This window comes from Ctenopharyngodon idella, chromosome 2 (assembly GCF_019924925.1).
Source record: "Ctenopharyngodon idella isolate HZGC_01 chromosome 2, HZGC01, whole genome shotgun sequence".
In the NCBI taxonomy this organism is placed as follows: Eukaryota; Metazoa; Chordata; class Actinopteri; order Cypriniformes; family Xenocyprididae; genus Ctenopharyngodon; species Ctenopharyngodon idella.
In genome coordinates, this window is record NC_067221.1 from 40,687,347 (window position 1) to 40,759,435 (window position 72,089).

General features: G+C 35.9%; 6 protein-coding genes across 9 annotated transcripts in view; 4 read left to right on the forward strand and 2 right to left on the reverse strand.

Annotated features, from left to right (window-relative positions):
* The first annotated feature begins 219 nt into the window (after nucleotides 1–219).
* On the forward strand, nucleotides 220–5,356 carry admp (anti-dorsalizing morphogenic protein). The gene is made up of 5 exons (XM_051859786.1): nucleotides 220–1,546; nucleotides 2,689–2,825; nucleotides 2,920–3,042; nucleotides 3,201–3,396; nucleotides 4,684–5,356. Exons 1-5 carry the CDS (start codon nucleotides 1,249–1,251, stop codon nucleotides 5,109–5,111), a joined length of 1,182 nt encoding a protein of 393 aa, XP_051715746.1. The 5' UTR covers nucleotides 220–1,248; the 3' UTR covers nucleotides 5,112–5,356.
* Nucleotides 5,357–9,823: 4,467 nt separating this feature from the next.
* cib3 (calcium and integrin binding family member 3) lies at nucleotides 9,824–16,836 on the forward strand. The gene is made up of 6 exons (XM_051859826.1): nucleotides 9,824–9,889; nucleotides 10,601–10,635; nucleotides 10,798–10,909; nucleotides 11,258–11,405; nucleotides 14,392–14,587; nucleotides 16,079–16,836. The coding sequence occupies exons 1-6, from the start codon at nucleotides 9,839–9,841 to the stop codon at nucleotides 16,098–16,100; spliced, it is 564 nt and encodes a 187-aa protein (XP_051715786.1). The 5' UTR covers nucleotides 9,824–9,838; the 3' UTR covers nucleotides 16,101–16,836.
* Nucleotides 16,415–24,794, reverse strand: rab8a (RAB8A, member RAS oncogene family). Its single transcript, XM_051859814.1, has 8 exons — nucleotides 24,596–24,794; nucleotides 23,166–23,226; nucleotides 22,811–22,871; nucleotides 22,597–22,674; nucleotides 21,971–22,060; nucleotides 21,754–21,819; nucleotides 21,586–21,636; nucleotides 16,415–20,101 (listed from the first exon to the last, which is right to left on the reverse strand). The coding sequence occupies exons 1-8, from the start codon at nucleotides 24,717–24,719 to the stop codon at nucleotides 20,009–20,011; spliced, it is 624 nt and encodes a 207-aa protein (XP_051715774.1). The 5' UTR covers nucleotides 24,720–24,794; the 3' UTR covers nucleotides 16,415–20,008.
* A 540-nt stretch (nucleotides 24,795–25,334) lies between these two features.
* Nucleotides 25,335–43,620, reverse strand: tpm4b (tropomyosin 4b). 4 transcript variants are annotated; one of them, XM_051868996.1, is made up of 9 exons: nucleotides 43,199–43,614; nucleotides 40,877–41,002; nucleotides 32,785–32,918; nucleotides 32,353–32,470; nucleotides 32,149–32,219; nucleotides 31,548–31,623; nucleotides 30,897–30,959; nucleotides 29,956–30,025; nucleotides 25,335–26,086 (listed from the first exon to the last, which is right to left on the reverse strand). In XM_051868996.1, exons 1-9 carry the CDS (start codon nucleotides 43,310–43,312, stop codon nucleotides 26,004–26,006), a joined length of 855 nt encoding a protein of 284 aa, XP_051724956.1. In that variant the 5' UTR covers nucleotides 43,313–43,614; the 3' UTR covers nucleotides 25,335–26,003. The 4 variants fall into 4 exon arrangements, with proteins under 4 accessions (XP_051724956.1, XP_051724974.1, XP_051724965.1 ...); XM_051869005.1 differs by lacking the exon at nucleotides 25,335–26,086 and adding an exon at nucleotides 26,991–27,375 and having other exon boundaries at nucleotides 43,199–43,620; XM_051869014.1 differs by lacking the exons at nucleotides 40,877–41,002; nucleotides 43,199–43,614 and adding an exon at nucleotides 36,251–36,576.
* Nucleotides 43,621–53,872: 10,252 nt separating this feature from the next.
* LOC127504425 (lipoprotein lipase) lies at nucleotides 53,873–63,475 on the forward strand. Its single transcript, XM_051878965.1, has 10 exons — nucleotides 53,873–54,057; nucleotides 54,605–54,780; nucleotides 54,990–55,169; nucleotides 57,034–57,142; nucleotides 57,320–57,553; nucleotides 58,057–58,299; nucleotides 59,763–59,883; nucleotides 60,045–60,221; nucleotides 61,097–61,204; nucleotides 61,294–63,475. Exons 1-10 carry the CDS (start codon nucleotides 53,967–53,969, stop codon nucleotides 61,439–61,441), a joined length of 1,587 nt encoding a protein of 528 aa, XP_051734925.1. The 5' UTR covers nucleotides 53,873–53,966; the 3' UTR covers nucleotides 61,442–63,475.
* An 8,069-nt stretch (nucleotides 63,476–71,544) lies between these two features.
* ap1m1 (adaptor related protein complex 1 subunit mu 1) overlaps nucleotides 71,545–72,089 on the forward strand; it is a 26,345-nt gene continuing 25,800 nt past the window's right edge. The window contains exon 1 of the mRNA XM_051869343.1: nucleotides 71,545–71,775. Within this exon, the coding sequence (XP_051725303.1) occupies nucleotides 71,734–71,775 (42 nt within the window). The 5' untranslated portion in view covers nucleotides 71,545–71,733. The remainder of the gene's footprint in view (nucleotides 71,776–72,089) is intronic.

Genomic DNA, 72,089 nt, shown 5'->3' on the forward strand with positions numbered 1-72,089 from the left:
GAATCAAATGATTCAGACAGACAAACACAGATAGATAGATAGATAGATAGATAGATAGATAGACAATGAATCAAATGATTCAGACAGACATAGATAGATAGATAGATAGATAGATAGATAGACAATGAATCAAATGATTCAGACAGACATAGATAGATAGATAGATAGATAGATAGATAGATAGATAGATAGATAGATAGATAGATAAAGCTTGAAGGACGATGTGAATCAAATGATTCAGACAGACAAACATGGATGGATGGGCTTGAAAGACGATGTGAATCAAATGAGTTAGTTAAAACTCCAGAAACTAAAATAATCGATCGCAAACGTTAATTAACCTTAAAGCAACATCAAGCTTCTGTGTCATAATATCAGAGCTCATGTCATTCATTAAGCTTATGCGATCCATTAGTATTAAGAAATCTCCACAGTGTCAGACGGATCAGAGGATTCATCCATACTACCCACTATAATGAGCCCTAATGAAAACAAACAATTACACCACATACATCAGATGAGAAATTAATCTAGTCTAAACCACCCAGCAAAGTCTCTCACACTTGCATTAACTATCTATTGATTCAAACTCCACGAGGATTGAGCTCATTTATGCAAATGTTCATTAATGTTCTCATTAACATATGAGCAGTGCGAGATTGTGAATCCAGCGTGTTGAAATGAAGTGATTTTTAATTTGCTCAGACTCAAATCTCTGTTTGAGCAGGTGTGTTTGCCATTAACATGAAAACACAGGGCGCATGCTGGAAACTTCTCACGGCGTTTGTCGAAATAATTGTTGTTCCCGTAACACATTATCCTCGTTTTGTCTCAATTAATGGATCCATTCTGAAGGAAGTTAACCACCCGCGGCGCGCAAACTGCGTACAAAAGACTCTTCAGACTCACATAGACGGGCGAAATGTAGTGTAATAAAACATTTTACCTATAGATTTTTCTTTAATCGAAATATATAGGGCTTATTTACAGCAAGGCACATTTGATGAACACTAATTTCCTCTCAGGATCTCCCCAGAGGACCACCAGTCCTGTTCGCACCTCGTTAACACCGCCATTAGATTTGCTTTACATTCACTGATTGTTGATTTACATTTGCGACTAAATAGCAGCTCTTTATGGCTGTTGACCGAAGACTTTGCCAACATCATATAAAACGCTGCCAATCTTGTGCAGCTTCAGTCAGTCCATCTCCAGCTACCAAAGAACATCTCTGAGGATTTTCTCATCATGTTGCCCGCAGTGATCTGGATCTCCCTGATGGGACTCGCCATCAGTAGACCGTCTCTGAATTACCTGGAAAACCACTTTACGGTGCAAAACGAGTCGGAAGAAGTGCGATCCGAGGCGATCAAGAGGCTTTTGGAGGTGTTTGGGATGGAGGATCCTCCTGCTGCACTGGTTCGGGGACACAAACAGCCTCCTCAGTACATGCTGGACCTGTACAACACCATCGCGGATGTGGACGGAGTCACCAAAGACCCGACGCTCCTGGAGGGAAACACCGTCCGCAGTTTCTTCGATAAACGTAAGATAGCCTACTGACTTCTTTATTCACTTGAAGTGGGACAGTGGAAATAAAAAGAGCATTTGGGATGGAAAAGTGTTGTCTTAGGCGTTGTTTGTGAGACTTACTCAGTGCGCACAAACACAAAGGTACAATTGTACAAAACAAGACAGACGCCATTTTGTCAAGTCTACTTTTTAATCTGTATTGAAGTGGTTTACCTTGATTTTGATGTTTTATTGAAAATGATCAAAATAATCAAAATATCTAAATATATTCAGTGTCTGGTAGTAACTTGATTACATGTAATCTAGATTATGTAATCCGATTCCAAAAATACTTTAGATTACGTTTTAAAATACTTGTAATTATTGATTACATGTTATTCTCAAAATGGCAGGAAATTATTCATAATTCATTGATTCTCTCTACTACAAGCAGGTAAACAAATACAATATAGGGCTATCTTTTAGTAAGTGTTGTTTTATTTTAAAATTATTTTATTATTTTTTACAATTTAATTACTTTAATGGCTTTTCATTAAAGTCACTGACCCTGACATGTCTGGGAAACCATGATGTAATGTAATATTTAAAGCACTTCATGTTAATAACAAGGATTTGAATATATTTTCTTTCTCTTTGTATTTTTATATAAAGATTTTCCTATTCAAATCAATGTGATAAAAGAATTAGGTCAATCTAAAAGTAGTCAGATTACCTTAAATGTGTAATATAATGGATTATGTTACACTACAATGTTTGTCCTGTAATTTGGAATCAGTAACCGATTATAATTTGTAATTGCACTGAATATTTGTCTCCAAAAGTAAACTTTTAAACAAATACCTTAAGTTATTTAAATCATGAGTACTCAATTGAGTACTTAAATACTCAATGTTAATACTTATTTATTTTAATTATGAAATGTGGAATTGCATCTTTATAAGTGTAAGTAAGTTTAACTTTAGGCAAGCATGTAGCCAAATATTTAAATGTGAAGTTTTGAGAATGGCTCATTAAGGACCTATATTGATCATCTGCTAATCTGAATATTGAGTTGGGGAGGGGGATGGGTGATGGTTACAGCCCTGAATTTAAGCATAAAAATGTACAAAGTATGTGTCATTTCACATCATGATTTCTTTTGTCATTTTTCTTTAGTGCATAGTGAGCATGTTGAGTTTCTCTTCAACATGTCCACGGTGGCCAAGAGTGAAAAGATCCTGACGGCTGAACTGCATCTGTTCAAGCTCAGGCCACAAGCATCACTCATCTTCAACAGACATCACTTCTGTCAGGTACGCTGCCTATTCACCGACCCAAAGAAAAGAACGTGATGCACTTTAAAAGCAAGTTCTTCTGGTTAATCATTGAAGTGGTGTTTTTATACAGGTCAGTGTATATCAGGTTCTCGATAGCAGCAAAAAGAACGTCTCACAAGGGAAGAAGCTGCTCTCGTCCCGGCTGGTGCCCATCCATTCCTCTGGCTGGGAGGTTTTTACCATCACTCAAGCTGTAAGTATGAACCAAAATCACACTTTGAGAGATTTTCTCAGAGTGTTTCAAAGTTGTAATTGAGTTAAAATGCTGCCTATGCAGACAAGTAGCTGAATATGTTTTAGAACAGTTGCTTGTGCAAATACATTTGCTAAGTTTCTTTTTTTATATCAAAGGTGCGCTCTTGGATGTCCGATGAGGGCAGTAATCTGGGTCTCCTGGTCACGGTGAGGACTCTATCAGGTCTTCAGATGGACCTGAAAAGTGTGCGTTTTGCTTCAGGCCGTCACCACCATCACAGCAAACAGCCCATGCTGGTCCTCTTCACAGACGACGGCAGACGGGCGGCTTCTCTGGAGATCACTGCTAAAGGTATGACACATGCATCTCTTTAATATCTCAGTCATCCTCTTAGACTGAGGAGTTCCCTGCTTCTCATATAATCTCAAAAGAGCAACTGTATGGATTCAAATAAATGCATTTCAGACATCTTGCTCTAAACCAGTTTGAGTTTGAGGAAACGATTGAAGAAAAACTGTAAAAATGTAACAAGTAAATAATAAAAAAATAAATAAAAATATAGTGGTATAGTAAATAAAATACAGTATGTATTAAATTATAAAATATTTAGTAAATAAAAATAAACTTAATTTATTAAAAAAAAAAAATAAATTAAATAAATGAATAGTAAAAAAGTGATTTAAATAAATAAAATACAGTACACTTCTATAGAGCAAAAAAAACATGTAGTAATGTAATAGATACAGCGTTATTATTCTTAACTAAAACTAAAAAATATTTCCATTACTTGAAATACAATAAACATTAGCTGAAATAAAGTATAAAAAACTTTAAACTTATTTTATTTCAGCTAGCTTGTTGACATGACATATATAGACTTTTTTTTTATAGACATTAAAAAAAACTAATAAAATTACAAAAACACCCAACAAAATTGATAAAACTTTAACTAAAATTAAAATGTAAAATATAAAAATAAAAACTAATGCTGGGAAAACGATTAATCGCGATTAATCGCATGCAAAATAAAAGTTTGTGTACATAATATGTGTGTGCTGTGTATACTTATTTTGTATATTTAAATACACACACACATACTCGTATATATTTAAGAAATATTTGCATGTATATACTGTACATATATTTATATAATTTATATATAAATATAAATACATGTAAATATAACACATTTTTCTTAAATATATACATGCATGTTTGCGTATTTATATATACATAATAATTATACACAGCACACACACATATATTATGTAAACACAAACTTTTATTTTGGATTTGATTAATCGCGATTAATCGATTTCCTAGCATTAATAAAAGCTAATTCAATATATTAATAACAACTATATTAGTATTTCAATTAAATACACTGAATAGAAATGATTTTACACATTTATAATATTCTTTTACTGTATGAATTGGGTTCATACTTTTAATATAGAGAATTATAAAAAAATATAAAAAAAATATATATATATATATATATATGTAATTATAAAAAATAATATAGTAAATTAAAAATAAATACATGAAAAATATACTTTTACATTTTTAAGGAGGATCATATTTGGGGTCCGTGGCACCTAAAGGCTTGTTCTAACCTCCACTCCACTCTCTCTTCAGGTTCAGATGATTCTCCCGTTGGACCCAGTCTCCCGTTTCCCAGCCTTCCTCTCCCCCCAGCGGCTCGTCGCAGCGCTCGCTCTGCAGACTATGATGACAGCGGAGAGAAGATGCCATGTCAGCGTCTGCCTCTCTACGTTGACTTTGAGGAGATCGGCTGGTCGGGGTGGATCGTGTCTCCACGCGGCTACAATGCCTACCACTGCAAAGGCTCCTGTCCATTTCCCCTGGGTCAGAACATGAGGCCTACCAACCACGCCACGGTTCAGTCCATCATCAACGCCCTCAAACTGACCAAGGGCATCGAGACCCCCTGCTGTGTACCTGATAAACTCTTCAGCATTAACCTGCTGTACTTTGATGACGATGAAAACGTTGTGCTGAAGCAGTATGATGATATGGTTGCAGGAAGCTGCGGCTGTCATTGAGAAACATCTTTCTTCTGCGAAGTCACTTACGTTTTGAGGATTGTCAGCAGTGTTTATGCTGCGAGGCGTGATGCAGAATCTGGACTGGCCTTTTGTGGCAGTATGAAATTGTAAAATATGTAAATAGACATAAAATTTTAATATATGGAGAAGCTTGAGTTGGCCACTTGTAAAAGATGTAAATTTGTATATTGCATGTTGTGAACTATTATAAAGTCTCTAAATAAATTCTTACACAAAAATGATGGACAGAGTTAGTTTTTATTTCTGTGGTTCTTGCCAGATCATTTATATATTGTGAAAACAAACACCTTTTTAAGGAAGATTAACTAAGGTTTAGCACAATCACTCTGTCTTTTAAAGCATAACATTTTCTTTTTTGCCAAATCTACAGTGGCCGAGAAAGCTCAACACGCTGCAACTTAAGAAAAGACATGCAAATAGAAAAAAACACCAGCAAATTAAGAAAACATCTTCATCAGTTGACAACACATGTGCTGCAAATACTCACAATGCAACCAAATACAGAAATAATCACAACGCACATATGATCATGATGTTAAAAGAAACAAAAAAAACCCTCACCTTTCAGGTCATCGACAACACCACTGAAATATATATATTTGTATATATGTATATACTTGTAAATATGTATATACTCCTCTTGAAACATTTCCATTGTGGTCCTGTGCTATTTGCAGTGCGTTTCTGTATTTGGTTGCGTTGTGAGTATTTGCAGTGTGTTTCTGTATTTGGTGTGTTGTGAGTATTTGCAGCGTGTTTCTGTATTTGGTTGTGTTGTGAGTATTTGCTGCGCGTTTCTGTATTTGGTTGCGTTGTGAGTATTTGCAGTGTGTTTCTGTATTTGGTGTGTTGTGAGTATTTGCAGCGTGTTTCTGTATTTGGTTGCGTTGTGAGTATTTGCTGCGCGTTTCTGTATTTGGTTGCATTGTGAGTATTTGCAGTGTGTTTCTGTATTTGGTTGCGTTGTGAGTATTTGCTGCGCGTTTCTGTATTTGGTTGCGTTGTGAGTATTTGCAGTGTGTTTCTGTATTTGGTGTGTTGTGAGTATTTGCAGCGTGTTTCTGTATTTGGTTGCATTGTGAGTATTTGCTGCGCGTTTCTGTATTTGGTTGCGTTGTGAGTATTTGCTGCGCGTTTCTGTATTTGGTTGCGTTGTGAGTATTTGCATTGTGTTTCTGTATTTGGTGTGTTGTGAGTATTTGCAGTGTGTTTCTGTATTTGGTTGCATTGTGAGTATTTGCAGTGTGTTTCTGTATTTGGCGTGTTGTGAGTATTTGCAGCGTGTTTCTGTATTTGGTTGCATTGTGAATATTTGCAGTGTGTTTCTGTATTTGGTTGAGTTGTGAGCATTTGCTGTGCATTTCTGTATTTGTTTGCGTTGTGAGCATTTGCAGTGTGTTTCTGTATTTGGTTGCATTGTGAGTATTTGCAACGTATTTCTGTATTTGGTTGCGTTGTGAGTATTTGCTGCGCGTTTCTGTATTTGGTTGCGTTGTGAGTATTTGCATTGTGTTTCTGTATTTGGTGTGTTGTGAGTATTTGCAGTGTGTTTCTGTATTTGGTTGCATTGTGAGTATTTGCAGTGTGTTTCTGTATTTGGCGTGTTGTGAGTATTTGCAGCGTGTTTCTGTATTTGGTTGCATTGTGAATATTTGCAGTGTGTTTCTGTATTTGGTTGAGTTGTGAGCATTTGCTGTGCATTTCTGTATTTGTTTGCGTTGTGAGCATTTGCAGTGTGTTTCTGTATTTGGTTGCATTGTGAGTATTTGCAACGTATTTCTGTATTTGGTTGCGTTGTGAGTATTTGCTGCTCGTTTCTGTATTTGGTTGCATTGTGAGTATTTGCAACGTATTTCTGTATTTGGTTGCGTTGTGAGTATTTGCTGCTCGTTTCTGTATTTGTTTGCGTTGTGAGTATTTGCAGCACGTTTCTGTATTTGGTTGCGTTGCGAGTATTTGCAGTGCGTTTCTGTATTTGTTTGTGTGGTGAGTATTTGCGGCGCGTTTCTGTATTTGGTTGAGTTGTGAGTATTTGCTGTGCATTTTTGTATTTGGTGTGTTGTGAACTTTTGCAACGTATTTCTGTATTTGGTTGTGTTTTGAGTATTTGCAGTGTGTTTATGTATTTGGTGTGTTATGAGTATTTGCTGTGCGTTTCTGTGTTTGTGTGGCGAGTATTTGCAGCGCATTTCTGTATTTGGTTGAGTTGTGAGTATTTACAGTGTGTTTCTGTATTTGTTTGCGTTGTGAGTATTTGCAGCGCGTTTCTGTATTTGGTTGCGTTGCGAGTATTTGCAGTGTGTTTCTGTATTTGGTTGCGTTGTGAGTATTTGCAGCGCATTTCTGTATTTGTTTGCGTTGTGAGTATTTGCAGTGTGTTTCTGTATTTGGTTCCGTTGTGAGTATTTGCAGTGTGTTTCTGTATTTGGTTCCGTTGTGAGTATTTGCAGTGTGTTTATGTATTTGGTGTGTTATGAGTATTTGCTGTGCGTTTCTGTGTTTGTGTGGCGAGTATTTGCAGCGCATTTCTGTATTTGGTTGAGTTGTGAGTATTTACAGTGTGTTTCTGTATTTGTTTGCGTTGTGAGTATTTGCAGCGCGTTTCTGTATTTGGTTGCGTTGCGAGTATTTGCAGTGTGTTTCTGTATTTGGTTCCGTTGTGAGTATTTGCAGTGTGTTTCTGTATTTGGTTGCGTTTTGAGTATTTGCAGTGTGTTTCTGTATTTGGTGTGTTGTGAGTATTTGCGGCGCGTTTCTGTATTTGGTTCCGTTGTGAGTATTTGCAGTGTGTTTCTGTATTTGGTTGCGTTTTGAGTATTTGCAGTGTGTTTCTGTATTTGGTGTGTTGTGAGTATTTGCGGCGCGTTTCTGTATTTGGTGTGTTGTGAGTATTTGCTGCTCATTTCTGTATTTGGTGTGTTGTGAGTATTTGCAACGCATTTCTGTATTTGGTTGCATTGTGAACTTTTGCAACGTATTTCTGTATTTGGTTGCGTTTTGAGTATTTGCAGTGTGTTTATGTATTTGGTGTGTTGTGAGTATTTGCTGTGCGTTTCTGTGTTTGTGTGGCGAGTATTTGCAGCGCATTTCTGTATTTGGTTGAGTTGTGAGCATTTACAGTGTGTTTCTGTATTTGGTGTGTTGTGAGTATCTGCAGCGTGTTTCTGTATTTGGTGTGTTGTGAGTATTTGCTGTGTGTTTCTGTATTTGTTTGTGTTGTGAGTATTTGCTGCTCATTTCTGTATTTGGTTGCGTTGTGAACTTTTGCAGCACACGTGTTGTCAAACTAATGATGTTTTCTTTGCTGGTGTTTTTTCTATTTGCATGTGTTTTCTTCAGTTGCAGCACATTGAGCCACCGTACAAATCAGATGTTTTAACATCAATAAACCAGTGGCGGCTCGTCATTACGTTATATTAGTTTGAACTGCTTCCGCTGATAATCTATCTTAATCATGGAGAGTAAAGATATTGAATATTTGATCACCAACAAATTTACCAAGCTACTATTCGAACAGCAGCTACAAATTAAAAATGAAGGAAGATTCCACACCTAAAGTTGGACATAGGCTACAGCAATCAGCTTCACTAACACTAACTGTTTTACAGTTTTTCACAATTGCTAAGACACATTTCTTGAAACTTTGCTCTGTAACATACAGCATCTGATCTGCTGAATCTCTCCAGACTGTCCATGCGTCTTCCCATGGGATCATATAGAAAAAGTGCCAACAAAAGCAACAGGTGACAGGTAGAGTATGAGCTGATCTCCTCCTATAGAGGGAGAAAGTAAAAGAGAGAGAGAACAAGGGGTAACAGGTAAAACAGCTGCAGGGCTTCCACAGGATCAACTGATACCGTTCAGCCTCTGTGCCAACCAATTAAACTCACAATGGTGAACTAGTGCACGAATGCTTGCATATTTAATGCCATAATTGAGATGCATTTGCTGATATTAACACAATACACCAGATTGCTTCTCATGAGATCTCTAGTCAAAACACTTTATCAGGAAAATTACTCAAACCAGGATGAAAGAGGTGAATCTCATGTCTGGGTCACATTTCACTCCACAAAAAAAAAACAGAAAAAAAAAAGTCAACATTGAAAATAATGAGGAAAAAAGTCAAATACAAAATGTTCAGACATTACAATGATGAGTATTTGAACAGAAAACATGCTTGTTCTATAATTTGTTTTTTGTTGTTATATATTTCTTATTATTTATTCATTTATTTAATTAACCAAATATAATGTCTTTTTAATAAATGAATCACCAGATGATTTTGGGCTCAGTTTGGCTTTTAAATGTCTTGTCAACACATTGTTTTGTCTGTGTCCAAATGCGCCCTCGAACTACCACATAATAATTCAGGGAATATGAACACTGAATATTGTTGTCCATCACTACTGCACATTTCCAGTGTTCCCAGCATGTGAATCAGTCAGTAATCTGACGCTCAGCTGAGATGTCAGCCCTGCTCTCCACTTGCACTCCCCTTGACCGACAGGACGCATTCACGTCCAAGAAAGACCGCCATTCATGGCAGCTAAATGATGAAATACTGCCATTATAAAAGAACTAAAGGCCTCACAGCGGCGACACCTGATCTGCCGCGTCTCACTGCGGCCTTTTGTGCCAGTATTTCATATCTGAAATATCTGCTGGCATACGGCTGCAGAGTTTGCCATGGCACTGCAACGATGGGGAACAAACAGACCATCTTTACAACCCAGCAACTGGACGCATATCAGGTCAGTCAGATGAGCCATTTGAGATCATAACTTCGGATATTATACTACCGTTCAAAACTCGGGGTCAGTAAGAATCTTCATTGTTTTTGAAAAAAGTCTCTTCTGCTCACCAAGACTGCATTTATTTGATCAAAAATACAGTAGAAAATATTATTACAAATTAAAATATTTGTTTTCTATGTGAATACATAGTAAAATGTAATTTATTCCTGTGATCAAAGCTGAATTTTCAGCATCATTACTTCAGTCTTCGGTTTCACATGATCCTTCAGAAATCATTCTAATATGATGATTTGCTGCTCAAGAAACATTACTGATTATTATCGATGTTGAAAACAGTTTAATATTTTTGTGGAATCTGTGATACATTTTTTTTCTGGATACTTTGATGAATAGCAAGAAAAGCATTTATTTGAAATAGAAATCTTTTGTAACATTATAAATGTCTTTACTGATGTTTAAGGCATCCTTGCTAAATAAAAGCATAATTTATTTTTTTATTTTTTAAAAATCTTACTAACTCCAGACTTTTGAATGGTATATATCTCACCTGCATCTTAAAAATGCAATTATATTTGAAAACTGTAAAAGTTGAAGCTAAAATGGTCAAGATAATACTAAAGATTGCCTAGAGAGAGAGAGAGAGAGAGAACAATATTGAGTAGAAATGCTGCTTTGTAAATCTTTGCATGTTTTTGCTTCATTTTGAAGGACTGCACTTATTTCACCAGAAAAGAAATTCTGAGGTGAGATACTCAGTTTCCTTATAAGAAACTTGTTTACTTGTTTAATGTGAAACTGAAAAAGCTGTAAATAGGCAGTATGAAGATGTCATACAGGCCTACTTTCTTCATGTTATAGACTAAGAAGAGTTCAAAAGAGTTATCAATGATGTTGCCTTTCCTCAGACTGTTTCATCGATACCGTGATTTAGCTCCACAGCTCGTGCCGCTGGACTACACCAACCAACCGGAGGTGCGTCTGCCGTACGAGCTGATTGGCAGCATGCCAGAGCTGAAGGTACGGCGCATTTGTGTTCCTCATCAATTATGAATCTCCTACTAATTGATCGCAGTCTTGGTGGGGTTAAGCGTTATCAGATCCTCTTAACTCAAGAGAACCAACAGCTTAACTTCGTTTAATCAAGTGTTTGTGAAGTATTAGTATACTATACTGCAGCATTTGGTTGAAAGACGCAAATATACACACTTGATCTTATGCAATATTTGATAGATCGTTTTTTTTACTGGGGCATAAAAAGTAAGCACTGTCACTGGGATGTAAGCAAAACGTAAATACTAATAGTTACGAATAGGCCCTAGTTACTGCTGTACATACTTTAAGGATAAAATGTCATCTTTTATTTAGGATAACCCATTCAGGCAGAGGATTGCTGAGGTCTTCTCAGAGGATGGAGAAGGAAACATGACTTTGGATGACTTTCTGGACATGTTTTCAGTGCTCAGTGAAATGGCCCCACGGGACCTGAAGGCGTATTACGCTTTTAAGATCTACGGTCAGTCTTAAGGGTCACGAAATTTCGCGGGCAAAAAAGGTCCATAATCTTTCGTCAATAGAGTAGTGCAGGTATGACGTCACTTTGTAGGCCAGTCGGCAGTTAGCATCACGCTGGTTCTCTCGACAAAAACCCAATAGGATTTTTCCATAGGCTTTTGGATTATCGCAAAAAACAAGCTCTGTGATCAACAAAAGTTTATGATACTTACGTTTTGTCCATCAAGATAATTTTCACAGATGAACACAATGTTTATGAATTTTGAAGCCTAAATGCAGTTTCCAGAAGTAAAAAGCTAAAGGTAGGCTTTAAGCGAACTACACCACAGTCGCACGAGTTCAACATCACCACCAATGAGCTTCAGACAACTCTTTCAGTTTTTATATAAAAACATTTTCCCAGAAAGTTTGAGTTAGACTAGTTTATAAGTGCACAATTATAAGCATAATGAGGCTGTAAAAGCGGACTGAATTTATATGTTCGGCGTGATGACTTTAATGACAGCGTCTGTAGTCCCATTTAGCCACTTGTTAGCCTTTTTCACAACACGTAACAGCTAAAAAAAAAAATCACGAGTGGGGTAATACTGATGTATTTTATGTCGTAGAATAAAATGTTAAAGTGTTCACCACAGACCTTATTTCAGCCGTTTAACCAAAATCCCATTCAAAAAACCCATTGACTTCGGCACGATGGAACCGGAAGTGCTAAAATGCTAACTCGTTTCCGCGTTTTGGCCTACAAAGTGATGTCATACCTGCACCACTCTAGTGTATCATATAAAGCACAGCTCACAAGTTTTCATCCTCATGCAAAACTTCAGAACGTGTGGATTATTATCGAAATGACTGGTTTTGCACCGTTAATCATTTTGTCGTTTCTACGCAGAACTAGCAACCCTTTATAGGGTTAATTAAAACTAGTTTGGAATTATGCTAAACCACTCATTCAACCATTAATTACAACTATTAGAATGATGCTTAGGATTTAATTGAATAATGGTGCTCTGACTAATGTTCTGTTTGAAAGAACCAGAATTTAGTATTATTTATTATATACTATTATAGTTTTTATTCATTTATGTGTTTATTATTTTTCAGTTTTCATTTTAAATTTGGTTTTATTTTAGTCATTTTGTTATGTGCTTTTTTTTGTAAACATTACTATTTAGGTTTAATTATTTTTATATAAGTTTTAGTATTTCGTTTTTTTTTGTTGTTGTTGTTGTTTGTTTTTTGTTTCTTTTTTTTCAGTTTAAGTTTTTATTTATTTCCAGTTAGTCATTTTCAAGCTTCAACTTAAAAATTAGAAATGCTGCCTTGGCAACTAAATGAAATAAGTTTAAGTTTTTAAAGGGGCTAAATGTAGAATTCAGAAACCCTTGTTATTAGCGACACCGGTGGCCGTTAAGTGAACTGCAGCCAGCAACTTACTGCTCATGCTCACACTTGTGCCTACCTAACGTTGAAGTCAGTGAAGTGACTGAACGTGAGGCACCGATAGTCACAGTGAATTTTTTTTTATCGTTCTTTGCTTATTAGTAAAAAGAAGTTGGAAATAGGCCTACCTTTGCAACAATACGAAAATCCAGACGCCAACCGCCCTGCTGTGAGTGACGAGATGAATATGTCCTGCGCGCTTTCCACTCAATAACAAAATAAACACACAACAAAAATGGCAGCGGTTAAGAAATCATCTGATCATAGTGATGTGGATATGTTTGCACCAGCTCTGCAATTCACGGCATCATGTCGACAGATGAGGTAATTAATGTTATGATAGTTTGGTAAAGTAGATAGATCTGACTATGTGAGACTATAGTTTGAAATAATCCCTTTTTTGTGCATGACACATTGAAATTAGAGCTCTCGGGAGCGCGCGTAAACGTCACATCCTTTTGATTTTCCCGGCAAAAACGACCCGAGTCCTTTACATAAAAATTAGGCTTTTATAGACAACCTAGGAAGTAGGCAAGGTCTCGTTTTTTAATTTTCGTTACAAGCTGTTCACACATTGGCAATAAAAAGCGATTAATGAATGAAAATTCCGACATATAGAACCTTTCATCTAATATTTTTTTTATTATTTTATTTATGCTTTTTCAATTAACAAAAAATGTTTTCTAATAGTCTGAGTTAACAATAATAACCCTCAAAGGAAATGTGGATAAGTCAGTGTGTACTGAAATCATTTGATACTGTGACCTGACCTCAATCTTCTGTTTCTATTCATGTAGAGATGAACCCGCAGAACCTTAACTGACACATGAATATCAATAATTCAGACGTTCATTAAAGAAGAAACTACTTCTGTTCATATCTGTTCATGCTACTGTCTAATTAAAAGATCTCAGAGAACCTGATCTGCTGCTGTCATCAGAAAAGACTCTGTTCTCATGCAACATTAACACGGGGTAAATGATAACGCTCTCAAACAATACAGATCAATGATTTACACAAGAGAGTATGTGGAAATTATTAATTGTCGAGAAGGTTCAAACCATAAAGTTTACTGTGGCAGACTATGGGTGTCTCGTATAAATAAATTATATAATAAAGAGGAAATAAATAAAACAATATATTCTTAGTATTCTAGTTATTCTAAAAATAAATCACAATAAGACAAATAAATAGACATTTAAAATGGGTTTAAAAGTAACAGTATGTAACACTATATAGACAATAAATCTGGATATTAATTTCTTTTGGTTATGCATTTTTAAATGTCTTTTAGTATTAAAACAACTTCGAAAAATATTTTTATGCCAGTATTTTCTTTAAGCCAAATGTTTTTCTACATGAAAATTAAGCAATTGACAATTTAAAAGTTGTATTCATTTTTTAAATTTATTTTTTTGTAACTTAAACTACATTTTAAACACAAATTAAGTTATTTTCATAATAAATAATGTTCATATTTGCCAATTTTAATAGTGATTTATTTACTTTGCTAACAGAACTCACCCTCATCTCATTTTCCTCTCTAGATTTCAACAACGACGACTTCATCTGTAAATCAGATCTGGAGAAAACCTTAAATAAACTGACCCGCAACGAGCTGACGGAGGATGAGGTGAGGATGGTGTGTGAGAAGGTGATTGATGAAGCTGATCTGGACAATGATGGTCGATTATCTCTAGAGGATTTCCAGCACATGATTGTGAGAGCGCCAGATTTCCTCAGGTAACAGCTACACACACTTTTCTTTTCACAAACAATTTATTTAGACATTTCATTTAATGGTTTTCAAATGAAATCTTTTTCATTTTAAAGGAATATCCTGGTTTAAATACAGCTTAAGTTCTGCTTACAGCATCTGTGGTATGAATATGTTGATAGTCTATGGGTCAGTGACTCAACGTTTCTAAGGATAATAATCATAAGAATTAAACATGACGTGTGTTAGCATGAAACTGATGTGATACTGTTACTTAACCAACTCTGTCTGTGCAAAGTTATGTCTTTAATCTCATGTTATGACCAGGTAAACTCAGGCAACTTTCACATGACCTGCACCTTTTCATTAAAAGGCAATATTTTTATTTTCAGGGCCTTTTTCTTTTTCTTTTTTCTTTTTTTTTACGTTTATGATGATATATACAGTAGTGGCAAAAAGTGATGAAAATTGACATCTTCACATTTTATTCAAATACTATTAAATTTTTTTGAAATATTTTATAAGCATATTGCGTAGTTGTGCATAATACATCTATAAACTGATCATAGATATATATCCCAAAAAGAACTCATTTTGAATTTTGAAAAATTGACATTTTGCCCCAAGCTGCTAAAGGGGTGGTTGATTGTGATTTCACTTTAGTTAGTGTGTAATGTAATGTAAAAAACGTCTGCAAAGTTCAATGCAGAGGGAGATATTTCCTTTTACAGAAATCGCTTTTTTAAGGACTACGAGCTTCTTCCTGGGTTGGTGACATCACTAACCCTAAAATTTACATAATCCCGCCCCCAAGAACGCACAACAAAGGGGGCGAGGCCATGTTGGGCTGCTTTAGAGAAGAGGAAGAGTTGTTGTAGTAGAGTGTTGTTGTCATGCCGTCATTTTACGCCGTACTGCTTCACAAACGAGGGTCAATTCAATGCTGGATTTGCACAAAAGATTAACATGACGGCACATGCTAGTCGATGAATTGAATCAACTCCACAGCAACTACATAAATTTATCCACTAACCATTCAGAAACGTCCAGTTTCATTCTAAAAGTTGTAACTTCTTCCTGAGTCTCTCCATCAGTGTCGACTCCGGTGTGAACAATGTAAGGCTGAACACCGTTACTGACAATCCTCATTTTGGCTGCGTGAGATTCTCTAGCTTTGTTGTTGTTGAGCATTTGAAGCGTGAGCTGTTAAAGCTCCGCCCTCTTCTGGAAAGGGGGCCGGGAGCAGCAGCTCATTTGCATTTAAAGGGACACACACAAGAACTGTGTTTTTGCTCACACCCAAATAGGGGCAAATTTGACAAGCTATAATGATCTGTGGGGTATTTTGAGCTGAAACTTCACAGACACATTCTGGGGACACCAGAGACTTATATTACATCTTGTAAAAGGGGCATTATAGGTCCCATTTAACAGATTGTATACAGATGCTTTTGATAGAGCTTGCTGCTAATAAGATGTTTTTAACCATGAAAATGTCTTATTCTTCTTGCTTCCAGCACCTTTCACATCAGGATATGAAGATCATCTGGAAACTGACCAACAGGACATTTACTTAAAAAAGACGACGTAAGATCTTTCTCTGCAGATTCAGAAGTCAGGGACAGATGGTGTCACGCACATTAAAGTTTACAATAAAGAAGACACCTGTACTAATATAAGAAGAATATTAATGTTCAAAATATACACTTCAATAATATACAAATTCTTATCTTGAATATAAAAAAACAAGCCAATAATGTGCCTGAAAAGCTTATAATACAGCTTCTGATACTACAGCAAATCAACACCTGAAAATAATTCATCCGTCAATATTAAACACACACAGAGACCCATCCCTTAAAAGAATCTTGTTTTAATAAATCAAAAGTACAGATATCTACAAAAACCGTAGATCCGTTTTTCAATGTTTTAGAAAGTACAGTACAATTTAAGTAGATCTCTTTTTAGAGTTATTTACAATTGTTTCTTTTCTTTTTTTACCAAAATGTAATTTACCAATCTCCCCAGTTACCTCACAATCAACAAATGAAAACATGGTCATATAAAAGAATCTGTAAATGATATGGATGACAGTCGTTTCAAACCAAGAAGTACAAGAAAGACAAACTAAACAGCGAAAACGGAGATTGACAGACATACGCATCACTGCTCAATAAACTGCAAAGCGTTTAAGACAGAAAGCGGTACCTGTTTGCTAATGTTCTTTTCCACTTGGTTTGTCTGCAAATCAAATAAACATGTTTTGCCAGCTGTTTGTTATAGTTATTTTTGCATTTCATTCTATCACTTTAAAACACCCAAAGGCCAGATTAAGTTGTGTCTAAGGTTCATTATTACAGCCAAACATGTTTTAAACACTAGACTGTCCTCTAAAGCTCAGAATAGACATATGCGGCCATCCGCAGATAGACGCTTCAATGTGCAGAACATCTATAGAAAAAAAATATACATACACAGACAAAACATACAGGAGGTCACCTTCATGATGCATAGATCCAAAATGAAAGATCAAGTATTAGTTATTAAGACAAACGGCAAGTATTATTTGACAGGGAGAGAAAAGAGATGCTATGGGTACAGATAAAGATGAGCCGACCCCTGTTACACAACTCCTAACATGAAAGAATATGACAAATATGAGCCCAAAACAGTCTCCTTGAGGTGGAAAGAGAACAAGGTGCAAACAGGAAGTCACTTCAAGTTGGTCAACATTTAAGCTTGGAAAAAGAAAAGTGAATGTGCCTTATTGCAGCAAGAAGAGAATTTCATATACCTCTGCCTCGCAGGAAAAACAGACAAACAGTGTGCTTCCCTAATCTCTTTAAAACACATCCAGGTCACATTACACCCCAAATCCAATGGAAAAAAAAATATATATATAAATTGCATAAAGAACATTTGAGACATTTTCATGACAATTAACTTCTTAAGTTCTCATTACTGTAATGCATCCATATTTTTCTCCATGACAAAGATGGTACCATGATATGTAAATAGTAATATATACAATTTTTTTTTTTCAGTACAGTAATCAGAAAAAGATTTACTTGCATTGCATTAATGAAAACTGAATTAAAATGTGCTAACAAAATGCCAAATAAACTGGTTTTGGGGTGAAATTTGACCTGAACATGTTCTTGTCAGGTTTTGAGATTGACTCCTGGATTCTCATCGATGGAGAGTTTGTTCTTTCACTCAAAGCTAACGGGCGTTAAAGATTGCTGGTGTACATTAACCGACCGACATGTTTCATTTCACAATACGACTACAAAACATACATTTGAGTATACTGCAGTACAAAGGCAAAACTGCACAATTTGTCCAAACACAACGGGTCTCTTGCGACAGATAGGTTTGACTAAACTACACTCGAAAAAATGCTGGGATAAAAACAATCCAAGTTGGGTTAAATATGGACAAACCCAGCAGCTGGGTTAAATGTTTGACCCAACCTGCTGGGTAGTTTTATTTAACCCAACTATTGTTTAAAAATTGCAGTATTGCTTGCTTAAAATGAACCCGAAGTGTGTTGGAAATTAATATTAATATTTTTAATGAACAAACATTTATCAAGTTTAATGAATAATAATTAAACAAACATGTATTAAATTGCTTATTAATAAATGTTCACCTTTTGATTATTATTGTTGCCTCTAGTAATTATGTGTCTGATTTTTAATTTCCAACCTATTTTGGGTTCATTTTAAGCCAGACATATAGTCATTTTTAAACAATAGTTGGGTTAAATAAAACTGCTCAGCTCAAATTGGGTCAAAACAACCCAATCGCTGAGTTTATCCATTTTCAACCCAAATTGGGTTGTTTTTAACCCAGCATTTTTTACAGTGTAAGATCAAAAGAGAGAGAAATCAGTGTGAAAACTCATATCAAACCACTAAAAAAAACAAGTGCAACTACTGAAGTTTGTCTTCGAACGGCTGTACAACTCGAGCATTGCATTAATTATAAGCATGTGCTTACGACAACACACTATTCTGAAATCAGGAATGGTGGATTACGGTATTCTGGGTAGTTAAGCCTAGTCATGTGAACCAAATCCGTTTTGTTTTTGCACTGTGCCACCCAAACTAATATGCTGTAGGACTGCAATTCAGGTGCAGTCTATTCATAACACTCCAGACATATGAACAAAACAACTGATTCCAACTGCATCAATAGAAGCCAATGCATAAAACTAGCTTTGGCTTACTATCAGGAAAAGACTGGTGTAGAAATAGTCCTTACACAGAACGTCTGGAGGAAATTAAAACGCGCTAACATGATTTCGGCAGGTCATAATCCATGTAACCACGTAAAAACGCCTGTCTTTATGATGCAAAACTATCACTTGGCACAAACTACACACAACACAAAAGATACTGATAAAGTGCATGGACGTCTGTACGGGAGGTGCTTTCTCAAGTATAGCTCTGCTTTTCAGGTCACACAGTCACCCTTTCTCATTGCTTTTGGTTACGCATAATTAATACTACAAACTCAGGAATTCCTCATCCTTACAAGGGCTATGAGTCAGTTTCATTCGATTATACTCTAGTAGATTCAATTCAAGTGTTGTGCTTTCATGGTGGGACGTTTTCAGGTCAAAATAAAGCAAGACCTGAGTTTTGGAATTATGCAAAGCATTATTAAAAAGAAAGTTAGCGCTACTGCATAAAAGGCTGAACTATTTGGAAATAGCTTCATGTGCATGTTAAAAAAGGGAGGTTGGATTTAATGAGGCAGTAAACACATCTTGATGAATAAAAAGCAGGATCTTCATTTGTTTAATATGAAAATATCATTAGCCATGTCTGTGAAACCTTGACTGCACCAATTTTGTGTGAACGATCAGTGTGAAAAATAAAACTGGGGACAAAAAAAATAATAATTGAAGCATTTAAGAGGCGGGTTATAATATTCCTCTACTTACAATAAGGTCATGTGATTGTCGAAGAATACGCCGAAAATAAAATGGAATGATAAAGATCGCCCCACGGAATTCTCAAATTGGCTCAATGTTAGATCACGCTCTGCGGCCAGACCCAGATTCACAATCACAAGTACTTCCAGGTCGCCATGAAGGAATGGATCGATTTTGGCAGTTGTGTGCTCAAAACGAGCGATTGAAACAAAGATGGAGGTACGGGATCTTCTTTAGGTGCGCGTTTACGGCGATGCATCTGCAACCGGCTCTTCACCTTGACTTGTAGAACCAATGCTTTCTTTCGCCAGGGAAGGGTCATGAGCGGCATCGCTAATCTGTCAATGGAAGAAGATGAGAGGAGCCAGGAACTCCGACTGTCCTAGGGCTGGAAGTAGAGCGCGACAGAGAAGGAGAGAAGAGAGGAAGGAGGAGGAGTGCTAAGAAGGAGAGCATAGTCCAGTCGTGTCCAGCCCATTGGCGGCGGACAGTAAGGCCTTGGTCTTCACAGTAGCACACAACGAAAGAAGCTGCTTTTTTTCTGCTGTTCAGGGGTAATTTTCACTCCGTGGTTGCTGCCCTGAGGATTGTTACCCTCCTGTGTGAGCAAAGACAAAATAAACCTCATTTTATCACTACAACTAAAGCTAGCCAGAGACACTGAAGGATTCATTCATCCAAAAAGGAAAATTGTCTTTATTATGTACTATTATTTACCAATTATTATGTATTATGTAGATATTTTTAATGTTTTTAAAACTATAAAAAGGATCTTACGGCCACCAAGGCTGCATTTATTTGATCAAAAATACAGTAAAAACAATGAAATATTATTATGATTTAAAATAACTGTTTTATATTTGAATATATTGAAAAATGTAATTTACTCCTGTGATCAAAGCTGAATTTTCAGCATCATTACTCCAGTCTTCAGTGTCACATGATCCTTCAGAAATCATTCTAATATGCTGATTTAATGCTCAATTATCATCAAATGACATTTTAATATTTATTAACATACAAAACAGTTATTCTAAAGTGTAAATTCACAATATTACAGTTTTTAACTGTATTTTTGATCAAATAAATCCAGCCTTAGTTAGAATAAGAGACTTCTTTCAAAAACATTTAAAACATTTTTAATTATTCCAGACTATTAGCCGCCAGTGTATTATGTACCTATTATGTAATTTTTTTTTTTGTCCTTATGTGATAGGGCATCCAAAAGTTGACTTGTTGCAAAATTAACTTATTTCCAAGATGACAACTTTAGTGATCATAGAACATAGACCATGTGACAATACTGAATAGACAGAAAAGACAAATCCTTGATATTTCCGTATACATGAATAACTAAATCTCATTTTAATTACAGTCCCTCTTATTTTTAAACAATTATCGGTAACACTTCACAATTTGGTCTCATTTGTTATCAGTAGTTAATGCATGCAACTAACAATAAACAAACCTTTTTTTTACCTTTGTTAATAAAAATGTTCATGTTAGTTCACAGTACATTTACTTATGTTAACAGATACAACTTTTGATCTTAGAAATGCATTATTAAATGCTGAGATTAACATTAAGATTAAAGGTGCAGTAAATGATTTCTGAGAAATGCTGTTGAAAGTGGATCGGACCGGGCAGCACAACACACTTATAGCCAATCAGCAGTAGGGGACATGACCACTGGAGCTGCTGGCGACTAACAACTCTTGCTTGTATATACTCTTGTGTACTGAATTTTTGTTATTCTTTGTAGTTCATTCATCTTTTCTTTATTTTTTTGCAAAGCATTATTTTGCTTTGCTTCAGCTATAATAAAGAGACATCCACTCTTGCATTGTGTTTGTGCATTTTGGGGGCGGAACAATAAAGGGAGAGGCGTGTTTGTTTGGGTTGATTTCAATTATCAACAGTGTTCAACAATGATTCTCAGAAATCGCTTACTGCACCTCTAATAAATGCTGTACAACTATTGTTCATGTTAACGAATGAAACCTTCTTGTAAAGTGTTACCCAATTTTAAATCTAAATTCATTTTTAAACATAAACCTAAAGCACAGAAAGGGAAAATCTTACCAATTTCGTGTCCATCTTTGACTTTATGTCTCTGGCGAGCGTTAAGAATGCCTGTGAGTAGAGCGGAAAACATCATTACGTCTGGATTAGACCTTTAAATGCTCAGATATGATCAGATATGATAAGGAAATGAAATGAGGATTCATCATAAAATCCATTTGCACTTACGTTCTCAACATTGATATTAGCCTTCGCACTCGTCTCCATGAACTTGATGCCGTACTCTAACGCCAGCTAAACGGGTACAGGCAGATTTGATTTAAAATACTAGTATGATTCAGCTGGATATTGTTGAAGTTGCTTCTATCATTGCTGTAGCATCTTATACAATGAAAGTTAAATATTATACAATGGCTTAAGATAACAAGTATCATGGTCTGCTCACCTTCTCGCCTCTGTCTTTGGACACCTGCCTCTTCTCATTAATGTCACATTTGTTCCCCAAAATCATTTTTTCTACATCTGCTGATGCATGCTGGGTTGAACACATACAAGAACATGCACTGTAATCATTTGCTGTTAAATATTCAAACAGTACTGTTAAGGATGTGCAATGCTACATATTTTCAAAATTGAATGATTAGTAATTAGGCTATCGGTAGCTTAGGGTCAGACAACAATAATAAGCATTAACATGACATGCTTTTGTATTCAAAAACTATTTTAACTGGACATGTCATATTAAAAGCACAACGCTCACAGCGCAAGATGGTAGAGAGAAACAAATTCAGTGAGGTTCAAGGACCAAAGATGCCCACTTTAATGTGCATTTTATATTTAACAAATAAATAGGTGAAATATTGACATTTTCATTAATGCAATTGGCAGACACTTTTGATCCAAAGCAAATTGCAATGCATTTAAACTATATATTTTATCAGTTCATGCATTCTCATGGGAATTGAACCAATGGCTTTACTGTTTGAGCCATTTATGTAAATATAAAAACCTGCAGATTATGCATATTAGTATATTGTTAAAGGCAGATAAATCAGGCACTGAGACACTCACCTCCTCGATGTTTCGGATCCAGTTTTTGATGTTGTCAAATGATTTCTCATTGGTAATATCATAAACCAGCATGATACCCTGAGATCAGAGCACAAGACAAATTACAACTGTGCAAAACACTGCAATTATAAAGATGACCGCAAATGAGCAGCAGTATTATTATAGCTGAAATTCCTGAAGCTTATCATACAGCCATACTTTAGTATCATCTTACCATTGCTCCTCTGTAATATGCTGTTGTGATCGTTCGGAATCGTTCTTGTCCTGCCGTGTCCCTGTAAATATCAAACAATAATAGTGTTGTAACTGTGGCCCTGCTGAAATGTGTTTTGCAGGTCTGGTAAAGTGGAAGATGACCTCCTCCTTCCTTACCAGGACAATGACAAAAGACAAACCACTAACATGTGCTGCAATGTAAAGGAGAAATGAACCTGGTCATGGTTTCACTAGACAAATAGAAGCTCCTTCAGAAACTCTCTTATGTACTTCCAAATATGAAGTCAGTCACGGCAGCAATCTGCTAATGTTCAAATAGTGTTCACTAGAAGGAAAGATGACTAGAAACTCACCATATTTGTAACTTTATCTTCTTGCCATCTAGTTCTATTGTCCTGATCTTGAAATCGATACCTGGAAGAGAAAATACGTAACAGCACAACTGTCATCATCGGCTGAAAAACAAACCAATACAGCGTCTCTTTCAAAAATGTCCAACAACAGACTATTTAAAGGTGTTAAAAGCAATGCACATAACGGATGTCCATAGGATGCACGTGATACATGAACATATGGTGAATGACAAAGCCAAGCAATCAATTATCATTTCATACTAGAAACTAAGTAATAAAAACATAAGTATAACTGCTGAAGATACTTTACAAATGATTGATCTGAAATACTCTGGACCAGAGGTTGGGAGAATGCTAAAAAAGGTCAGTTTAAAGAAAAACAATGTCAAAATAAAATAAATTAAAACATTTTTTTAATTTAAACAACTAAATTAATAAAAATGATTAAAATAGGCAAATAATAAAAACATCTATCAGAACAGTACAAAAAATAATAATGTAACGTAATAGAAACTAAATAATATTTTACTGTTTATTATAATGTTTTTAATAGTATAAGGTCTTTCTATATACATGAAAATATATAGCTGTCTTTTAAATTTAAGGATTCTAGGCATCTAAATGATTGAAATCCCTTGATCTGGACCATCATTAAGTTGATTTAACTGATCTTAACAGAGCAAAAACTTAAGATAATGTCTAATTTACATCATAATAGAAGCCTTGGTTTTTCTGACATATTATCATGATAACGTCACATTGTTGAACAAGTAGATGTCAATACCACGGTTTTGATAATATCACACTATAAAGTAGCTTGCATTACCATGGTAAAAGTATATGGTAATCATTCAGCATCATGGTATCTATATATATCACAGTCTGATATTAGTATAGCTGTACCATGGTATTACCAAAGTTACAGTAAAGTTTTCTGAATCACTATTTAACTGAATGTAGACAAGAATATTATTATTACATATGTGAAATATTGAGTCTTAAACGTCTTTATAGTGGGTGTGAATGAAACAGGTGGCAACTGGCTTACGCGTTTCAAACCATATATATGTTTTAATTGGACACTAAACAGTTTATATAAAGCTTTTATCTATCTGATATTTAAAAGTTTCCAAAAATAAGAGTGAAAACAAAAGCAAATATATCATTTCGCGTCTGAGTCATTCTGTCAGAGCAGCTAACGTTTGATGCTAACCAAAAAAGCAGCAGAAAGATTCAGTAAATACACACTACATCATCACCACCACACAAAATAATTAATTACAAAACACCAGCAAACCTGTCAAAGTTTAGAAAAGAAACAAAACACAAACTTCAGAAGAGCTAACAGACAGTTTCTAGTCCATTAGCTTAGCCGCTAGCACAGCCTGACGTTTCATAAACAATCCGATATAAATATAAGATATAAATACCTATCGTCGAAATAAACGTCGAGTTAAAGGCATCCTCCGAGAATCTGAACAGCACACAGGTCTTCCCGACACCGGAATCCCCGATTAACAGCAGTTTAAACAAATAATCGTAGGTCTTCGCCATACTGAATTGTATTGCGGAAATCCCGCCCGGTACTTTAGCAGACAGCGCAGAATCCGCAAAGCAGCGAGGAACTGACCAATCATACTACGGGGAAGGCTTCTCATATAAATATTAATGAGGTCAAACTGACGTACTTCAGAACCTTCCTTGAGCGTGCTGGCACGTATCCTCATTAATATTCATAAGATATGCCTTCGTCATAGTAGTGTTCGTTCATTCGCTCTGTCCTGGCGGCCATTAATATTTATAAGATAAGGCTTCGCCATAGTATGATTCCTAAAATGTGCTTCCTGAACTAATACAAGACCTCATACCTTCACAGCAATTACTTACACAAGTCTGTGCCTCAAGGTCATTACTAATTAGTGTGCGTGGCTGGTCAAATTCCTTTATAAGAGTTGGCTTCAGGCCTGGGTATTAATTTTCCTTATAATCAAGCTCTCTCTCTCTCTCCCCATTATATTAATGCAAAAATTAAATATATATTTTTTCATTGCAATAAAGAGAATTTGAGGGTAAATGTGTTTAATTGTCATGAAAATCTTATTAATCCTAAACAGGCTTCATTTTCCTTTTGATTAAAATAATAAAAAGTACTTCTCATAGACTGGAAAGTAGTGTGCAAATAAGTAAACATTTATTTAGTTTAACATAGGTATAAAAACATCAAACCACAGTGAAAAAAAGGGTACAAAATGATCCCACTAAATAACAAACTTCTTATTGCCAAAAATCTGTATGTTCCAATACATAATGGCTAAATTACAAATGCATTCATGTCTTTTGTTACATTTGCATACACTTCCCCAACACGTGATTTAATAATTGGTTTATTTTCTGACACTTGTTGTGTTTTTACTGTTTTAAGTATAACTTCCCTCTTTATGTTCACTTTAGAAGAAATAAATAAAACAGCACTGACTTTACACAGAAGACAGGTTAGAAAAAAATGGAAAACCTTCTTACATGCAACAACAGGTCAGTACTGTTAACCATTAAAGGCGTATTTTGGGTTTATGTAATTGCATTTAACCTGCATCAATGGCATAAATGGCAGCAACAAGAGATCATTTATTATTATTTAATGGACTAAGGTAGGTGCATTATGAAATAATCGAAAAATTATGAACTAAAATACAGAAAATAATGGATGGAAATAACATAACTTACAACATAAAAAAAACAAAAACATTCGACAAGCTAAACATAAAACACTGCTGGAATGGCTGACAACAGAAATTCTGGGATGTTGATTCTTCATGGATTTCTTCTTCTCTTGTTTGCTCACAAGCTGTTGAGCTCCTGGAGCGTTTGATCCAGGACTTGATGCATCTCCAGGTTCTGCTGTTTTGCCTCAGCCAGACTCTCTGAAATAAACCAGCATTAAAAGACATGATTTTTCTGATTCCATAACATATATAATAAACATCACTGGTTGCAAATATCTGTGCAATTTTTGTAAACACAGCTCTCAAAAGTGCTGATTTCATAACAAACCTGCTCCTTCCAGGCTTTAAACCAGTAAACTATAGACCACAGCTGGGTTACGGAAGTAAAACCCCATTCATTTTGTCTCTACAGAGAAATTGATTTTTTACCAATAATGCATAATACAATGTTCTAAGATTCCCAAGTTATAATATATGCTTCTGTAGGAGCCACAAGTGTGACTTCAACTATATTTAATAAAAATTGTTATCATGGAAATGGAAACCAAAGCAAAAATTATGTAACCAAGTCTCCCTGTCAACCTTAAACTACTAATTTATTGCATATATCTGAATATTTTGCAGTAAAATGTTTTTGGAAATATTTACAAAGTTCTTAATATTAGATAGCAGTACTACAGTATACAATATTATATCTCAGCAAAAAGAGTCTGCATTTCTCCTCTTCTCAAGCCTGCTTCCTAGTCTATATATTATAAATATATTACATTACAAATATATATTATGAATATTGTTGGCTCTATGAATCGCTTTTGTACCACTATTGTAAATCATTTTGAATAAAAGCATCTACTAAATGCATAAATGTACATGTAAGCACTATATTTAGTATTACGCTATACAAAAGAAAATCATTAACACCTTAAATATGAAGTAATTATTACATGTCTCATAAAAAAGTTGATAAGCGCTTCTTTAGTACTTTGTCTCTATGAAAAGAGCTACAAAGATGACTGAAAGGAGAAAGATTAAGACTAGACTTAAAGATCAGAGAGGCAGGAAAAATGTTATATTCGTAAAAGTAAGAAAATGAAACAAGTGGGAGTGTTCAAAGAGCAGAAAAATATTTTATTAAGTTTTAGAGAGAGTTTAAGAGAGTGCAAAATACATAAGGCACATGGGTGAGCAGAGAAAGAGAGACAGAGGCAAAGCCAATCAGGAAGCCACAGGGTAATTTATGCAGAGCAGCAGTGCTTGATTGAATGAGAAGGCTGTCAATCACAGTTCTGATTCAGTAATAATGATGCATCTGTCTTACATCCAGCATGTTCCACTGACATATTACAGAATAACATCTTGGCACTCATAATATTCAGCTCAAGCACTGCTGACACATGAAACCATCTATAAGGAGGTCATATCTGTGAGGGCAAGATCCAGCTCTTCACTAATGGCCTTGAATTTCTGCTTCTGACCATAGAGTTCATCTGGAGGTCAAAGGTCAAGAGCAGAAAGGAGAGGCGTTTCGGCCCAGGATGGACGAAGCAGGAAACAGGAACAGGAAATTAGAGAAAGAAAAAGAAAGGAAACAATAAGTTCAACAGGTCCGAGTGGACAAGACACAGCACATCACTAGCTGAACATGTAAAAAAGCATAATAGGTCCTCTTTAAATGCTTTCTAGGTAGATTTTGGAACAGAAGACGAGAAAAGAGTTTATAAATGTAAAGGAAAGAAAAAAGCTGAAGGGGGAAGTAACCTGAAAAAAAAGTGCAAACATTGAAGTACACATTAAAGCACACAATTTACTATTTCGTTCCTTCGATTTACTAAATCGTGCACTCGATTTACTAATTCATTCCCTTGATTTGCTAAAGTGTGCTCGATTTACTAATTTGTTCCCTCGATTTGCTAAGTCATGCGTTCGATTTACTAATTCATTCCCTCGATTTACTAATTCGTTCCCTCGATTTGCATATCGTGCACGCGATTTACTATTTCGTTCCCTCAATTTACTAATTCGTTCCCTCGATTTGCTAAATCATGCGCTCGATTTACTATTTTGTTCCCTCAATTTACTAATTAGTTCCCTCGATTTGCTAAATCGTGCGCACGATTTACTATTTTGTTCCTTCGATTTACTAATTAGTTCCCTCGATTTGCTAAATCATGCACTCGATTTACTATTTTGTTCCCTCGATTTACTAATTAGTTCCCTCGATTTGCTAAATCATGCGCTCGATTTACTATTTTGTTCCCTCGATTTACTAATTAGTTCCCTCGATTTGCTAAATCGTGCGCACGATTTACTATTTTGTTCCTTCGATTTACTAATTAGTTCCCTCGATTTGCTAAATCATGCGCTCGATTTACTATTTTGTTCCCTCGATTTACTAATTAGTTCCCTCGATTTGCTAAATCGTGCGCACGATTTACTATTTTGTTCCTTCGATTTACTAATTAGTTCCCTCGATTTGCTAAATCATGCACTCGATTTACTATTTTGTTCCCTCGATTTACTAATTAGTTCCCTCGATTTGCTAAATCATGCGCTCGATTTACTATTTTGTTCCCTCGATTTACTAATTCGTTCCCTCGATTTGCTAAATCGTGCGCACGATTTACTATTTTGTTCCTTCGATTTACTAATTAGTTCCCTCGATTTGCTAAATCATGCGCTCGATTTACTATTTTGTTCCCTCGATTTACTAATTAGTTCCCTCGATTTGCTAAATCGTGCGCACGATTTACTATTTTGTTCCTTCGATTTACTAATTAGTTCCCTCGATTTGCTAAATCATGCGCTCGATTTACTATTTTGTTCCCTCGATTTACTAATTAGTTCCCTCGATTTGCTAAATCGTGCGCTCGATTTACTATTTTGTTCCCTCGATTTACTAATTAGTTCCCTCGATTTGCTAAATCGTGCACGATTTACTATTTCGTTCCCTCAATTTACTAATTCGTTCCCTCGATTTGCTAAATCGTGCATGCGATTTACTATTTCGTTCCCTCAATTTACTAATTCGTTCCCTCAATTTGCTAAATCATGCGCACGATTTACTATTTTGTTCCCTTGATTTACTAATTCGTTCCCTCGATTTGCTAAATCGTGCGCACGATTTACTATTTTGTTCCCTCGATTTACTAATTCGTTCCCTCGATTTGCTAAATCATGCGCACGATTTACTATTTTGTTCCCTCAATTTACTAATTCGTTCCCTTGATTTGCTAAATCATGCGCTCGATTTACTATTTTGTTCCCTCGATTTACTAATTCGTTCCCTCGATTTGCTAAATCGTGCGCACGATTTACTATTTTGTTCCCTCGATTTGCTAAATCATGCGCACGATTTACTATTTTGTTCCCTCAATTTACTAATTCGTTCCCTCGATTTGCTAAATCGTGCGCACGATTTACTATTTAGTAACCACAATTTACTAATTCGTTCCCTCGATTTGCTAAATTGTGCACGCGATTTACTATTTCGTTCCCTCAATTTACTAACTCGTTCCCTTGATTTGCTAAATCGTAAGCTCGATTTACTATTTGGTTCCCTCGATTTGCTAAACCGTGCGCATGATCTAGCCTACTATTATTTTTCTGCATGTCATGTGCGGGGTTCCGTACTGCTAAACACTCCAATTTGTGCATTTGTTCTGCATTTACAAGTATGTATATCCATTATGATGTCAAGTCATGTTTATTTCTATAGCACTTTATACAATACAGATTGTTTCAAAGTAACTTCAATTTCAGCTGTAAAGCAGCTCTACAGAAGACAATAGTGTCATTATCCAGCTCATTATGTGAGGTTAATCTCCAGTTTAGCAAAAACTATTTAAAAAGATCAGTTGAACAGGTCAAACATGCTAACACTATTACCGCTCTTCTTTCTTTCACTACAATGAAAGGACAAGTAAAGCTCGACTAGCTGCCGCACACAGTCAAAGGTGGCAAAGGTTAAATTCCAGCTGATGGTTTTAATGACGTCATTAGCTGGAATTCCTCCGTACTGAGGGAGGAACAGTGAATCACAGCTGGAGAAACGGGAAGAGGCAACTTACCCTCGAGGTCATCGATGGTCTTTTCCAGTTTGGCCACCGTCCTTTCAGCAAACTCAGCACGAGTCTCGACCTGTGGGGGGAAACACAGAGGGAAAGAAACATTAGAGAATGGCCTGAAATATACTCTATGCAAAATGCAAATGCATGTAAATCCATTATACATTTCATTTATTTTAAAAAGAATCTTCCTGAGCAAGTTAGTTTAAGTCACCATGAAATCAAAACTGACAATTCTTATTTTTTATGGAATATTGCAGCATTTATTATAAATGATTTATCCATGCACATGTGCTTTGTAATCTTGAATCAAAATAATCAAAAACATTGTAGTGACATCTCTTCTCTTCTCTGATGACATGTTTACTGGCATGAGGGCGGGGCAACCTGTCACTCACATGAGATCCACCAATCGCAAACCACAACCATTCAACCATCCAATCAATTCCTGATGGACAAAATCAAGTCCTGTCCCACATTTGTTCTTGTTCCAGAAGATGTTTCCCTTGTATATATATGTCACAATAGGGAAGAAAAGACTATCACAACTTCCATTTCATGCTGACTTTATCTCTTTCCCCTCAGCCACCGGAAGCAATTTTGATCCAGATGCGTAATAGTGCCCCCTACTGAATAACAGTGAAAACATGTATTTCAGGAAAATTCCGTCAATGGTGGGGAAAGAGTTAAAGTTGAACCTTAATAATGACACATCTGGTTTAATGCAATTTGCATTTGAAGGAAAGTCTATTGCCTCCTTGAGTATGAAAGTTTGCTACTGTCAGAGTAACACAAAAACACATTCAAATTGCACGCTTGCAGTGGGTTGGCCATGGATTTGCGTCTGCATTGTGTACTTGTGTAAAGCATATTTGACAAAAGAAAGAAAGACTTGCATGCAAAACTATTCGAATAAACAGTTGTTTTAGGTTAAACTTTCCCACCTCTTTCAGTTTATCAGTGAGAACTTTGATCTCGTCTTCATACTTGTCCTCTTTCTCTGAATACTACGGACAGAAAACAAGCCAAAGGTTATTTAGACCACTGGTTCTCAACTGGTTTTACTTTAGAGCTCAGATTTCACACTGGACATCAAGTAGAGACATTTATTGTGCACCAGAGTTTGTGCAAACGTAAATTGAAATGTAAAGTAGTTACATTTATTGATATTATCATGAAATGCATAGGCCCAACAATATATAAAATTACTACTATGACATAGACTGAATAAGAAAATTGACAGCGAACATTTATTTTGCAACCAAAGAAGAAGATATAAAATGATGCACAGGGGCTTCTGGTAATACTGTTGGGAAATGACTCAATGACTCACTGAAATTAACCATTTGAAAGTACCAAATCACTAAGATGAATCTGATTTCCCAGATGTCATACGTTCTATGAGAGCATTTGATTATTGTTCAATACTATGGGCCTCATTCATGAAACAAGCATCTTCTGCGTAAATCATTTGTAAAAGCCCTCTTACAATCGTCACATTCAGTTCAATGCAACAACTTAGATCAGAATGCATTTATGAAGAATTTACACAGAAATTTGTTCTGCCCCATGGAATTATGGGTCAGCTGACTTACCTTATCTGATTGGGCTTCTAAGGACTTGAGGTTGTTGGTTACATTTTTCAGTTCTTCCTCCAGATCTCCACCTTTACTGTGAAAATAAATAAAATGTTAGTATTCTTCACCTTTTTTTTAGTCTGTCAGTAACGCTCTGTTTAGTTCCTCTCTCTATGAAGCCCCTCCTTCCGAAAACCGTAATGTGCTCTGATTGGTCGGCTGGAGCAGTTTGTTGTGATTGGTCAAGCGCTTCGAGCGTATTTGGGAAATGTCCCGCCCCTTACCATAACCACCAGTTTCAACACACTACTAACTAACTCAACCAGGCCCCGCCCCTTTATTCTGCATATGCCTTGGGCGGGAATTATTTAAATGAGGAATATTGTGATGTGTTTGTTCCTGGAAGAAAACTCAAGACTACAATGGAGGCGTTTCAGGGAGTTGACTTCAGGGAATAACTTCCGCTGGAGGGACTTTTTAACTTTGCAGAGCTTTTTCATGCTCAAACAGCAACATTACACACTAAAGAAAGACAAACATGTAATAAAAGTCAATAGGTCCTCTTTAAAATGTGTTTATTGTGTTGAACTTAGTGGGTCAGTTAAAGATGTGTACTAACAGTTCTGCGATCTCTGCTCTCTCTTCTGCCCTTTCCAATTCACCCTCCAAAATCACCAGCTTACGAGCGACCTGCAAACACACACACACACACACACACACACACAGGTCTCTCTTTAACACAGAGGCTATTTACAGAAGCACTCTTGATTCAAATGATAAAGTACTATATCTGTAAACTGTATTATAAGTGTGTGTGTCTGACCTCCTCATATTTGCGGTCGGCGTCCTCAGCGATGTGTTTGGCTTCTTTGAGCTGTATTTCCTGAATTTCCATTTTCTCCTCATCTTTCATTGCACGGTTTTCAATCACCTTTATGCCTCTGGATGCAAAAGACACACACAAAAATACTGTTTCCCAGACACAGATAAACAGATCATACACATGTTTGTTATGCATTTTAGTGTGCAACTGATGTACATTATATTTTTTGTTAATATTTTGAATTTCAATTTCATTTTTTGTCATTTTTGTCATTTTTTTGTTTTAAATATGGCTTTACAGCACAATTGAATTGTTTGCATCACTGAATCATTATTCCCCTGTTTATTCCTGTAAAGCTGTTTTGAAACAATCTGTATTGTATTAAGCGCTATATAAATAAAGTGACTTGACTGTGTGTGTTCGCATACTGACCTCTCGCTCTCATCCGCTGCCTTCTCTGCCTCCTCTAGTTTCTGGAGCGCGGTGGACAGTCTTTCCTGAGCCCGGTCCAGCTCCTCTTCCACCAGCTGGATCCTGCGGTTCAGTGAGGCTACGTCACCTTCCGCCTGTGCACATACAGAGAAGCAGTGGTTAAAGATCCCGGTTAGTAATCGGAAGGAATGAGGCAGGATCAAAGATCCTAATGGAACAAGTGGTGCTCACAGCAGAGCCAAATGATGTACAGATCCCCCTCTCTGGACGCCATCTGTGGAGTTTGACCTAGTTCAGCTCCACCTTTTTTGACCTAATGGATGGAGCTTCACCTAGTTAGGTTTAGGGATAGAGTTAGGGTGTGGCTGGACTTTCAAGCTCCACCCATTACGTCCAGAGAGGGGAGCTGGACGTCAAGCTCCACCCATTACATCCTTTAAGCTCCACCCATTGACTCTGCAGTGAGAAGCCTCTCTAGGAATGCTATGATTATGTGGTCTGGATTATAATCCTAAAAGAATTTGCCATGATCCTACTGGATAAACTGAAATTCTAGCATAAATTAATTTAAAATTTAACATAAAGACATTTCAGTTTATCCACTAGGATCTTGGAATAGAAATTCCATAGTTTTTTACTTGAATTTTAATGTCCATTATTTACAAAATTATACTGATGCCCTTTGTCTTTCTAATTTTTAAATATTTAGATTTTTTAGTGACCCCTGAGTTGCCAATAAAAGTGCTGTTTCTATATTGTTGAAACTCATTTCAAACAATGTAAGCGTCAGGCCAGGGTTATTACAGTAAACTAAAACCAAAACTAACACCATCAAAATGACATGGGTAAGGTTGTTACAAAAATTTAATTTTTGGGTGAACTAACCGTTTAAACCCTGAGAAATCATAGTTTTTAACCCACAAAGAGTGACAGCTCCTTCTTTCAGTTTCACTCATTTGAATGAGAGTTAGTCCTCTGGCCACGCCCCCTTCCTTCTGTACTGATCAGTGGGCCTCACGCCTTATAAGGTGCTCAAACACGCATGACATTATCATATCATTATATGACTCCTTAAAAGTCACAAAGCAAAATGGCTGCAAGGAAAATATCAAATGCTTTTGGTCTTTAATGCACAAATGCATTTGACATATGCATTTATAATTATCAACATGATCAAAACCTTGCTTAAAACCTGTTGTACACAATCTAATACAGTCCTTCTGTCATCTGAATGATACTTTTATAGCAAGTAAAAGGCCTTTTGGTATAATTGTAAAAGTCATGTTCAAATGTGTGTATTAAATTTGATCATCAGGCTTTTGAGGAAGGTTTATTTGTTCATCTCTCAATCATCATTGTATTGCATTGCATTATGTGTTTTAAAACTACATTTGAGACTGAGACAGACGGAGGCTCGTCCACGAAACCATTCAAAAGTAAATCAACTAGTGCAGGAGCTCCACTGGAGAGCATAAATCTGCTCCATATCAGCTGAAGGTGAGGAACCAGATCATTGAGCACATGCAGTACAAATCATTTCAGACCACGGCATCTGCTGCATGTATTTAGTAAGTGACAACTCGTGCCTTTCCTAAGCTGTATGGCTGAAAACACATCTGGGTCAAGAATTTCAAAGCAAACCGCAACAAATAAGACAGGAAGTGAGGATGTAAAAAACACAGTATGTGTGCTGCTTATTACACTCTCAGAAGAAAAGGTTCTATATAGAATCTTAAAGGGTTCCGTATTTAGAACCTTTTAGGGGTTCCCATGGGATCATGTTATGGATTTAGTTTAATGTTTCCACTATAAAACGGGTCTAAGCGAGCAGAAATGCAGATGAGGTAACAAGTTGAGATGTATGTCTACTTCAAAAATAAAATTTTTCTCACCTCCAAGTGGAGAAAAATCCCACTTTAACATCCAGGTTAAAGTGGTTTTCCAAACCCACCCTGAGAGACAGTATTTTGCATGAACATTCAACACAAGCTGATTTAAACCCATCAAGTTAAAAGTCTTTTAAATCACACCAGAATGCAATGCTACTGTTGATATTTCTCAAGAAAGTCAATTTTTATAGACACAAAATCTTGACTACAAAAAAAGAAAAAAGCTAATGAACTTTTCCACCATTATTGCCCAAGTTCATTTAACACAGGTTGACTATAGAGGGGCATGTTGTCACATTATGGGGTAAGTTGTCACAATGGGAACCTGCTATTTATTTGCACTGATTTCTACTAGCCACACTCTAAAAATGCTGGGTTAAAAACCAACTCAAGTTGGGTTGAAAATGGACAAAACCAGCGACTGGGTTGTTTGACCCAGCGTGCTGGGCAGTTTTATTTAACCCAACTATTGTTTAAAATGACTATATGGCTTAAAATGAACCCAAAATATGTTGGAAATTAAAAATCTGACACATAATTACTAGAGGCAACAATAATAATCAAAAGGTGAACATTATTAATAAGCAATTTAATACATGTTTATAGTTTAATTATTATTCATTAATCATATTAATAAATGTTAATTTCCAACCTATTTTGGGTTCATTTTAAGCAAGCAATACAGTCATTTTTAAACAATAGTTGAGTTAAATAAAACTATCCAGCACGTTGGGCAAACATTTAACCCAACCACTGGGTTAAAACAACCAAATCGCTGGGTTTGTCCATTTTCAATCCAACTCGGGTTGTTTTTAACCCAGCATTTTTTTAGAGTTTATATTCAACAACATATCTAACAACATATCTTTTAAACAGTAAAACAATTATAAAACACAAAACAATTCATACCAAACCCTTGTTGTGGCTAAAAGAAACTAATGAAGAAGAGGATAAAATGACAAAATTTAAAACACATGTGACAAATAACCCTGATTACACACTTGTTTTCCCTAAACCTTAATGAAGGTAGATTTTAATTTAAACCTTGTGTTGTTAAAACAAGAGTATTTTTATTTTTTATTTAAGTCGTCACTATATTTATTGGCCAAAACAATGGTTTAATACTTTTGTATAGCCTATTTTGTTTATAAGTTTTTTATTATTTAAATTTAGGATATAGCTAAATAATAAACTATTAAAAGACAGATGTTCACTAAATCATTTACACCACATAGTTTGTGACAACATGCCCCGCTATAGAGCCAAGCTAAGCTATGCAATGTGCCTATTGAAATTTTTAAGGATAAAATTCACAAAATTAACATTCTCAGATTTAAACGACTGTAAAAAGAAAACAAGCAATTGTGCAACTGTAATTTTGAGCGATGCAGAGATCTGGCAACTTCAACAACATGTTCAAATACAGTAGCAACACGCTATATAAGCTACCCTGAGAAACATTCAAGTGTGACAACTAGCCCCGCTCTCCACTGTCTGTTCAGCGAGCACTGAAACGAGCGAAAAGCATCAGAAAGAAGCAGCAGAGAAAGAAAGAGGAGGTAAGATGGATTCCTCACTTTCTCGCGCAGGTCTCGTTCATTGTCCAGTTGTGTCTGCAGAAACTGCGCTCTGTCATGCGCCTCATCCGCCTGCTGCTGCAGACACTGGATCTTCCTCTTCACGGCGTCTAAAGACTTCACAGACATCTCCAAACCTTCATACAAACCACCTGAGCGAACCAGAAACGTCCCAAAGAGACAAAATCCAGCTGAAAAAGCAGATTTCTAAAGAGATAACGTCATAAATAAAGAGTGCAGATATGGATCCGCTTATAGGCTTCTTCTTAAAAATGTCGCAAACTTTCCATTGGCGCGGCGCTGCAGAATGAGGAATCCTGGAAAAAAGGGCAGGAATGCGCCAAAAAAAAAAAAAAAAAAAAAAAGTCCAATCCCAGGAAGAAGATGCGGGTTTCAGATGACATTGTGGGTGGTGTTCCTGTTTGACTTCTGCTACTATTATGTGCTGACTTCTAGACATATTACATCAGTGTTGAGGTAAAATCTTCAATGCACATAAAAATAAACACTCTTTTCACACAGTTTAAATCATTTATTCATTAACAATGTTAACAGGGGACATACAGTACATGCATCATTTTTCTAAAATGTCTTGCACATTTACAACATCGAGTTTAGAAGGATTATTAACTTAAAGGGGGGCTATAATGCCCCTTTCACAAGATGTAATATAAGTCTCTGGTGTCCCTAAAATGTGTGTGTGAAGTTTCAGCTCAAAATCCCCACAGATCATTAATTATAGCTTGTCAAATTTGCCCCTATTTGGGTGTGAGCAAAAACACGCCTTTTTTGTGTGTGTCCCTTTAAATGCAAATGAGCTGCTGCTCCCGGTCCCCTTTCCAGAAGAGGGTGGAGCTTTAACAGCTCGCGCTTCAGTTGCTCAACAACAACAAAGCTGGAGAATCTCACGCAGCCAAAATGAGGATTGTCAGTAACGGTGTTCAGCCTTACATTGTTCAAACCGGAGTCTGACACTGAAGGAGAGACTCAGGAAGAAGTTACAACTTTTAATATGAAACTGAACGTTTCTGAATGGTTAGTGGATAAATTTATGTAGTTGCTGTGGAGTTGATTCAACTCATCGACTAGCATGAGCCGTCATGTTAATCTTTTGTGCAAATCCAACATTGAATTGATCTTCGTTTGTGAAGCAGTCCGGTGTAAAATGACGGCATGACAACAACACTCTACTACAACAACTCTTCCTCTTCTCTAAAGCAGCCCAACATGGCCTCACCCCTTTTGTTGCGTGTTCTCAGGGGCAGGTTTTACATAAATTTTAGGGTTAGTGATGTCACTAACCCAGGAAGAAGCTCGTTGTAGTCCCTACCAGCCGTTAGTTGTAGTCCTTAAAAAGCGATTTCTGTAAAAGGAAATATCTCCCTTTGCATTGAACTTTGAGCGTCGTAATTATGAAATCATAATCAAGGACCCCTTTAAAATTAAAATATATGGAAATATATACATACATTGGATACTTCTGAAAATGAAATAATGCTCAATTTTTTCACTTATTTTTCTACAAAATAAATTACAAAGAATTACACCCCAAATGTGATTTTTAAAGCTTTGTTTTTCGAAAACAAACAAAAAAATAAGTTAAATAAAGACTACTAAGTTAAAATGATTTTAATCCTTATATATCAACTTTAATCCATATATACCAACTTGTTAACACCTAACAGCAAAACTATGAGATGGCGACCTATTTAAATCACATGCATCTGTTATTTGTACATATAGCTCATGTTTGGTCGCTCATACACACTGAAAGGGGCTCCATATGTTCAGCACACATACTGTATTCTTCAGCAGGAAGTGCTGTTGTGATCATTGGCCCTCTTACAACAGTTATGGGACGGATCAGACAACTTGTTCCCAATCTGACTGCATGCTGATGAATTTCACACGCTGTGCTCGGAAACACGTTCTCCAGACAGTCCAGACAGAAATAGATCTATTGTCTGACTCAGTAAAATATATAATATGGATAGTTCTGACATGCTAATCACATGAGCTAAATTTTATATGAATGCTTCATTGCTTCACTGTATGACAGCCTACAGTCAGACTCATGAATTGCATTCCTTGCCAGAAGAATACTTTACTCCAATTATTATTATTTATTAAACCATGATGTGTTATATATCATAATGCTTTACCCACTGTTTTATAAAAGCAATAAACCAAGGTGATTTTACCACGGTTAAGGGTAAAATCAGTTTAACGCAAAGTCTTGAATGGCTTATGGCTTAAATCAAACCTTCAGTGATTAGTATGTTGCACTTATCGTGTAATATTCTAATGATCATAAAAATACATAAGACACAAATATTAGGTAAAACAGGACAACAACTATTATAAATACTTTTGGCATTGCATATATATTTGAAAGAATATTTATACACTGTAAAAATGTTTTTTGGGAGTTGTAAATAATGCAAAGATTATTGGAGTACGTTTTACTATAAAATACTAGTTCAGTCTATCTACTTCAAAACTTCACATTTAAAGGGTTAGTTCACCCAAAAATAAAATTTCTGTCATTAATTACTCACCCTCATGTCGTTCCGCACCCGTAAGACCTTCGTTCATCTTCAGAACACAAATTAAGATATTTTTGATGAAATCCGAGAGGTTTTTTTATCCTCCAAAAAGCAAACGACATTAACATCATTCAATGTCCAGAAAAGTAGTAAAAACATTGTTAAAATAGTCAACGTGACTACAGTGGTTCAACCTTAATATTATCCGTGTTTACGTCTGAACGTCGGCTGAATATTGTCCGGCTCTGGTCACGTGAGCAGCACAACGCATGCGTGTGATGCTGATTCAGGAGCCGGACAATACTGAGCCGGCTTTTGGACGTAAAAACGGAAGTTCTGCAAAGTAAATAGCGTAGCAGAATGACAGGGGAGAGACAAATTTCTTTTGTTTTGTTCGTCTCTTCATAACATTAAAGTTGAACCACTGAAGTCATGTTAACTATTTTAACGATGTTTTTACTACTTTTCTGGACATTGAATGATGTTAATGTTGTTGCTTTCAATGGAGGATAAAAAAAAACCTCTCGGATTTCATCAAAATATCTTAATTTGTGTTCCGAAGATGAACGAAGGTCTTACGGGTGTGGAACGGCATGAGGGTGAGTAATTAATGACAGAAATTTAATTTTTGGGTGAACTAACCCTTTAATTCAATGTGTTACTCTTGGTGTTTCTTTGTGAAATTTACTAGCAATTTCTGAATGAAAACTTGTTTCAGCGTAAATCCTACAACAAATGTTTTTCAGTGTAGTGTATTTAAAGCAATGCATTCTGTGATTCCCAAAAGAAGGTATCTTAGAAAGCAGCACAATTTTGCTGCATTCACATCATAAACTCTTCTATGATGACTTAAAATGTTGTCTAGGTTCGGGAACAGAGCTTATTTCTTCATTTTCCACTCAATGATACATACAGTCATGCATTCAAGCTATCAAATGGCTTTAGAAGACTGCATCAAGCCGTCAAATGTATTTATATAGTCTTTTCACAATACAGATTGTTTCAAAGCAGAAAATCATGACATTAATGTTTATAATATCTTAATATTTTAATGCTTTATAGTCACATTTAGCAGATTAGAGCTGGATGTAGTTTATAGTTTACATTTTGCAACGATACAATCAATCAAGAGTTGCTATATCACTTTATGTGAGTGTACTGTATGTATGCGGATAAAGTTGAACATGCAAACTTTATATAAAGAGCTGGGCGATAATTTAGTTACATTACATTTACAGGGTTTGCTGACTAAAAAAAATGCATGCCTTGAATGCATTAAGTCGGTTTAGATGAAAGTGTCTGCCAAATGCATAATGTAAATGTCAAAAAATATAGCACAGGAGTCATAAAGATTTTTTTTTTTAATGATACTTTCATGGTCTTTTTGAAGCTTGGCATGGTTTCATTGTATGGAAGAACAGAAGAAAATGAATAGGCTTATTATTTATACTATCCCTTTAAGAATTCTGCAGCACATTCTCTCCCAGTGCTTTAGAAGAACGCAGCTCTGGGACGGTGGACGTCACGTCCAGACAGTTTTTTTATAATGCTTCTCGGTTGTGCAGCTCTGGCTCTCATGCTTTGCGGTCTGGATTTTCTCCCCATGGGTTTCAGAGGTGGCTTTCGCCCTAAATATCCATTTCCTCTGCATGTGAGCCCAGATTCCACAGCATTCCGAGGTTGTTATGTTAAAAAAAAAAAAGGCTGATGAGTTCAAGTAAGTCTTGCTAGAAAATTGCACACTGAAGACGTTTGACGTCTCTGGGGCGTCCGGCAACAGAATGAGTGGGAAAGACATTTATTCGAGGCTGTCAGCGGTAGCCGAAAAGGAATGTGGGGAAACTTTTTCTTCCCATTTTTTTCCACATGGAGCTGCTGACATGCTCCCACTGTGATTGTCGCTGGAATGAGAACAATCTGTCTGAAGCTTCCTCATCTCGACCAGGTGCAAATATTTGCCACATGCATATAAAAGCTACGAGAGAGCCATTATTGTGATCACATGTGTTTTTGATTTTGATGATGCTGTTTAACCAAAAACCAACGTCTCATTGAAGAGAAATAATTCTTGAATACTCACATCTGATGCCTTTTTCTCAGACATCTCCAGCTTCTCCTGAGCCTCTTTGAGAGCTTCTGAATATTTATCCAGTTCATCTTCAGTTCCTTTCAGTTTCTTCTGTAGATGAAGCAACTCATCCTCGAGCTAATGTAGAAACAAAACCAGCAGAAAATAAGATTAACATGGATGGATGGATGAATGGATGGCTGGATAGATAGATAGATAGATAGATAGATAGATAGATAGATAGATAGATAGATAGATAGATAGATAGACTTCCTTCAGCAAATGAAAGTAATATCATATATCATTGTTTAATCTTCGTTGCCCTTTCAAGAAAGTTCAGTGAGAAAGTTCATGTTCATGTGTTGATGGCTGTGTGTATTTTCAGATCATGCAAACAGTCCATCCTCACGGAGTACACGACTCTCTGCAAGCCATAAATATGAAACACACAGCTCAGCATTATGAACCTGTGATCAATGCATGTCCTCAGAGACACTGATATTCCCGTCTGCACAGCTGCAGTCAAACATCACTGATATCTGCCACTGTTAAATGTGATTATGCCAGACGAGAGGGGATCTATTCTATCTGACACATAAATGTAGAGCGGATCTGTGCTGGAATACTGTTTGTGTGATTCTAATTCTAGAATCTGGAATCTTCTGACTATCAACACTCACATTCCATCAACACCTCAAGTAAACAGCTATATATATATATATATATATAGCTGTTGTTAATATTTATACAACATTTTTATTAATACATACTTTTTTTAATCATTTTATTTATTTGCATTGTAAAGTGTAGGGATATATATGCAAATTTTGACAATTTTCTCCAAACCACTCACTATGCAACGATCAGAGTTAGTTTTTTTTTTTTAAAAAAAGGATTACACTAACATATCATGTGTCTCTATAGTAAAGATAGTAAAGTAAAAAATGGCGCCACACAAAACAGAAATTAAATACAGAAATAGAAGTTTTTGGCGTGATATAGGCAAACTCATACATTTTCAGGCACGAGTTGAATGTTCTATAAGAAAATCTCATTAAAGGGGCTTTATGTAGAACTCAGAAATTTTGTTATTAGCGACTCCGGTGGCCGTTAAGTGAACTGCAGCCAGCAACTCGCTGCTCGTGCGCGTGCAAGAGGCTAAACGTGATTTTGTTCATCTTCGCTTAGAAGTAAAAAGAAGTTGGAAATACCTTCGCAGCGATATACGAACATCCAGACGCCGTTCACGTTGCTGAGAGTGACGTTTCGATGAATATGTAAATATGTGCTGCGCGCTTTCCTCTCAGTAACAAAATAAACACAACAAAAATGACAGCGTTGAGAAAACAACAGTTAAGAAATTTAAGCATAGCGAGTTGGATATGTGTGTGCCAGCTCTGCAATTCACCGGCATCATGTCGACAGATGAGGTAATTAAAATGTGTTATGATAGTTTGATTATAAAATATATGTAAGACTATATTTATCTGACTGTGAGACTATAGTTTGAATTAATCCCATTTATTTGCATGACACATTGACATTACAGTACAGAATGGCTCTTTCTGCATTATCCTGAACATTCGTTTAATATGTCATTGAAGTTATAAGAGAGGCTCTCGGGAGCGCGCATAACCGTCACATCCTTTTGATTTTCCCGGCAAAAACGTCCCGAGTTCTTCACATAAAAATCAGTCTACAGGCTTTCATAGACAACCTAGGAAGTCGTGGAAGGTCTCGTTTTTTATGTTTCATTACAAGCTGTTCACACATTGATGATAATAATAATAATACAACGATGAATACATGAAAATTCTTACATATAGATCATTTAAAATGGTCTTGAGTGAACTGAAAATGTTTAGAATATAGGCATGCTGTAGCTGTGGAATATTCGGGAATGTTGAGAGGTTTGTGGGATGCTGCACTCCAGAGACATGTAAACAACTCCAAACACATCCAGGCCCAGAGAAACAGCTGGCACACTTCTGGATTATTCCTGCTGCTCCTATAGCCCTGTACCTCCTTGGGTTCTGCTAATGCCTGGAATGTCTGGGAATGAAGCCAGAATTCCCAAACTATCCCACCTTAAACTATTCAAATGGCATATTGTTAAAAATATTTATTATTAGAGATTTCGTTGGCTGCTGTATATCATTTAAGCATGTTATAAACTGAATTCAGGTAAACCAACTTCATGTGGTGCATTCTGGGATGCTTTGATATAGATAGTATTACCATAGTATTACGATCTGACAGCAATTGTAGTACTTTTTTCTCACTTAACAAACATCAATTCTTATCAACAGTCTGTTATCCGTGTCCTCCTCTCACCTGTTTGCATTTGTCTTCCGCTGCCTTCTTATCAGACTCGGCCTGCTCCGCCCGGTCGATGGCGTTCTCCTTATCCAGCTTCAGCATCTGCATCTTCTTCTTAATGGCCTCCATTGTGCTCTGTTTGCTCTTGGAGTGTCTTACCAGAGAGAGAAAGAAGAGGAAACTGAGAGCTTCTGGACAAAGAGAGAAATCACAGTGCTTTTCCTTGTCAGATGAGGAGGTCGAGTGACGCCGGAGAGCGGGGAGAGTCGAGTCCACACTGAAGTGTAATGTTGCTGCCGATGGTTTAAACCTGAGTTTGAGTAGACAAGCTTCATTCCCTGGTGGCCTCCACCTCCCTTCCTCAACACACACACACACTCACACAAGTGCCAAAATGTGCCGTACCCCCTCCTCTACCAAAACTTTTACCCACGGAACGTCGCAAAGTCAGCCAATTCCCATATTTGGAGTGAGTACATGATCTACTAGAAGCAAGATGTGCATGAGAGGGCTTACTGGCTCCTCATGCTTCATTAAACAACTCAAACTCACCCTACTTCCTAAAAACTCTTATCAGTGTACATTTCAAAAGAGTTTCTCAGTCTTATCAAAATATAGTCACTCGCTCTGCTTCTGAGACGACTTTCTTTTTTAGCTGACATCATCAGTCCATTTTATTTGTTTATATTTAACTCCCATGATTTTCATGATTTAATCAATATAAAAAAAAATCAAATTTCTTTATTTAGTCAATTATAGTCAATCTTGAATATCCCGTTTCAGTCAGAAATGTACTTTTTGCACAAAAACCTCATATATTTATATATCCACACAAGCACACACACACAATTACATAAATAAATATATAAATAATATATATATATGCAATTTATTATTTATTTAATAGTAAATTACATATATTATAAATATATATTAATTTATATTATGTATATAATAATAAACTAAATAAATATATAAACAAAATGTTTTGCAATGTTTTGCACAAAAATTTCATCTAAAATCTGTGGTGATTTTAATAAGAATATATATATATACACACACACACACAATTACATAAATAAATATATAAATAATATATGTGTGTATATATATATGCAATTTATTATTTAATAGTAAATTACATATATTATAAATATATATTAATTTATATTATGTATGTAATAAATAAATATATAAACAAAATGTTTTGCACAAAAATTTCATCTAAAATCTGGTGATTTTAATAAGAATATATATACACACACACACACACACACACACACACACACAATTACATAAATACATACATAAATAATATATAATGTATTATTTAATAGTAAATTACATGTATAATTACATATTTATTTATATTATGTATGTAATTATAAACAAAATATATAAACAAAATGTTTTGCACAAAAATTTCATCTAAAATCTGTGGTAATAATATATATATATATATATATATATATATATATACACACACACACACTCAATAACATAAATACATATATAAATAATATATAATTTATTATTTATTTAATAGTAAATTACATGTATAATTACATATTTATTTATATTGTGTATGTAATTATAAACAAAATAAATATATAAACAAAATTTAGCACAAACATTTCATCTAAAATCTGTGGTTTAATAAGAATATTTTATATGTATATATGCATGTGTGTTTGTGTATATATATGTGTATATATATATATATATATATATATATATAATTTAAACATTTAAATACATAAATAGAGGCTGCTTAGATGGAAAAAATGGAATTCTGAGCCAAGGAAAAGTCTGCGATGGGAATGTTTGTGCAAATGGGAATGTGTGTAGTTCATGGGCTTGACATAAGATATGTTTTCTATTCATTCTGGATAATAGAATTATAATAAATTGATCATTTGTCTCAGACAGTTGATCTTCTACATAGTTGTGTTAGTTTTATGTCTTTAATATCACACTCTTTCATTTTCACATAATCAAATAATTTCAGCTCAAATCAATATTTCATGTCTATTTATGGTACAGGGTTTATGTTGAAATAACGACTGGCTGTGCATTATCTCTTAAAATTCACAATTACATACATTTATGTATTTCATTTTTGCACGACTGTTCAGTTTTCGAATGACATCTATGATTTTAAACACACACAAGGGGATCATGATGTTAGCAGCTGATGTGGAAGATGATGGTAATGCGGTCTGGAGATGCTCGGCTCAGACAGGTGAAGGTTCATGATGGTCTTTCTCCAGCCTGAGGAAACGGAACAGCTGCTGAGTCTTAAAATACAGTCAATAATGAAATGATAACATATTTAAAAGCCTAGTGCAACACAAAACACAACAACTAATCCTGCAGGATTAGAAGCATGAGCTTCTGCTCGAGTGATTCAAGAGTCTCGTGAGAAACTCAGAGCTTGACTGAGATGGACAATGAAATATTTTATTGCTTAGAGGATCAGTAGCTCAGTAGATATAAATAGATGACATATATTTATATTTAATGTGACACTGAAGACTGGAGTAATGATGCTGAAAATTCAACTGATCACAGGAATAAATTACATTTTAAAATATATTCACATAGAAAACAGTTCTTTTAAATTGTAATAATATTTTACAATATTACTGTTTGTATATTTAAACAAATAAATGCAACCTTAGTGAACATAAGAGACTTTCAAAAACATTTAAAAACTGCAAACTTTTGGTATTGTAAATGTAAGGAGAGGCGAGTTTCTAACTTGAAGCTTGAAGAAACTATATTTTATCGCCTTCTGTTATTGGTAACTGGCCACTTGGTCAAGAGGTTTTCTTGATTTCAGAAATTGCATGAAGTGCAGAAAAGCAGTGGAATAAGAGAGAGAAAGACAGTGTATTGTGTCACTGAAAAGGAAAAAGATCCTCCCACAGGAAGTAGATCCACTCTCTTCATCCCCTTTTATGGTAAAAACACCCTAAAAAGCATGTGGGCACCTTGGGAATAGACCGATTTAATACTATGAGTCAAGAGCATAGCTGAGGTCCTGAGAATGAAGTCTGAGACGGACAGCAAACACTCCACGACTGTAAACAGCTTTTACACTACAAATGCATTTCAGCTGACACACACTCAGGGTTATTATAGTTAACAAAAACCATAAGAAACATTTTTGTTACTTGAAATAAAATATACACTGACCTGAGTGTATATACATACATATATATATATATATATATATATATATATATATAGTTTAACTTGATGTACAAAAATAACTAAAACTGAAACAAAAAATAATAAAATCCATATAGACATATTTAAAACCATTTTTTTTTACTTGAAATAATATATAATAAAATAGATTAATAAAATATAAGAATAAATTCAAATTTAATAATAAAATAAATTAAAATTGATTTTTAGTGTACATATATATATATTTGCACTAAATTTATTCTATTTTAATAATTTCTATTATTAATTTATTTTTTATATATTTTTATTTATTTTATTTTAGTTGCCAAAGAAACATTTCTCATTTTTATTTAGTTTAACTTGATGTACTAAAATAACTACAATTAAACTTTATTTAATTTAATTGTATTTATTTGTACAAAAATAACCAAAAAAAAAAAAAAAAAGAAATGTAAAAAAGGTTATTATAGTACATAAAATAGAACTAAAACCATTAAAAAAACATTTTTGTTACTTTAAATAAAATAAACATTAACTGAAATTAAATAAAATATATAAAAATAAACTTAATTTGTCAAGGAAACATTTCTCATTTTCATTTAGTTAATTGATGTACTAAAATTAAAACTGAAAATCAGTAAAAACTTTATTTAAAAAAACAACAAAACTAGTAAATATTAGAAAACCAACAAAATTACTAAAACTTTTAACTAAGATTAAAATGAAAATGGAAAATATAAAATCAATAATATTAATAAAAACTAGTATCTCAGTACTAAAATAACATACAAAATCATCAAAATAAGTTTCACAAATTTAAACTTTTTTTTTTTTTGTTATACAAGATTCAACCTAATATAATTGGAGTTGAAATGACTTGTACATCCAAGCTGACTGTATTTAAAAATGTAATGCAACAACTTCACAGTGCACATGTTGCTTCTGTTCAAATAATCCTTAATTTTCCTTAACATAATTTCTGTCACTTATAATATAAAACACATAACAGAATCATCAGCTCCATAAGTTGACCTCGATGACAGGAAGTTCATTCATCTGACACTTGAATCCAAATTAACTACAATCCATTTAAGCTGTAAACTTTACCACTATGTTTGTTGAGCTACAAGAACTCAAATATAAGTAGTAGTTGTTTGTGCTTAAAGCTGTACAGCAGCACCTTATTATATCTCTGAGCTCATGAGCTTCCAGAGGATCCTGGGATCCATCAGTCACCGGCTGCTCCTCACATCCTTCATTCACAGTCACGTTTAAAGTTCAAGGGTGATTGTGCTTCTCTGTCGCTGCTTCGAGGCTGTGGAACAACTTGTGACCGTGCGTTAAACATGATCAGTTTGCAAGACTCATTTATTCTACTTATCCGTGATGCTCATTAAGAAGCTTGTTTATAAGCTTTACAACTGTTTATAACATTGATAATAATCAGAAATGTTTCTTGAGCAGCAAATCAGCATATTAGAGTGATTTCTGAAGGATCATGTGACACTGAAGACTGGAGTAATGATGCTGAAAATTCAGCTTTGATCACAGGAATAAATTACATTTTAACATATATTCACTTAGAAAACAGTTATTTTAAATTAGAATAATATTTCACAATATTACTGAATTTATTGTATTTTTTATTAAAAAAATGCAGCCTTGATGAGCAGGAGACTTAATTTTATTTTATTTTTATTTAAAAAAAGATCTTTTCATCAACAAAAATACAAAATTCATAATCATATAGTTTCCACCAAAATAGTATTGTTAATTTGGCAAAGAAAATAAAATAAAATAACAGACAGATTTAGAACTCATATAAATTTATGATGATTTTACAACTGCAGTAACTGGTGTTTTGACAGACATTTTTTGAGCGTTTCTAATAGCAGAAGAGTAAATCAGACAGACGCATTAAATCAAGCCGTTTTATGAGGGCCGTTACTGCGAGACCTGCTGAAACGAGACAGGACGATCCGTCTGAGACCTCACGGAGGAGAGACACAGACATGAAATCTCTCTTGTTCATCTGAATCCTGTGGTCTTCCTTCTGCTTCAGATGATTTATAGAGATCATGACCTTAAAGTGTTTCATACCCCTTTTAAGGGGTTTTGGAGGTAGTGGAAGTCAGCAAGAGCACTGTGTTCCTGCCGTAGACCGTGAGTCACTTCTTAAGAACAGCGCATGAGTTCATATTACATGAGCTGGATGTGTAAGTCATGAGATATGATAGTAATGCTGCTGATGAGGCCTGGCAGACATCTTCAGCCAAACACCTCTGACCTCGAAGGACTTTGACACACTGAAAAAAGCACTGAATGTGTTTCACAATACCATGAGCTTCTGTGTTACAGGTTTAACCCTTAATGACCAGTTTTTGTGCTCTACTAGAACAGGTTTTCATGCTTGAATGTTGATTATTTTCCTCATGTTCTCCATCGTCGCAACTCCTCTCTTCACAGTCTGTCAGTAACGCTCTGTTTAGTTCCTGTCTTTATAAAGCCCCTCCTCACGTAAAGTGCAGTGTGCTCTGATTGGTCGGCTGGACCAGTGTGTTGTGATTGGTCAAGCCCTTAAAACATATTTGGGAAATGTCCCGCCCCTTACCAGAACCATGGCTGTGTCCAAAATCGCATACTCTCTTGTACTTATTTTGAACAAGTAATTACTTTATGAGCGCTAAAAAAATGTTCTACAGTATCTCACAGAAGTGAGTACACCCCTCACATTTTTGTAAATATTTTATTATATCTTTTCATGTGACAACACTGAAGAAATGACACTTTGCCACAATATAAAGTAGTGAGTGTACAGCTTGTATAACAGTGTAAATTTGCTGTCCCCTCAAAATAACTGGTGGTTGTTAGAGACCTTGCGCTCCTCCACCTTCCGTTTGAGGATGCCCCACAGATGCTCAATAGGGTTTAGGTCTGGAGACATGCTTGGCCAGTCCATTACCTTTACCCTCAGCTTCTTTAGCAAGGCAGTGGTCGTCTTGGAAGTGTGTTTGGGGTCATTATCATGTTGGAATACTGCCCTCAGCCCAGTCTCCGAAGGGAGGGGATCAGGTTCTGCTTCAGTATGTCACAGTACATGTTGGCATGGTTCCAGTAATCCATGTCCTTAGTCTGCTTGTCTTCAGCAAACTGTTTGCGGACTTTCTTGTGCATCATCTTTAGAAGAGGCTTCCTTCTGGGACGACAGCCATGCAGACCAATTTGATGCAGTGTGCAGCGTATGGTCTAAGCACTGACAGGCTGACCCTCCACCCCTTCAACCTCTGCAGCAATGCTGGCAGCACTCATACGTCTATTTCCCAAACACAACCTCTGGATATGACGCTGAGCACGTGCACTCAACTTCTTTGGTCGACCATGGCGAGGCCTGTTCTGAGTGGAACCTGTCCTGTTAAACCGCTGTATGGTCTTGGCCACCGTGCTCCAGCTCAGTTTCAGGGTCTTGGCAATCTTCTTATAGCCTACGCCATCTTTATGTAGAGCAACAATTCTTTTTTTCAGACCCTCAGAGAGTTCTTTGCCATGAGGTGCCATGTTGAACTTCCAATGACCAGTATGAGAGAGTGAGAGCGATAACACCAAATTTAACACACCTGCTCCCCATTCACACCTGAGGCCTTGTAACACTAATGAGTCACATGACAACAGGGAGAGAAAATGGCTAATTGGGCCCAATTTGGACATTTTTACTTAGGGGTGTACTCACTTTTGTGGTCAGCGGTTTAGACATTAATGGCTGTGTGTTGAGTTATTTTGAGGGAACAGCAAAATTTACACTGTTATACAAGCTGTACACTCATTACTTTACATTGTAGCAAAGTGTCATTTCTTCAGTGCTGTCACATGAAAAGATATAATAAAATATTTACAAAAATGTGAGGGGTGTACTCACTTCTGTGAGATACTGTATATAGTATTCGCCATGTTGTCATTATCATGTGACCTACCAGCGTCAGTTGCGTTGCTTCACTGCCATTAACAAATCCTCTCTCGTGGCCTCATAGGATAGTAAAGTGTCCATCGTATGCACACTTCAGAATCTTGCTGGAAATAGTAGGTAATCCGGCTACTTTTTACCTACTCTTTTATACTGTGAATTCTGACATACTTCTTCTGTCACTTACTGGGCCCTACCATACACCCGGCACAATGTGGCGCCAGTTTCAGCCCGACGCAGTTATCATTTTCACATCCAGCGCCCATGTTGTTTAAATAGCAAATGCACTCGTGCCCATCTGTTCGCCCATGGGTGTGCTGATCTGAAAACGAGGTGTGTTCAGTGTTGTTTTATTAAAAATAAAAGGATTACAACACTTTAACCTCATACACGAGCAGATCCGTTTCCTCTCTGGAGAAGCGTTCAGTTTTTCCGCTTGCAAATTCTGCCATGTAAATAGCGAAATCCGCCATGGTGCGAGTGCAACTGGCTTTTAAAGGGAATGAGAGATGAGACTCTGATTGGTTTATTGCACGTTACACCCAAAACACACCCATGACTCATTAAGAGAATAGGGACAACCCTTTTAGACCATGCACCGGGTGTGCTGACCATTTTTCCCATCGTTAAACTAGCAAAAGTGGATTTGGACACGCCGTAAGTGCACCTGTGCCATGTGCTTCAGACCATGCCCTTAGATCATTAAAATAGGGCCCACTGTGTTTTGCCTCCTATATAGTAGGGAAGTATGCAATTTCGGATGCAACCCACGAGTTTCAACACACTGCCTGCATCCGAAAGCTTTAAAATGCTGCCTTCAGAGGATGCATTCCAAGTTAGGAAGGCATCAAGGCACATCTAAATCCAATAGTTCACTTCCTTTCTCCTGAGATACCTTCCTCTGATGGATTTTTGAAGGCAGCATAGATGTAGGCACTTAGTTAAATATGCACTCACTGAAGCTCTCTCTATTTTGTTGTAATCATTAATCTGTTACGCTATCTCAGAAGTGTGTCCGAAATCAGTTTCGTGAGGTATCTTCATGCACAAACGCTGCCTACAAAGTCATTGCCTGATAGGGCAGTGAAGCAACAAGTCAGCTGACTAAGTTTTCGGACGCAGCGACTGCTAAAGCAACTCAACTAGGCCCCGCCCCTTTGGGCGGGAATTATTTAAATGAGGAATATTGTGATTGTTCCTGGAAGAAATCTCAAGACTACAATGGAGACGTTTCAGGGAGTTCAGAAACTGTGACACTGAAATAGAGAATAACTCCCGCTGGAGGGACTTTGTAAACCTTTTTCATGCTTAAACAGCAACATTACACACTAAAGAAAGGTTTTTTGTTGCTTGTTATGTTTTGTTTTGTTTTGTTTTGTTTTGTTTTAAAACTGTGAACTCAAACAGAACCTCTTGAAACTTGGATTTTCTTTAAAAAGTTAAATATCCATACATTCCCTAGCAAGTTACTGGCATTTTAAGTGCTGATAGATTAAAAATACAGAAAAGATCAGTCCATGTCAACATGAAATCAAAATTCACCCTATTTACTTTCTCAATTCATGCTCGAGGTTTTATTGCAGTAAGTGTTTCCTAAAACAGCAGCTGTATTTGAAAACCATATCATTTTTCTCTTGTGTCTATTATTATCTTTTCAAATAATGTGTCACGGAAATGAAGTTAAAATAGAGTTTCAGTCTGGATTGCTGCATTTATTTATGTGAGCATTTCAAAGTCATAAAACAGTCTCCTAACTGAAACAGGACCTGAAGGAAAACTAAACGACATGCTGTGTCACATTTCATCATATTCCACATATTACGGCATAAAAATTTTGGCATCAAGAACATATTGACCAACGGTGCATTAAAAACTGCAGCTTAGGTGAGCAGCTCAGACCGCCAATCATAAAGTTCACACTCTTAAAGGTACAGTTTGTGCAAAAGTGAACTGTCCTGGTCAGATTTAGCTTTTTATTTTAACGGAAAAGCCTCCCCAAATGTTTCTTTTGTGTTCCAGAAAAAGAGTATTATTGTTTTGAAACAACTTAAGGGTCAGTAAATGATGACAGGACCTTCATTTTTGGATGAACTATCCCTGTTAATCCTTGTTAATATTTTGAATTAATCTTTATTTTTATATCTTCCATTGTTATTTTAGTTTTATGAGCCTGATGTTTAAATTAATAACATTTGATTATCAATGAACTAATAAAAACATATATTCATTTCATAGAGTTGACACATTTAAAAAAACAGATTTCATACAATATGTTAAACTTTATAGCCCATAGTCATGTATAAAGGATAATTTCAGAGGTCAGATTCTTGGTAACTCTGTTAAGGAATGATTTGTCATTTCTGATTGACAGCTGCCCTCTAGCGGTGAGATCTGGAATCACTGACACTCCTCACACTACTGAGATGAACAAGTAAGTGCTTTATCTTGTCAGCAGGGGGCGTTATAGTACATAAAGAAAGTGTGCTTATTTTAATCTGAAATAGTAGTTAATTATTTGATTTATTGGGCCTTTGATTATAATTTTTGAATCTGAATGATTTTTATATTCATATACCACAATGATACTTCAAGGTACTTCGAAGATCATGGTATGACCATAGTACAAGTCCAAAGTGTGTGTGTGTGTGTGTGTGTGTGTGTGTGTGCTTTATAATTAATGACCCGATGGAAATAACATACCTCCACTGTAAATGAGAATCACTGGAGGACGTTTTACACACACACAAAAAAAAAAATAGTGTAAATTTCATGTTAGAATAATATAATCAGCAAAACAAACAATAAATAAAAGCACAATTATATTTAAACTCTATATGGCTTCAGTGTGTATGTTTGACCCCATTATATATTATTATAGATAGGCTAATGCCAAAGATTCCTTGCCAACAAATCCCAAATGAATATTATCAGGAGACAGAAGATCCTCCTGGATAAACTGAAATTCTTAAGAATAACAGCATTACTTTAGGATGTTTTGACAAGTGAAATAAAGAAAATAAACTGCTGAAAACAGATCAAATTATTATATTTTTTCTTCTGCTCAACAATACAAGAATTTGACTAATGCAGAAAATTCAGATGTAAACAAATTCAATCAAAGACAATATATCCAGTTTAAACCAAAAATCGACAATAATTAATTAGCCTACCTTATATAAAGTCATAAATATAGCCTAAAAGACATTATGTTATGGAAATATATATAAATATTTAGGCTCTATCAAAAAAAAAGTGAAACGTGAGAAGCTTTTGCAAAACTACTTTAGCGTTTAGCATCACAATATTTAAATCTTCACGCTAAACACAAAGACTAAAGCGACTAACGCAGTTGTTTACGTTACGCTTGTGATTGACAGTTGGGTCGGTGAATGTAAATCGCACATTTGAGCCCCACTTTGAGAATGTTGGCCACGCCCCCCGCTCACTTTCACCCAATGGCTGAAGAGCATGAAAAAACACGCATTGTTTGGTATAAATGCCGTGAGCAGCAGCAGGTTCACAGTAAATAACACAAGGACGATCCGTTGGCTCTTTATACTGGGATCATTAACTTACCATTATTTTTTTATTGAGTACTGTAAAATTAAAATTTGTGATTTATTCTGTACTATGGGAAAAGAAAGTTTCTGGCTGCTGGTATTGGGATTTTCTCTTATTGCGAGCGAACCAATTTCCAACTCTACTGAAGAAGTATTTACTAGTAAGTATTGAAAATAACGTAAATACTACTATTTACATTCGTGTTTAATTTTCAGTTTACATTTGTATTGTATATTATATATATATATATATATATAATTTTTATTTATTTATTTTATTTTTGCAATATGAATGCGTTGCAAGTAACTGTAGTTAGATAAACCTTAATCGTAAACATTTGGAGCAGCATGTGGAGGTGACTAAGGCACAGGTCCAAGATCAGTGTGTTTCTATTTCTCATGGTCTGCTTAATCTGGTCATTGTATATACCCTGATTTTGGATCAGTGTGTTCACAATACACATTGTTCCTAAGCAGCTGTACAGAGAATAATGGCTTTCAAGCTCCAGTAAACACAGAAAAGCCAAAAGCGGTGAGGAAAAACAAAACTGTTTTGGTGGGATGAGGAAATAACTTTGGGAGAGACCCATCCTCTTCTGCCTAACACATATATAATGCCTATAATATAGGGCAAAATAAACTTCAGAATGTTTGTAATTAGAAGTGCATGCTAAATGATGATAAATGCATGAATATTGTTTGTTTCAGGTAACTCCACTGAGCAGACAGTGGACTACAGTGACATCAACTCCAAGTTCTCCATCAGGAGTGCAGAATTCCCTGACGAGGATCTTTGCTACCTTGTTCCAGGACAACGGGACTCTCTTTTTGACTGCAACTTCAAAAATGATTCCCAAACCTTCCTTATTATCCATGGATGGTCGGTGAGTCGCTGATGCCAATTTTTCAGATGGAAAACACATGCAGATAGTCTGTTTTCAGTGCCATTGTCCATTTGTCCACTTCTTTTTTTCCTATGAATTCAATGCATCTTATGTTACTGTTACTACACTTACTTTGCTATATTACTATAGTATGCTGAATTATCACAATAATCACACACACACACACACACGTTGAATGTCACCTGTAGGTTGCAGGTCTGTTGGAGAGCTGGGTCTATAAGCTTGTGACGGCTCTGTTTGACCGAGAACCCAGGGCCAATGTCATTGTTGTGGACTGGCTGGATCGGGCCAACAAACACTACCCCAAATCAGCAGAAAACACCAGACTGGTGGGGGCAGACGTGGCCAAGTTTGTCAACTGGTTGGAGGTATGCTGAGAAACTTGCTGTTAACAATGTTGTAATGACAGTCAGCTGAATGTGACCCTGCATCACTGCTGTAGCTCTGGGGTTATAGTGTTTGTTTCAGCAAATCTTACAAAAAGCATTCCCAGGTCAAAAAACTTAAATGACAGATAATGAAGTCAGTCTGTCTGTCTGTCTGTCTGTCCATCCATCCCTTCCTCCCATCTCATCTCTTCCCATCTCTTCCCATCCCATCCCATCCATCCATCCATCCATCCATCATCCCAAACCCAACCCATCCATCCATCCATCATCCCAATCCCATCCCATCCATCCATCCCATCTATTATCCCAATCCAATCCCATCCATCCATCCCTCCCTCCCTTGCTCCCATCCCATCCCATCCCATCCATCCATCCGTCCCATCCCATCCCATCTATTATCCCAATCCCATCCATCCATCCCTCCCTCCCATCCCATCCCATCCATCCATCCATCCATCCATCCATCCATCATCCCAATCCCATCCATCCATCCATCCATCCATCCAACCCTCCCTCCCATCCCATTTCATCCCATCCCATCCCATCCCATCCATCCACCCATCCACCCATCCCATCCCATCCCATCCCATCCATCAATCCATCCATCCATCCATCCATCCATCATCCTAATCCAATCCATCCATCATCCCAATCCATTCCATCCATCATCCCAATCCCATCCATCCATCCAGTGCCATCCCATCCCATCCACCCAATCCATCCATCCATCATCCCAATCCAATCCATCCATCATCCCAATCCCATCCATCCATCCATCCAGTGCCATCCCATCCATCCATCCATCCATCCATCATCCCAATCCCATCCATCCATCCATCCCTCCCTCCCATCCCATTCCATCCATCCATCATCCCAATCCTATCCATCCATACATCCAACCCTCCCTCCCTCCCATCCCATCCCATCCATCATCCCAAACCCATCCATCCATACATCCATCATCTCAATCCCATCCATCCATCCCTCCCTCCCTCCCATCCCATCCCATCCCATCCATCATCCCAAACCCATCCATCCATCATCCATCCATCCAATCCCATCCCATCCCATCCCATCCCATCCATCCATCCATCCATCCATCATCCCAATCCATCCATCCATCCATCCATCCATCATCCCAATCCAATCCATCCATCCATCCATCCATCCAGTGCCATCCCATCCCATCCATCCATCATCCCAATCCCATCCATCTATCCCTCCCTCCCATCCCATTCCATCCATCCATCATCCCAATCCTATCCCTCCATCATCCATCCATCCAACCCTCCCTCCCTCCCATCCCATCCCATCCATCATCCCAAACCCATCCATCCATCCATCCATCCATCATCTCAATCCCATCCATCCATCCATCCAACCCTCCCATCCTATCCCATCCATCATCCCAAACCCATCCATCCATCTATCCATCCATCCATCCATCATCCCAATCCAATCCAATCCATCGATCCATCCATCCATCCATCCATCATCCCAATCCTATCCATCCATTCATCCATCCAATCCCATCCCATCCCATCCATCCATCCATCCATCCATCCATCATCCCAATCCCATCCAATCCATCCATCCATCCATCCATCCATCCATCCATCATCCCAATCCCATCCAATCCATCCATCCATCCATCCATCATTAAAAATATTTCACTCAGATATATGTCACAATAGTGAAGCAAAGACAATCGCAACTTCCGCTTCATGTCGACTTTAAGCAAACTATAACTTCTCATTTTTTGGAGTTTTGTTTTATGACACAGACATGTTGTTTACAGGCTTCATGAGATTAAATCCGATTGTTTGTGTTTGTTGTTGTGAAGGAGTTGGACTATCCGCCGGAGAAAGTGCATCTTCTCGGCTACAGTCTCGGTGCACACGTGGCAGGCGTTGCAGGAAACCTCACCAACAACAAAGTCAACAGAATTACAGGTGGGCAGACCTTTATTTATCAGTGCATCTCTTCAACTCAAACTCTTTTTCTGTCCCAGAAGGAACTTTGTCATAGGAAGATTTCTTAGTAAAATCTAAATAGACATGAATGAGTCATACAATAAAAATATAGAGTTATAAGATGCAGTTTGGTGCTGTTTTCTGATGGTTTTGCAGGTCTCGACCCAGCGGGCCCCAGCTTTGAGAATGCTGACAGTCTGAGGCGTCTGTCACCTGATGATGCCTCCTTTGTGGACGTCCTGCACACAAACACCAGAGGCTCGCCCGACCTCAGCATCGGCATCCAGAGACCCGTGGGTCACGTGGACATCTACCCCAACGGTGGAACGTTCCAGCCCGGCTGCAGCATTCAGCACACCATGAAGCTCATCGCCACCTACGGCATTTACAGTATGTTACATTAATCGCTTAGTATTATTTATATACTATTACAGGATCTATTCATATATATATAGTATCTATTAATATATTAATAATTAGCTTTTATTTTTATATTTTCAGTTCATTTTAGTTTATGTTTTAGTAATTTTGTTATGTGCTTTTGTCAGTTTTATTAGTTTTTTTAAATTTAGCTTCAATTTAGTTTTATTTCAGTTTTAGTAATTTTAGTACTTCAACTTCAACTTATTCCAGTTGGTCGACAAGGGCACATTTCTATTTAAAGTTTTTAAATTTAAGTTTTTCCATTTAATATTTATATTTTATTTCAGTTTTGTTTAAAATACTGAAAATTATTTTTACTAGTTTCAGTTGACAGTATAAAACAGTTACTAAAATGCTTGTGTACAGTAAACATTAAGACAGTAAGCCGTTATGTACCGTCATCTTAAACCCTCATCCTGTGTTTTTTCTCTAAACATTTGACCTCTCACCTCCCCCTTGACCTTTGTCAGACATGGACCAGATTGTCAAATGCTCCCATGAGCGCTCCATTCACCTGTTCATCGACTCGCTGGTGAACCAGGCGTACCAGAGCTGGGCGTACCGCTGCGGCTCCAAAGACGCCTTCAACAAGGGCCTGTGTCTGAGCTGTCGCAAGAACCGCTGCAACAAACTCGGCTACAACGTCAACAAGATCCGCAGCAGCAGGAGTGCAAAAATGTACCTCAAAACCCGGGACATGATGCCTTTTAAGGGTGAGCGACCACCTACAAACCATCCAGAACACCGTAGCAATTTCCTTAGATAATGTATTACAAATCTACAGTAGTGGCCAAAAGTGATGTCCAGCTTAGGAAAATTGACGTTGTGACACTTTATTCAAATATTATTCAATTTTTTAAAGATTTTGTAATCATATTGCGTAGTTGTGCTTGGAGTCGTTTGTTTTATTTGTGATAATAACGCAGTGAAACATGCCAAATTGTGCAGACATCGTTTCTGGCCAGGCTGTCATACGAAGAGATTATGATCTCATGCAAAAACAAGAGAGAACCAACAAAATATTAATAACTGATGATGTTGTAGTCAACGTATGTTTTGTCCTGTGAGCTTTTTGTTTTTCTATGCATTTCTTTTTTGCATAGTACAATAAAACCTGTAGCTGTAGTTTGCCTTTTTTGGCAAATAATTTTGTCAGATAAATACCTTAACCAAGTTTAGTGTTTTGTTCTTCCCTTAAAATATTTCAAAAATATAAAAAATGTTCCTCATATTTTGATCGTTTAATCAAACTTGAAGGGTCATTAAAAGCAAATACATCACTTTTGGCCACTACTGTGCATCTAGTTTGTACTGTACTCCACTATACAAGTACTAGCCATATATAGCTGCACATAATGAAATATTAAACCCTCTGGTGCTCTTCTGTCATTTTTGACCAAAAAATTAATGTTTTTAGAATTACTTCATCGGAATTGTACGAAACTTGGTAAAGTTTTTGGCACTTGCTATGTGAACACACACACACACACACACACACACACACAAAAATCATGGACATGATTCGAAAAGGTTAAATGGTTTAAAAAAAAAGTAGTCACACTTATATTGTTCATGGATATGAATGGGAGACGGGTACTGCGCCTAACCAAAATCTTACTGAAAGCTCAATTTTTGAGATATCAAGCTCAAATTTGGAACACAACTTGATTAGATTTATGGCTTTGATTTTCTCACCGTTTTAGAGTAAAATGTGTTTTGGAAAATATATATATCATATAAAAATTTAAAATAGTATTTTTAAGTGCATTTTTCATAACATTAAATGTAACTTTTTTTGTTCACTTAAAAAAAAAAAAAAAAATTCACTTCAGCAATAATCTGCCAAGTGTCTTTAAAAAGAGACCAAACTTCAGTCTGTGCTTCAAATTCCAGATTTGCAGCAGTTTAAGTTGGAAATTTCATTTTCAGGTCTATGATCAAAAAGTGAATAAATGGATTATATAACTATTGCATAAATATAATTTAGTACTAGAAAATCCCCTAAAAATACAAAATATTAAATAAAAAAACATTATCAAACAAAACTATAGTATGTTTATTTCATTGAAATATATATATAATATACAAAAAACATTTGGTCATTTTTGCACCAGAGGGTTAAACTAATGAAATGAGTCTGGTGATTTTTATATTCATCTCTCTCGTTCTCTTGCAGTCTTTCATTACCAGATTAAGCTGCATCTTTTCAGCGACAAAAACCTGACTTTACTGGAGCAGCCAATGAAAGTTTCTCTGTTCGGGACGACCGATGAAAAGGATGATATCTCTGTCATTGTGTGAGTTACCTTATTATATAAATATATATGTGTGTGTCTTTTAAAAGACACTTAAATATGTCTGATACAAAATATCAACACAATTTTAAATAAAGTTAAATATGGCTGCTAAACAGGGACACTAAAATCAAACATATGTCCTGTCTTTTGCACCCATGCAGGCCCAGCCTGATCACCAACAGCACCATCTCCTTCCTGGTGACGTCTGACAAGGACATCGGAGACCTGCTGATGCTGAACATCCATTGGGAGAGTGACTCGTATCTTTATGGCTTCTTCAGCACCAATCAGTTCATAATTCGCAGAATGAGGATTAAATCTGGAGAAACACAGTCCAAGTGAGTCATTTCAGGCTCATAGAGCCACTATTTACGTATATACTGTTCAAGTGTTTTTTGGTTGGATTTTTTTTTAAATTTAGCAATGATGCATTAAATTGATCAAAAGTGACACTAAAGACATTTATAATGTTACAAAAGATTTTAAATAAATGCTGTCCTTTTGAAAGTTCTGTTTATCAAAGAATCCTGAAGCAGCAAATCATCATATTAGAGTGATTTCTGAAGGATCATGTGACACCTGAAGACTGGAGTAATGATGCTGAAAATTCAGCTTTGATCACAGGAATAAATTACATTGTAAAACATATTACAATTGACCACTTTTGAATGGTATTGTATATACAGTAGTGGCCAAAAGTTTGATTAAACCATCAAAATATAGGAAAATATTTTATAGATTTTTTAAATATTTTAAATATGAGGGAAGAACAAACCACCAAACTTGGTTAAGGTATTTATCTGACAAAATTATTTAGCAAAAAAGGCTACAGGTTTCATTTTACTTACTATAGAAAAGGAAAAAAGCATACATTGAATACAATTTAATCAGTTATTAATATTTGGTTGATTCTCTCTTGTTTTTGCATGTGTTCATAATTTCTTTGTATGACAGCTTGGCCAAAAATGATGTTGGCACAATTTGGCAATTTTCACTGCGTTATTATCACAAATAAAACAAATGACTCCAAGCACAACTATACAATATGTTTACAATATCTTTCACATTTTTTTTAAATAATATTTGAATAATAAGTGAAGATGTCATCTCATAACTGCAAAACAGGGGTTATTGTAGTGAAAAAAGACAAAAATTGATGATTAATAAATTAAACAAAATAATTAAAGCAATATTTTTTTCTTTTGTTATGCAGGGTAATATTCAGACCCAAAGAAGGAGAATTTGGTTCGCTCATTCAGGGTGGAGACCCTGTTGTGTTTGTGAAGTCCACTGAATCCCCTCAGAGCAGGAGAGAGGAGAGGTAAAGCCAGCTTCACTTTCACTGAAAATTAGATATCAGGCCTTCATATACAAAACTTTCTGTCTCTCTTTCCATTTCTGGATTTTCAGGAAGCACAGACTGAAACATCATCGAAGCTTCTTCAAACAGGGCGCCAATGAAGCGGTCGCAGATATGAGTAAAGAACCAGCTTCACTTCATAATGAATCGACAGAGGTCGTGACAGAAACCACCACAAAACCAAACACAACTTCATGAGGTCAAGGAGAGAATTATATGTAGAGTTCAGAAACCCTTGTTATTAGTGACACCGGTGGCCGTTAAGTGAACTGCAGCCAGCAACTGCACGTTCTCGCATACGTAACGCACAAGAGACTGAACGTGAATCAATGCCCCAAAAAAACTCAATGGTGAAGTTCTTTTTCGTTCTTAGCTTAGAAGTAAAAAGAAGTTGGAAATACCTTTGCAGTGATATACGAACATCCAGATGCCGTTCACGCTGCTGAGAGTGACGTTTCGATGAATATGTAAATATGTGCAGCGCGCTTTCCTCTCAATAACAAAATAAAAACACTACAAAAATGACAGTGGTGAGAAAACAGCAGTTAAGAAAGCATTTGATCATAACAGCTCTGCAATTCACCGTCATCATGTCGACAGATGAGGTAATTAAAATTACACTGTTATGATAGTTAGTTATAAAGTATATTGAGGCTGTAGACTATTTATATCTGACTATATGAGACTATTAATCCCTTTTCTTTGTATGACACAGTACAGAATGGCTCTTTCGGCATTATCCTGAACATTGTAAGCATTTCATGTGTCACTGAATGGAAGAGAGGCTCTCAGGAGCGTGTAAACGTCACATCCTTTTGATTTTCCCGGCAAAAACGACAGAGTCCTTCATGTGAAAATCAGTCTACAGGCTTTCAAACTAGGAAGTTGGGGAAGGTCTCGTTTTTTTAAAGTTTCATTACAAGCTATTCACACATTAACAGTAAAAAAGTGATTAATACAATTCTTATATATGGCCCCTTTAAAATGTTTTGTGATTTTTATTTATGCTATTTGCACCAGATTTGTCTAAAAGTACTAATTTGAGAATGTAGGCTTGTGAATTTTACTTTATGATGATTCACATTACTGTTATACAGTAATTTTACTTCTATTTTATTATTTACATCAGCATAAGGGCATAAAATAATGACAATTAAGCATAAAAAAATCCCAATGTTCCTAAAAATAGGTTTCAGTGCAAAAAAAAAAAAAAATTCTTATTTCTTTCTTTTGATTTTGGGGGAAAATATCAGGTTTTGTGAAAGATGATGTTTAATTTTTGGCCTGTAGACAGATTGTGTGTTAAAGAATATTTATCTTCAGATTTAGTAGAATAGATTTTGTAAACATAAAACACAAGTCAAGATAAAAATGACTAAAAATGAACTGAAGTGAAGCGGTTTATACACATTCATTAGCTGTAGATGAACAATATTAACAGTGATCTGTACATGAAATCAATAGAATTTAACATTCCAATCAGGTATATAAAATTTCTGTTTAATATATTTTCTCATCAACAAATCAATGCAATTTGTATATTTTGCTGTATTTCAGGTGAACACCTTTGGTTATTTTTATATTTTTCTTTTATGTTTTTAATGGAGGGTTCAGTCAGTTAGTCCAGACAATAATTACTAGTTTAACCTGGAACATCATCTACCAACTTTAAAGGATACTGTATAAAGATTTTTTTATTGTGCACAAATTGAAACGAAATCTCTTGGAATCCATATTTGTTCTTTGGTCTACTAACAAATGACTTGCTGAAAGCATCTTGTGTATTTATATATGTCATGATCACGCCAGGCTCTCCCTCACTCACACTCACCAGAGACTACATTTCCCATCATCCTCCCTGGCATGCAATCACACACACCTGACATTCATCAGACCTTATCACCACCACTATAAATATAGCACACACACTATCAGTCATCGTCTGAAGCTACAGACCTCTCTCCTGTTTACCATCATCACTAAACTGGTTTCCTCTTCCAAGTCGATCTTCAGTCAACTACAAACCCATGAGCACCTCAAGCTGTTCATCAGTCTTCCCTTGTTTCAACTTGTTCCTGTGTGTGTGTGTGTGTGTGCGCTCTCCACCGGGTCTATAAGCAAAAAACTCAAAATTAGCAATAATGTCTATTCTCACCCTCAACAATCTGCAATTTTATTACTTACCTGGTCAACGATTGTGTTCCTGTTAATAAACACCTTGTTTGAACTTTACCTTGTTTCCTGGTCATTTCAGTCTGAACGTGACATGCAGTATGACTTTTGAAATGTATATAGGAGTGGATTATTATAATCACTGTATATGTAAGTGTATCTGATTAAATTATATTACTCTACAAAGCTCATTTAAATATTCATTTTGGAACTAGTAAAGGCCTATCAATAACCAGAACATATATTCTTTATACAATAAAAACATATTTATTGTGATCTATTTCACTAAAACACACACACACACACACATTGTCTTCTGAGAAAACTGGACAAAAACAAAACTTTCCATAAAGTTCAAACATATATGTCATTAAAGATGCTGGTGGTTCAAATGATCACAAATCTTTACAAATCTGTCTTTCAGAAGAGTTTACTGAGAAACTAGGAGAACATTGTGTGTGTGTGTGTTGTTCAGGTATTCGCTATATGTTATGAGGACAAAATGTAATTTTTTGGTCCTCATGAGGAAAACAGCTTATAAATCATTCAGCATGGTGTTTTGAGGGGTGAGGAGTAAAGTAAGAATGCAAGGTAGTGCATATCCATCATATCTGAACACACATACTGTACAGCGGTGGAGTTGCTCACATGACATACGGCAGTAAACAGTGTGAGATTTTACTAGATGAAGCTGGAAAGAAAAGTCATTTGGATTATTTCTCCTCCACATGAGTTCATTCAAAGTGATCTGGTCTTTAATAATGTTCTCATAATGTTAACATTATTTACACCATTAATGGAACTTTTTTTCTGAAACATTTTAGCTCAGCTACTGTTTTTTTAAATGTTACTACTTGTTTCAGAATTTTCAGAACATTCAAAAGTAACGTTTCCATAATGTTTGAACAATTATCAAATGCAATGTTATCTTAACATTTGTATAACCAATAAAAAAAAAACGTTTAAAACGTTTAAAAAACTAGATGTGAACGTTCAGGGAACATTCAAAAACCATTTTTACAACTTAATGAGAACGTTAGCAAAACGTTCTTAGAACATATTTTTGTTAGCTGGAAGTCTGCAGTCAATAATGAACTCAAACATTTATCAAATTTCATTTCATTTTCATTTTATTTTATTTAATCAGGGACAATGCACATTAATAATACATACAGTATGTAAAAATGCACCAGATTTAGCCAACACTGGCTAATTTTCATCCGTAGTCCCTTTTAGCAGGATGATGTTAAGGACAGGAAGAAAAAATATAAACAAAAACTATTAATACACCAAATTAAGAACAAAAGGAAAAATATGAGAGTAGACCACCATATCCATAAGTCACTATAAATGATCACAATTTTAATGGGTCAATAACCATGTTTTCAGCTTTTTCGAGAAACCACAGTTTCCTGAGTTTCCACTCATGTGTTCCTTGACAAGCAAAAGATCATTGACCAAAGGTAATTCTTCTTAATGGCACATTACAATCACCTCTACTACCGGCACGTGTATATTGTCCTGTTTTCTGATCTATATAATCCTTAAAAACAGGTGGAGCAAAACCGTTGAAGATCTTAAAAATAAGTACCAAATCAGCAAATTGAATCAAATGTTCCCAACTCAAAATAGAAAACTTAGTTAATATGCTACAATGGTGAAAACTGTTTCAAACTATTTCTAATAAATCTGAAATTCGCTAGATTAAATTTCGCTGTATTTACCACTGTTTTTTTTTTTTTTTAAAAAGTTGAGAATCCAGTAATAATCCTAAATATTTAAATTCATGTACTACCTCAAGTTTTTGTTCCTGGACAAATACATCTGCTTTCACATGATAATCTGGCCTTTTAATAAAAAACATACAAACAGTTTTTTCTGACATTAAGATGCAAATGTGAAATGATAATCCATTGTGCAACTTGATTCATAGTGTCAGTCAATTTCTGTGCAGCCTGTTGTTGACTTTTTGCATGTACATACAACACAACATCATCCACATACATTTGACAAATAACATCTGGAGGACATACATTTGGTAAATCGTTTACATACATACTAAACAAAAATGGGCCTAAAATAGAACCTTGCGGAACTCCAATATTATAATCCAAGCAATCTGATGTCGCATTTATAACCCGTAGTTGATCCGAACTTCTGTTCACATTCATTTTACAGCTCTATATACTCTTACTGGATGACATACTGGATGCTATATGGCATTTTAATAAAATCAATGTCTTATTTTAATAAGCAAATGACAATTTAGCTGTTGTATCTGTGCCATAATGTAACAAGCCATCCAGCTTTGTTTTTATCATTGATAAATCTGTCATGTAAAATGTGATTAATCAATTACATCTAATAAAGCAGTTTGTTTATATAAGAAACATCACAAAATGCAATAATGTCTTTAGCAGTTTGATTTCATCATGTTATCAGAAGTCAACATCTCTGCAGTTGGATATAACTGGAGGTACAAGCAGAACTAGTTTACTAGTTAACATTATTTACACCATTAATGGAACCTTTTTATGAAACATTTTAGCTCAGCTACTGTTTTTTTAAATGTTACTACTTGTTTCAGAATTTTCAGAACATTCAAAAGTAACGTTTCCATAATGTTTGAACAATTATCAAATGCAATGTTCCCTTAACATTTGTATAACCAATAAAAAAACGTTTAAAACATTTAAAAAACTAGATGTGAACGCTCAGGAAGCATTCAAAAACCATTTTTACAACTTAATGAGAACATTGCAAAATGCAATAATGTCTTTAGCAGTTTGATTTCATCACGTTATCAGAAGTCAACATCTCTGCAGTTGGATATAACTGGAGGTACAAGCAGAACTAGTTTATTTGGCACCTGCTAGTGTTTTACCTGTTCAGTGTTGATAGTTAATAGCAAGTAAAAAGCCTTTTAGTATAATTGTAAAAACATCCACCTTCAGCTCTTCAGTGTCTTCTGTGAAATATTTGCTGATTTTTATATAGTAAACATAAGAATAACTTTTATATTGTTAGTAATATTTCAAGATGAACTCTTACTGGACTGAAGCAACTTGTTTACTTGATTATTTATTTATTTATTTATTTATTTATTTTTTTAGAAAAATCATGTTCAAATGTGAGTATCAAATATGATCATCAGGCTTTTGAGGAAGATTTATTTGTTCATCTCTCAATCATCATTAAATTAAATTATATTATATGTTTTAAAACTACAGATCATAAACTAAGCATTTAAATATCACCTTACTAAGACATATTATTGGCAGATATTGATATTTATATGCATTTTGTCAGTATACTGTCATGGTATACTGTTATAAGATCTAAATTATTTACATTATTATCAGAATTTTATCAGCATCTGAACTAAATTGCATATTTTTGCTCAATTTGCACCTCTGAATAAAATTAAAGTGTTTTTCCTCCTCGAGTTTGAGCTTCATATTCTCACTAAATCATATGAGCCATAAAAGTGTGATACTCAACAAAAACACATTTGCAAACTTATTTTATTGTATATTTTGTTAAAAGTTCAATAAACTGTTTCCAAAAAATTTGATTTTTCTGACTATGATTTTTCTGACAGGGTTAACAAAGTTCAAGAGCAGTGTGCAACTTGAGTGTCTGTCAGGTGATTTTGACTGGCGCACTTTCACAAAACATGTGCAAGAAGGCTCACGCAAATGCAAGGTGATATTTTGAATATGTCTAATTATAGTGCAAAGGCCGTTCAGACAATGCAGCACAGTCCACTGCTCATAAATCATCACAGACTCTTTTTCAAACCTGCTGTCCTGCTTCTGCTGCCTTCTAGTCACCAAAAATCAACCTCTCATTCACAATTATTAATTCCTGTCATTTATATAATGCAAAACAATACATAGAATGCATATATATTGGGTGAAACAGAGCAACTAAACAAAAGTTCAAGATGAGCATGTTCATCTAGACCTGTCGATCACAACACAAGATACACAGTTGCTTACCCATCTTCATCGCAAAGACCCGCCCCCCTTAGTTACTGTTGCTTTGTCCGACAAGCTATGGCTCTGTCACGCCACACAGAGTGAAAAAATACATCGCGGAGCAAAGAGGACACTGGCAGCACGTCGACAGCAAGACAGAGCAGGTTACTTATGATATTAAACAAAGTCCCAGCTTTCAAATTGTGTAATTTTTTAAGAAATTCGAACAATAAAAAACGTTTTGTAGCTCTTTAATGTGTCGTGACAGATTGCTGTAGCGCCTCAGATCAAGCGGCTCGTGAACCGATCATCTCTTCCTTCTAGTTAATTCATAGCATCAAATAAACATGAATGAACATGAGAAGGAATGTTGTTTCAAACGCGGAAAGACGTCAGTACACACCATTTTTCAAGTTCAAGTCCACCGAGGTTAATCGTGTAACTCCTGACTGCTTTGTCGGACAAAATGGCGGATTCGGCGTTATGATTGGTTAGATCGCTTGTCAATCAAACTCCCGGCGAAGGGTCAATTTATTAATAATTCATGCAGTCCAGAATAATACATCTGATGCAGTCCACAACAACAAAGCTGGAGAATCTCACGCAGCCAAAATGAGGATTGTCAGTAACGGTGTTCAGCCTTACATTGTTCAAACCGGAGTCGACACTGATGGAGAGACTCAGGAAGAAGTTACAACTTTTAGAATGAAACTGGACGTTTCTGAATGGATAGTGGATAAATTTATGTAGTTGCTGTGGAGTTGATTCAACTCATCGACTAGCATGTGCCGTCATGTTAATCTTTTGTGCAAAACCTATATGGACGGACGCCCACTATACATAGCGTACCTGTTTGCCAAACAGAGCCATACACACCAGGCTAACATTTATGATTGCTATCAAACGCTGTGAATGATCTAATATTTTTTCCAAAATATTGCTCGGACAGAAACGCTCCTTTTTTAGCAATCGAGCTTGCCAGGGTCAACTTGCAGGCTATCCAAGCTAACGAGACTCAAAATAGTGTTCAGTGCTCGTCTGTGCAGCCAACGACAGAACAGTTAGCATGCTTTGCTCCAACTTTTGCCTTAGAACTGGTACACCGTTGTCGAGTGCGAAAACAAAATGGCGGCACCATGGAAATGTGCAGATTAAGGGGCGGTAATATTATAATAAGTTCCCCTTCCTACATCACAAGGGGAGCTAAATCTGAGCGGCTCGTTTTTTCACATGCTTAAAGAGAAAGGCTTGCCAAAACAAAGTTACTGGGTTGTCTTTTTTGATGTTTTCTGGGTTGGTAGATGTACTGGGGACCCGATTATAGGGCTTAAACATGGAAAAAGTCAGATTTTCATGATATGTCCCCTTTAACCATAAAGGATACATGCAATTTTAGGCACATTATTTTGCAATAATATTTTATTACATCATAAAATGCACAAGATGTGATTGTATTTTTGGAGCAGGACAGAGTTTAAAAAACAAACCCTGAAGCTGGACTTTAAATAACCTCCAATTTCTCACATCAAACAGCTGTTTACTATTTATAAACTCCATTTTGTTGCTGACAAACTACTATTTTTTGTGTTACAGATATTAGAAAAGTGGACGTTTGTTCAGTGATTTGCATGTCTGTTCTTTGTAGACACACAGAGTTCACGGGACTGAGGTCTCAGTTGCGTATTAGGAAACCAGGACAGAACAGCAATAACTCACACCACAAGTCTGGAAACAAGTGAAGAGGTTAAAGACAGAGAAGAGAGAGAGACAAAGAGAGACTGTGAACAATGTTATGTCTTCTGATGGATGTCATGTGTCTCTGTCCTCCTGTTGGTGATTGGTCAGATAAAGGGGTGTTGGTGTGACCCACAGTACAAACAAAGGTTCTTTATTACAGTTTCATGAAGAACCTTTAACATCCATGGAACCCATTATAAGGTTCTTTAAAGTGGAAAAAGGTTCTTCAAATTATTAAAATGTTCTTAAAGTCACTATGAAATAAAAATGGGCAATTTTTTAATTTTTATGGAATATTGCAGTATTTTCATTATTTTTGGTTAAATTCATGTGCCTCATAATCTTGAATCAAAATAACTTCCTCTCCCTCTTGCAGCAACATCTCTTCTCTTCTCTGATGACAAGGGCGGGGCAACCTGTCACTCACCTGAGATCCACCAATAGCAAACCACAACAATCCAATCAATTCCTCATACTAAATCAAGCCCCGCCCTACATTTGTTCTTGTTTGAGAAGCCTCTGTAGTGACAAATTGGGGCTCAACTAGGACCCCATGCGATCCCATTGGCTTTTAATAGGTAGGCCTACTCTCTTTAGTGCCTGATTACAATTCCTACAAAATCATTTTATGATAAATGCTGTTTCAACTATGTTATAATGACCGTTTACACCTGTATTAGTTAACTTATGTACTAGCATAGCATACAGATACCCGATTAGCCTGATAGCTTAGCTTATACACGTATTTGCACTTACCCTACATGTATACAATATCATCTTTAATGTAATTATGTGTTAAATTAAGTGTTAAATGACCAAATATTTCAGTTATAACTAAAACAAATTAATGATGTTCAATTATTCACTTAATAGGCTATTATCATTCTTATTTATAATTAACAGTTAATCAAGTGTAAGAAATTACGTTCAGTTGGTTTTATTATGCACTAATTTGTTTTCTTACACATTATATAGTAAGCTATATGCACATTTTAAAATAATATCATTCGTATATACTTAGGATAATCATTAAAGCTACAATATGTAGATTTTTCGCCGCTAGAGGTCGCCTATTCAAAACAAAGGCGTAGCTTGATGACGCCGAGTTTTGAGCATCTTGGGAGATGTCGTCTTCACCTTACAGCCAGTGGAAAAGAATCGGACGGGACTCGGGCAGAAATCATGTTCATGGATGAGATTATTAACCTTACTGTAGTATGAAGCAGAGCAGGAGCTGGAGCGATTGCTAATGAGAGACGAGCGCGACACACGGCTCGACAGCAGCGGGACTTGTATTATGCTGCAGTCGTCGGCGCCACTTCTTCCGGTCAAGCGTATGAGGTAACACAGCGCTGTTTATCATATTAGATACATTTGACTGTGTTGAAAATGATGTTATAATGTTACTCTGTGCATTCGCTCGGCGGCTGCTGTGAGACACTTGTTGCACACTGCAGTAAGCTAGATGGATTTTAGAATATATTAATAAATGCTGGATGGCTTGTGTTGATAAAAGGCATGCAATTAATTTTAATTTGTTTTTCTCTAAAGCATAAAAAGGTCACAGGACAGGAGTGGTTTAATTCTGAGCTTAACCAGTCAATGTTGCATCATATAGCCTAGACTAATAGAAAATCATTGCAACAGAATCTGAAGAACATTGCTGAGGTTTGTACAGCAAAGATTTCACCAGTCTTGACTTTCATTGGCAGTTCATTACATTGTTCATCACGGCCCACTTTTTTAAAGAAGCGATTTCACATTTTTATGTCTCTCTTGAGGGACATGCTCCTCTCAACCCTTATACACGGTAAAAGTGTCATCTGCATCTCAAGGGTAAAATGTGCCTGTGGACCCGCGTGTCTCATAAATAAACGTCTAACGTCAGAGACGCACCTCACGCTGAACAATGGCATGCAGAACATATGGATACACATATGCCCTAAATTCCAGATCATCTCATGCACGTGACGTGTTCCTGTTGACATGGGATAGAGCTGAAATGAAATACAAATATTAGATGAAAAACTGTTCAATTAAAAATGTTGCCTTGGAATTAACTGAAATAAGTTTTTAAGTTTATAACATTTTTAAATAAAAATAATAATAAGCAAGACAAAATTACTAAAAATCAAACTGAAATAAAAAATTGCTAATTGAAAATATTAATAAAAACTATAAACCGTATAACAGTCTGAGACGTATGACCAAATCAGAAACACTGCAAAAAAAAAAAACATTATTCTTTGAAAGTAAAATACTTGGATTATTGCTTAGTCTCAAGCGACATCTAGTGGAAAGACTTTTAATGGATGTATGAAGTACATACACACCCAGTTTACACCCTTCACACAGATGTCGACCCCTCTAGTGAAACTGTAGTTCTCTCATTCATCCAGTACGGCAGGTGGCGCTACAGTCTTACGCTCCCACCACATCAGCGCCCGGTTCCTCAAAATCTCTCCCATCCGCAATTTGATGATGTTTGAGATTCTTTGAGCTTATAAAACCGATGACAGCTCTTTATTAAACTAACAAATGTCCCAGAAGTGAGCGGACTTCTGTAGATTAACGATAAAAGCGGTCAAGGAAGGCGCAAACATGTCGGCCAGCGCTGTTTATGTGTTAGATCTGAAGGGGAAGGTAAGATAACGGTTCACTAGCACTGAAGGCTAAAGCTAATCCACATCAAACATGAACGTTAGGGGATTTAAATAGACTTATTCTCAGTTAAAATCAATAAATGTGTTTCCCCTGGTCTGAAAGCTGCGAAGATTTTTAACACTCCAGATTCTGATGTATTAGTTCACGAAAGTGATATTTTTTTCAGATATTTTTCTCCCTCCTTGTTCTGTAGCTTATTTGTCGCGTTTTAGTTTGTTTAATAAGATATAATGCATTATTTTGGGGTTTTTTTCATGCTTGTTTGCGGCTCTGATAAACGCACTTTTTTGCTG

Coding starts and splice junctions, on each gene's coding strand:
- LOC127504425 (XM_051878965.1), top strand. CDS start 53,967: ATGGGAAAAGAAAGTTTCTGGCTGCTGGTATTGGGATTTTCTCTTATT. Junction 60,222..61,096: donor TCTGGAGAAACACAGTCCAA/GTGAGTCATTTC, acceptor TTTGTTATGCAG/GGTAATATTCAGACCCAAAG. Junction 61,205..61,293: donor CAGAGCAGGAGAGAGGAGAG/GTAAAGCCAGCT, acceptor CTGGATTTTCAG/GAAGCACAGACTGAAACATC.
- cib3 (XM_051859826.1), top strand. CDS start 9,839: ATGGGGAACAAACAGACCATCTTTACAACCCAGCAACTGGACGCATAT. Junction 9,890..10,600: donor AGCAACTGGACGCATATCAG/GTCAGTCAGATG, acceptor TTCATTTTGAAG/GACTGCACTTATTTCACCAG. Junction 11,406..14,391: donor TTACGCTTTTAAGATCTACG/GTCAGTCTTAAG, acceptor TTTCCTCTCTAG/ATTTCAACAACGACGACTTC.
- admp (XM_051859786.1), top strand. CDS start 1,249: ATGTTGCCCGCAGTGATCTGGATCTCCCTGATGGGACTCGCCATCAGT. Junction 2,826..2,919: donor ACAGACATCACTTCTGTCAG/GTACGCTGCCTA, acceptor GTTTTTATACAG/GTCAGTGTATATCAGGTTCT. Junction 3,397..4,683: donor TCTGGAGATCACTGCTAAAG/GTATGACACATG, acceptor CTCTCTCTTCAG/GTTCAGATGATTCTCCCGTT.
- rab8a (XM_051859814.1), bottom strand. CDS start 24,719: ATGGCGAAGACCTACGATTATTTGTTTAAACTGCTGTTAATCGGGGAT. Junction 22,675..22,810: donor CATATTACAGAGGAGCAATG/GTAAGATGATAC, acceptor CTCTGATCTCAG/GGTATCATGCTGGTTTATGA. Junction 21,637..21,753: donor CTAATATCAATGTTGAGAAC/GTAAGTGCAAAT, acceptor CTCTACTCACAG/GCATTCTTAACGCTCGCCAG.
- tpm4b (XM_051868996.1), bottom strand. CDS start 43,312: ATGGAGGCCATTAAGAAGAAGATGCAGATGCTGAAGCTGGATAAGGAG. Junction 32,919..40,876: donor CTGAGAAAAAGGCATCAGAT/GTGAGTATTCAA, acceptor GTATGTGCACAG/GCGGAAGGTGACGTAGCCTC. Junction 32,471..32,784: donor GCAGCGGATGAGAGCGAGAG/GTCAGTATGCGA, acceptor TTTTGCATCCAG/AGGCATAAAGGTGATTGAAA.